The sequence below is a fragment of the Bidens hawaiensis genome, unplaced genomic scaffold (genome assembly GCF_021521415.1).
Source record: "Bidens hawaiensis isolate Kalapana, Puna unplaced genomic scaffold, B.hawaiensis_p1.1 tig00008566_1, whole genome shotgun sequence".
NCBI classification, from domain to species: domain Eukaryota; kingdom Viridiplantae; phylum Streptophyta; class Magnoliopsida; order Asterales; family Asteraceae; genus Bidens; species Bidens hawaiensis.
In genome coordinates, this window is record NW_027491617.1 from 289506 (window position 1) to 361594 (window position 72089).

The 72089-nt window shown below is 32.4% G+C and overlaps 5 protein-coding genes and 1 pseudogene across 9 annotated transcripts; 4 read left to right on the forward strand and 2 right to left on the reverse strand.

The window, feature by feature from the left end:
* Positions 1-1234: 1234 nt before the first annotated feature.
* On the forward strand, positions 1235-4844 carry LOC143529509 (endoglucanase 1-like; annotated as a pseudogene). Its single transcript, XR_013134673.1, has 5 exons — positions 1235-1559; positions 2063-2272; positions 2940-3140; positions 3237-3329; positions 4111-4844. The product of XR_013134673.1 is annotated as an endoglucanase 1-like (transcript).
* Positions 4845-12941: 8097 nt separating this feature from the next.
* On the forward strand, positions 12942-15358 carry LOC143529556 (growth-regulating factor 7-like). Its single transcript, XM_077025327.1, has 4 exons — positions 12942-13512; positions 13605-13748; positions 14577-14820; positions 14917-15358. Exons 1-4 carry the CDS (start codon positions 13359-13361, stop codon positions 15356-15358), a joined length of 984 nt encoding a protein of 327 aa, XP_076881442.1. The 5' UTR covers positions 12942-13358.
* A 71-nt stretch (positions 15359-15429) lies between these two features.
* Positions 15430-18903, reverse strand: LOC143529510 (protein IQ-DOMAIN 17-like). 4 transcript variants are annotated; one of them, XM_077025290.1, is made up of 4 exons: positions 18247-18903; positions 16911-17156; positions 16310-16396; positions 15430-16228 (listed from the first exon to the last, which is right to left on the reverse strand). In XM_077025290.1, the coding sequence occupies exons 1-4, from the start codon at positions 18619-18621 to the stop codon at positions 15581-15583; spliced, it is 1356 nt and encodes a 451-aa protein (XP_076881405.1). In that variant the 5' UTR covers positions 18622-18903; the 3' UTR covers positions 15430-15580. The 4 variants fall into 4 exon arrangements, with proteins under 4 accessions (XP_076881405.1, XP_076881404.1, XP_076881402.1 ...); XM_077025289.1 differs by having other exon boundaries at positions 16905-17156; XM_077025287.1 differs by having other exon boundaries at positions 15430-16396.
* Positions 18904-21516: 2613 nt separating this feature from the next.
* On the reverse strand, positions 21517-23678 carry LOC143529511 (NAC domain-containing protein 12-like). The gene is made up of 3 exons (XM_077025291.1): positions 23058-23678; positions 22691-22968; positions 21517-22336 (listed from the first exon to the last, which is right to left on the reverse strand). The coding sequence occupies exons 1-3, from the start codon at positions 23302-23304 to the stop codon at positions 21800-21802; spliced, it is 1062 nt and encodes a 353-aa protein (XP_076881406.1). The 5' UTR covers positions 23305-23678; the 3' UTR covers positions 21517-21799.
* A 14394-nt stretch (positions 23679-38072) lies between these two features.
* Positions 38073-39817, forward strand: LOC143529543 (metal tolerance protein 1-like). The gene is made up of 2 exons (XM_077025315.1): positions 38073-38190; positions 38375-39817. Exon 2 carries the CDS (start codon positions 38399-38401, stop codon positions 39644-39646), a length of 1248 nt encoding a protein of 415 aa, XP_076881430.1. The 5' UTR covers positions 38073-38190; positions 38375-38398; the 3' UTR covers positions 39647-39817.
* Positions 39818-56991: 17174 nt separating this feature from the next.
* LOC143529557 (uncharacterized) lies at positions 56992-60267 on the forward strand. Its single transcript, XM_077025328.1, has 3 exons — positions 56992-58631; positions 59508-59566; positions 60206-60267. Exons 1-3 carry the CDS (start codon positions 57454-57456, stop codon positions 60265-60267), a joined length of 1299 nt encoding a protein of 432 aa, XP_076881443.1. The 5' UTR covers positions 56992-57453.
* The last annotated feature ends 11822 nt before the right edge of the window (positions 60268-72089 follow it).

Genomic DNA, 72089 nt, shown 5'->3' on the forward strand with positions numbered 1-72089 from the left:
TGAGACACAATAACTAAAGTAATCACATTAACACTATAATTATTATTACTTCTTTACAGGTTTTTCAACTAGAATAGTTATAATTCTAGTTATTTATATATTTAGTGGGTACGTGTTTGAGTGATCTTTTAAAACTTGTTAATTTGTTTGTTTGCTTGTTGAAAAACAAAATAAGTTTAACAAAACTCTTTCAAAAGCTTTAAGTTGATGCTTTTCAAAAACTGTTTTTGTTTTCAAAAAAACAAATCAGCTAATAAGCAAACGTAATAGGTTAATTTCATTTGTACATGATGACACCTCACTATACCAAATAATAAACTAGAAATATATAACTCGTTAACTTCTCTAAATTTGAAGGATTTTTTGTAGGTTAAAACTGGGTTTTGACATTTCCTAGGAATTAGAAATAAATGAATTTATTTTAGGTGTATATTATTATCTTTTATTAGCATCAAAGAAGTTTATTTTAAGTGTATATTATCATCTTTTATTAGCAATAAGTAAGTAAATTTATTTTAGGTGTATATTCTTATCCTTTATTAGCAATAATAAATTTATTTATTGCTAAAAGTACTAGGGATGGACCCATGGGCAGCATGGAATCCGTGTTTACTTGTAGGTTCACAATTCTTCTAAAAATAGTAATTCCCTAAAGTTATGGGCAAAATTATGGCACCATATTTATAAAACTTATGCACAAACGGTCAAAATTCCATTCTTCTAATTGAAAGTAAAAACAAACCTTGGAAAAACAGTTCATGTTATTTGAATTTGAAAAAAAAAATAACATAAGAAACAAATTAGCTTAAGTTTTGAAGAAATTAACTAAAGGTGCGTATGAAACTAAAAAACCCGATAAAAAACGGAAATGAAACATTCTTATTTTCGAAAGGAAAAACATAAAAAGTTGAACTGGTTTATGTTTTTGTAAAAACCGAACTTACGGTATGGTTTAGATTTTGCATGTAATAAAAACCGTAAAAATCGAACCGAACCAAATTTTATATTTTTTTATAGTTTTATAAATGTTTAAACCAAAATATTTTATCCCGGTTGTATAATAATCAATTAATTGTTAACTTAACAAAACTTTTAAGCAAAAAATGGTAAAACCAAAACCGTAATCAAAAACCAAAGTTTCGATTTGATTTCAAAACCAAATAAGGATATATACTTGTGATTTGACTTAAATCCATAATTCAAAACTAGTCACGTTTGTTTCTTAAATTGAATTCTTTTTGTTTGTTAACTCCGTGATTTCATCTAACAACCACCCATCATGAGCTCTATAAATCAACACACAATCAAAAACATATTATTCACACAATCACAAGTCACAACTGACCAAAATGGTTCACTCATACATTTGTGTCACATTGTTTATCATTTCCACCTTAACATGTTCTTCTTTTACTTCCGCTTTCACTTCGCAACAATACTCGGATGCGCTAAGCAAGTCGATTATGTTCTTCGATGGCCAATGGTCGGGCAAGTTACCCGCTAGCCAACGGATTAAATGGCGGGGTGATTCGGCATTACACGATGGTTCTTCTGACAATGTAGCTTTATAATTACACTTAATTTGATGTTTTGTTATTATATACTACACTTCCTTATAGACCTATAAATTGTGAACGAACAGATTTTTTGAACCGTTTGGCAAGAAGTTTGTTTGTATTCGTTCATTTATTTAATGGACAAACATGTACATATAGTTTGTGTTCATATAATTAAATGGATGAATATGAACACCTGTTTCGTTCGTTCACTAATATTCGTGATCAATAGTTTAAGCATGTTCATATATATTGTTAATGTGTGTTTACTTTTGTTTACTTCTGTTCATATATGTTCGTTTATCTTTGTTTATTTATGCTCACTTTTTTTTTTTACAAATGAATATCAACACAAACATTTGCTTGGTTAGATGTTCATGTTCGTTCATTTCGTTCACAGGCCAATCCTAGTTGTTATAATATATGTATTTGTGGACCCTAATTTGATTATACATTTATACATTACAATAGTTTTTATGATTTTAACTTTTTTCTTTTGTTACTAGGTGGACCTAGTTGGAGGTTATTATGATGCAGGTGATAATGTGAAGTTTGGACTGCCAATGGCGTTCACTACAACAATGCTAGCATGGAGCATTATCGAGTTCGGTGAGAATATGAAATCGGAATTAGTGAATGCGAAAGAAGCGCTTCGTTGGGGTTCCGATTATCTCTTGAAAGCGGCGAAGGCCAAACCCGGTACCTTATATGTCCAGGTTTGATTATGACTATTTTTTTTATGTTACATGTATGTGAAAGTATTAATAATTGAAGCAAGTAACCAAACTATATTTGTTAAATAGTATGTAGTGACCCAAAGTTGAAACTAGATCTCTTTATATATGTTTTAATCGTAATTTTTTTATTTATAAACATAGATACAATAATCCTTAACCTTCCTTAACCTACAAAAATAAATATATTCACGAAATTGATCCTTGAAATCACATCATAAGATCTCGTATGATTGATTTTTTACTTTTCTTTACGAAACCCATTTAGAGCTTGTTATTATTTTCTTCAGCGTATTTGTATTTTAGGTTTGAGTGTTTGTTTATGCCTTGGCCGTTTTGTTTTTGGCTTTAGTGTAATTCGCGTATGTTTTTGTACGTTAAAAATTATTGTAGGTTAACGCTACTCTATATTTATATATACTTTAAATTATAAAGACTAATAATAATAATAATAATAATATACGTTATGTAAAGTAAACGTTGGGTTTGAGCTCGTTTACTAAACATGCTTATTTTTATGCTACGGCATAGGGTCATCTAAACTTGGCCCGAGCTCGTTACGAGCTAATATTGAGTAATTCACGTGCCGTTTTATTGTTTGGCTCGTTTATACCTCTATATGTACTCTTTTTTACCCAAATATGAACAGGTGGGTGAACCTTACTCGGATCATCGTTGCTGGGAGAGGCCGGAAGACATGGACACACCACGTAACGTATACAAGGTGTCGTCCCAAAACCCGGGATCTGATGTGGCAGCTGAGACCGCAGCTGCACTAGCTGCAGCTTCAATTGTGTTTCAAGACTCTGATCCTTCATACTCACATAAACTACTACAAACAGCAATGAATGTGTGGACTCTGCCATAATGATTAATAATCATCACTCATTCCTTTATAAATTTGCCATGTAATAATATGTGCTAATTATGTAATTAAATGTATCAGGTTTTTGAGTTGGCAAACCAGTATAGAGGCTCATATAGTGATTCCCTTAGCTCTGTTGTTTGCCCGTTTTACTGCTCGTACTCCGGATACAATGTAAGACGAGGGGTTTGATTTTTTGACATGACATGACTCTAACATGAATTTTGTGGGTTTTGGTTCGGTATAATTGGGGTTTGGTCAGTTTTGTGTTGAACCAGACCTTGTTGGTTTGCGGGTTGACTTGTTTAACCTGTGTGTTTTAAAAAAATATATTTTATAAAATAAAAACTAAAGAAGAAATTAACATAAGATTTTACAATTAAAATGTCATTGTTTTTATTAATTTGTACCTTTTATTGTTTGAAAAGGTAAATTAAATTGTGAAAAAACTTGTTAAGAATAAAAACTTTCTGGTCAGATGTGTGGTGCTTGGATCAACCCGTGAATATTTGTGTGGTGTTTGGTTTCATGTGTTTGACACGATTTTAGGTTAGGTTATTGTTAGGTTGTGTTAAATTTACAGGTCATGTCGGGATGGCACGTCAACCCATGAACCTGAAGCGTCCATAGATGAGTTGTTGTGGTTTTCGTTTGGTATAAACGTTTTTGGGTCAATTTCAAGTCGAAACATTGGGGTTCATGGGTTGACTTGTTTGACCTATGTATTTTTTTAACATTTAATTTATGTAATAAGGTAAAATTTTAAATTGAAGAATTACTTAATGAAAAAAAAATTAAAAACATACGGGTCAAACGGGTTGTGTTCTGGTCAACCTACAAATATGTGTGTCGTGTCTATATTCACTTGTGTAACATAATTTCGGGTTAGGGTTCGCTTCCATGTTTGTGTTAGATTTCCGGGTTCCTGTCTAATGTTGGTATAAAACAAATTTAGGATGAATTGTTGTGGGGAGCAGCATGGATCCATAAAGCTTCAAAGGGTGCATCATATTTATCATACATTCAATCAAACGGTCACTTAATGGGATCCGACGACGACGATTTCTCCTTCAGTTGGGACGATAAACGAGCAGCAACCAAAGTTCTTCTAGCAAAAGACCAGTTTCAAACATATAAACAACACTCAGATAACTACATTTGTTCATTAATCCCTGGATCATCAAACTCGCAACATTTCACACCGGGCGGGTTGTTTTATAAACAAGGCGAGAGCAATCTCCAATACGTGACAACCTCGTCGTTCTTGTTATTAACATACGCTAAGTATCTTAACTCAAACGGTGGGCATGCTTCGTGTGGGCATCAACCGTGGCATCAGAGGCACTTATAGTACAAGCTAAGAAGCAGATTGATTATATTTTGGGGGCTAACCCGATGAAAATGTCGTATATGGTTGGATTCGGTGACAAGTACCCGTTGCGTGTGCACCATAGGGGGTCATCTATACCTTCGGTTCGTGATCATCCTGATAGTATATCTTGTGATGCGGGACATCAGTATTTTAATTCTGGGTCGCCTAACCCGAATTTACTAGTGGGCGCGATTGTGGGGGGTCCGGATAGTAATGATAATTATGGAGACGATCGGAGTAATTATAGTGAGGCTGAACCGGCTACGTATATTAATGCTCCGTTTGTCGGGGCCGCGGCTTTCTTTTCGGGACATTGAGTTGTTTATCATTGGATGTTTGAGGATTGAGAGATGTTGGTTGTGACATGTATGATCCCAGATCCTTGGGTAGAGTTAAGGTTTTGTTATTTTGTATTTTCATCTTATTTGACTTGTTAGTTGGTAAATTAATCAAGTTACTTGTTATGATGAAAATGGCTAGTTTTTTTATTACTGCATTAGATTTGTGTGTTTTTAAACTTTTAAGCTAACTAATTAAGTCCTTTCAAAGGCCCATTAAGCCATCTACTATCTAAATTTATAAAAGCCCACTGTGAGGGTTAACATCTTAAAGTTGGTTTTGAATGTGAGATTAAAGTGTGCAGAAGGTATATATATATATATCAAATTTGGGTATGTTTTTGGACTTGACGTGGGGACCAAATATGAGTTTCTATGATGCAATTTTATATTCATTTTGCATGTCATTTGATTAAATTGGATTAGTTATTAGGGCCTCATTTTGTTAATAAGGATTTGTGTTATTGAATTATTAGGGCCTCATTTTGGTTATATTTGGTTGTTATATTTGATTATTAGGGCCTCATTTTGTTTTAAATTGGATTAGTTATTAGTTATATTCCTAAGTGTATAATGTAAATGTTACATTGGCTGTGAATGTTCATGGTTAAAGTCTAATGAGGGGAATTTATGATAATATTGAAGAACTAGATGACGGAATTTCGAAAAAAAGATCAATGATATATATATAGAATTTAGGTTGAAAGTGAAGAAGAAATATTTAAGATTGTGGAAAAAATGGAAGGGTGATGCTCTTAGGCCGCGTTCGTTTCACGGAATGAAATGAAATTAGAATTAGAATTTGCATTGGAATTGAATTTAAAGGATCTGGAATTGGAATTTGCTGGAATTGGAATCGCAATTCCATCTAACGTGTTTGGTTAGCCAATGAGTCGGAGGCAATCATTTTGACTCACTCTACCGACGACCCACAACGTTTTTGGACGATCCGGCCCGCTGATGATCCGAACCGCTTCCACCCGATCCGACCCGGCCCGGCCTGCTTTCGTTTTCTTTTTGTTTCGTTATTTTTTCCAGTTTCATTTCGGTTCGATTTTTTTTTGCTTCAGTTGGTTAGTTTATTTGGTTTTGTTCCGGCTCGGTTTCGAGTTTTTTGGTTCGTTTAGGTTCGTTTTTCATTTTTTGTTTTCTTCGAGTTCGTTTTTTTCTTTTGTTCATTTTTTTAGGTTTCGGCCCGTTTCGGTTTTTTTGGTTCGTTTAAGTCGTTTTTTTTTTCTTTTTCAATTTGGTTCAAGTTCTCTCTTTTTTTTGCTTATTTTGTTCAGTTTTTTTGTTTTGTGTTTGGTTCAAGTTCGTTTTTTTGCTTATCTTGTTCAGTTTCTTAGGTTTCGGCTCGTTTCAATTTTTTTGGTTCGTTTATGTTGTTTTTTTCGGTTTCTGTTTGGTTGAAGTTCGTTTTTTTGCTTATTTTATTCAGTTTTTTGGGTTTCGGCCCGTTTATTTTTTTGGTTCGTTTTTTCGGTTTCTGTTTGGTTCAAGTTCAATTTTTTGCTTATTTTGTTAATTTTACCGTTTCGGTTTTTTGATTCGTTTATGATGTTTTTTCGGTTTATGTTTGGTTCAAGTTCGTTTTTTGCTTATTTTGTTCATTTTTTTGGGTTTTGGCTCGTATCGGTTTTTTTTGTTCGTTTTTATCGGTTTCTGTTTGGTTCAAGTTCGCTTTTTTTGCTTATTTTGTTCATTTTCTTGGGTTTCGGCCCGTTTTGGTTTTTTTGGTACGTTTATGATGTTTTTTTTTCGGTTTATGTTTGGTTCAAGTTTGTTTTTTCTTATTTTATTCAGTTTTTTTGGTTTCGGTCTGTTTCGGTTTTTTTGATTCGTTTATGTCGTTTTTTTTTGTTTCGTTTTCATTCGGGTTTAATTTTTTGTTTCGTTTTGTTCGTTTCCCTTTTTTTTGTTTCATTTTAGTCGGTTTACTCGGTTCGGTTTAACTTTTATTTTGGTTAGTTTTTTTTGTTCAGTTTATGTTTTTTTTCTGTTTCGTTTTGGTTAGTTCGGTTTCGGTTCATTTTGGTTTATATTCTTTGTTTCGTTTTAGTCCATGAAATGGCCGGGGCGTCGGCGTACCAGGTCGGGTTGGGCCGAACAGACCCTGGCGTCAAACCGAACACAAACTGACGCGGGGCGCCGAACCGAATGCGAGCTGACCCGGGCCGTTGACCCAAACACGACCCGACCCGGAGCACTGAGCTGAAAGCGCTAAGACTCGGAGCGTCTACCTGAATGTGAACACACCCGAAATGTCGACCCGAACGCGACCATGTTAGTCGCCCAATTGAAGATTCCATCAAATTTACTTGAATTCCTTCACATGATGGAAGGATTTAGAATCCCTTTGTTTAAAGGAATTTGAAAGAATTGAATTCCAATTCCTTGTCAACCGAACACACCAAAATGAAATTAAGACTCCAATTCCAACGAAACGAACACGTCATATCATGTGATTTTAATTCCAATTCATTTGAATTCCCACGAATTTTGTGAAACGAACGCGCCCTAGTATTCTCATCCAATCCATCATCTTCTCCTCAATCTTTAAATTTTAAAAAAATATGTTAAAAACTAACTCCATCCTAACCACCATTTGTGGCCCAGCCCTAAATTATGAAAATTGATACAACAACTCGTTATATATAAAAAGTTACTATTCATTATTCTTTAAATTTTTGTGAGTGTAAAATTGAGATATATAATAAAATAATTGTTTGTGAGTAAGATAAGGATAAAAGTATGAATTTTAGTTAAATTATAGGGTAAAAAAATGATGGATGTGATGAGAATGCTCTTGTAATAATAGAAATTGAGTTTTAGAATACCTGGTACTTTTAAAATTCTAAAATTTTTTAAAATGTTTGTCTAATTGTGTTAAAAAAATGGCCAAGTAACAAGTGAAATTAATCCGAAACAACTGAAAATATAATCTAGTTTTGTCAGTTTATTTTAATTGGGCACTAAAAACTTATAAAATAGACTAATAAAAATTGAAATTTGGCCAATTTCAACTGACATCCTCATATTTTTAATTGGTCACTAAAAACTTACAAAGTGTCGAAGACTACTCTAACTGACTTCCCGACCCTCACCACCTCGCTTCAATACAGTCCCCTAAGCTATAAACTTACAACCTTAAAAAGTAATTAACCATAACTTATGAAAACCATATTGATTACACACACACAATTAATATTTTGAATATAGCCTAAAATCTAAAAAACGAAATAAAAACTAATACATGTGACTAAAGATAGATCTAAAAAGACTAACACTGTGTTCCCGAGTCTCATTTAACGAGGGGAAGGAAAAGAGAGAAAAATATAAAAAATTCATGTTTCAGTTATATTTTAAGAAAGGGAGGGGAGGGGAAAGAAGGGAAAATGCTAGAATATTTAAGCATATTATCATCCTCCCAAATTGGAGATATTATGAGAGAAAATATTTATGTCTAATTATAACTTTTATCAATTCCTAAATTACCCTTATATCTAACTTCATATAATGGTTTACTTAAAGGGTATAATAGGAAAATGTATATTTCTTTTCTTTTCCTCTTGACTCGGGAACACCTAAAATGTTTAATTTCTCTCTCTTCTCTTTCTTTTTCATTAAACTCGGGAACACGAAATAAAATCACATATTTTCCTTCCCCTACCTTCTTTCATGTCATACTTTTCCTTCCTTCCACTCCCCTCGTTAAATGAGACTCGGGATGCATATATGAGGATGTCAGTTGTGAAAAATGGTAGATGTGAAGGTCTAAATAGTAAATGGCTGACAAGTAAATAAATAAATAAATAATAAATATTGGGGTCCCTGAAAACAAACGCACTGGGGGTCTTCCCGACGCCCAAAATAGGAAACCGGTCAGCACCATTGATGGTGACTAATCTTCACAAAACAGCCACGCTCTTGTCAGAACACACCAACACCTTCTTCTCCTTTAAATACTAGTATACTAAACACACAGCTTTTGTCACCATATAATCTCACAGCCATTGAATAGTTTGTATAAAAAGTAAAAACTAAATAAGAAATTAAAGGGAGTTGATATTCAAAACAAACACCATCCCAAACTCGGGCATTAGAGTGTTGTTATCGATCTATGTGAGTCATATAGGTTAGTATGAGTTGTATAGACGTTACCAACCTAACAAGTCTATAAGTGTGTCAGGCTAATAATATATGCTTGATATATAGTATGAAAATGCTACAAAACTTATACAATTAATGAGTTGTATAGATCTATATCGCTCGTACGATGTCAAATGGTGCATGGATTATTAATTTATTGCTATGGTGTCTGAATATCATGGACGTGTAAAAAGTTCTATATTATATCATACTCCCGCATATATAATTAAAGTGTTTGTAGAAGAGGTGTCACAATCGACGTATATATTATTACGTTAAATGATATGACCAAGTTAAATTACGTTCTTAATTTGATCAAAATCTACCTACTCTAATAAAAGAAAATAATTAAAACACATGACACTTGAGGATTTATTCATAGCCAAAATTTTCCCTTTCAAAGTATTTTCTTATTTTTAATGAAAACATATTTATGTTAGTGTAATAAAAAAGTATCAATCCCTTATTTAATCAAATAATTAACTACATGAATTATATAATTTAAAAATATGCGGATATTTATGTCAATATAATCAAAATATTATATATTTTTAATGAAATTGGATCTACCTTTTTATCTAAACTTTTGAGTGTAAGAGATGAATGTAGTAAAATTCAATGAACGATATTTATAAATCTAAGATGATAAAGACAAAAATATTATGAAGAAATAACAATTTTATTCTTATATTAATCCAACCTTCATGGATCTACGAAGCTTTAATACATCTCTTTCAAAACTATAATATAAAACTATGTTTTATTCATGCTAATTTTATATATGATGTTCTTTTTTATGTCATTTCTAATGAAACATCTTATTATCTTTTTTTAGAATTCACTATTCTATTTTATAAGGGGCAATTTCATAGAATAGTAACCAAGTTTCAAAAGTGTTCCAATTAGGTCACTCTACTTTAAAAAGTGTTCCAATTAGGTCATTCAACTTTTATATTTTATTAAATTAAAGGTTTTAACATGTTTTTTTAACGTTTTTAGTTTTTGTTTCACATAGGAAATCTTTCTATCTTTTTTTTGATGTTGACGTTGAGTGGTGACGTGAATTTTATTTTTTATTTTTGAATTTTAATATAATTAACGTTTTTAAAATTTTTAAAAATATAACTACATATATTGCAAATTCCGACCCCCACATCTTATCCTCCATTTCTTTCTTACAAATAAAATAATCGATGAGACTCGATTTGAAGATTTAGTGACCCGATTTGAGAAAAATATGCATAAGTGACCTAATTGGAACACTATTAAAAATTGATTACTATTCTATGAGATATTCTTATAATTATAACTTATCAAATCATTAGGTGCATCTTTTTGTGATTATGAAGAAATTGCTTCAATACATCGTATTTGTATGAATAATCCATTAGAATATATATTTGAATTTATAAACCATTTAGTTTAATAAAATATAGGTTTTTTTTAAATGTAACCATTTTCTGTAGCTTAATTGTATTTATCTTTATCATACCATCCCGTACATTACACGGCTAAAACTAGTATGTCAACATAATAGCATTGAAATTTAAACCATAAGTTAACAACCAATCAAACAACAATGTCAAAAAAAGTTAACACATTTTTTGACCTGGGATACTGACTAAATTCCTATACCGGGATATACTCGTCTTTTAATCCGGGAAAACTCTCACCTAAGGCCATTGCCCGTGAATAATCACCCGAATACACGACAACGTGATAAGATAAACTCGTTCAGTTCAAGGATCCAACTAGTGAAAGTCACGTACTCGCCTAGTCTCCCGTCATCACCATGACGCCGCTGAAACTAAATGCTGACAGCTGAAATCGAACTTAGGTCATATAGAACACCCAGTCTATTTCGTACCACCTACAACCTCATTAGCAAAAAAAAAAAAGAAAAAGAAATAATAACATCTAGCCACCTGTATAGTTAAATGATAATATTGCAAAGGAATAATAACAATATTGAATAATAAAAATAATAATAAAATTATGAAAAGAGTGAAAAGAGATAAACCTTGCCGACTTGCGAGCTATAAGCTGAATGGAGGCGGCAGACGGACAATGGTGGTAGTTGTCAACTACATGACGATTTGCTGCAGCAGGCGGCACAACAGAATCTTAGCACGAGCAGCAGCAGCAGCCGATAAAGTCATGTTCTTTGGACTAATAATTATTTTTTTTGGGCTTAACATAAAAAAAAAGTCAACGTCTTATTTAAACTTTTAAACAAAAAATTAAAAAAATATATATTCTTGACTTAGATACTTCACAACGCGACCTCCGGTTAAGTACCTTCTGACGTGACATGATGAGTTAGATAAATTAGATAAAAGAGATGAGAACCATACCTAGCTAAGAGTGTGCACTTAACGAGAGAGGGATTGTGAATGATTGTGAGTAGGGTTATGTAACGGTTTAGAACCGAATTGAATCAAACCAAAATGGAAGTGAGCCGGAACCGAACTGGAACCATTAAATGGTATATATAAGAACCGAAACCGGACCGTATTTTACTACTTTCGGTTCGGTTCAAAACCGAGTTAAACGGTTCTTGTTTAAACGGTTTTTGCCGGAACCGGTTTTCAACTAAACATCTAAATATAAACTATCAGAATGTGCAAAAACAAGCTATAATCTGAAAAATAAAACATTATCATATCAACATATTATATTTTAATAGGGGAGATTGAGAATAGATTCGAATGACTCAAAATGTTACATAAAACAAGTATATCTCAAAACAGATTTAGGGCAGTGGAAGATTATCGGTATAGGATTGTAAATAACCAGGAAAGTGAGAACGTGGATGGTCGCTAGTACATGGAGGTTAGAAAACCTACTAAATTTATAGGATTTTAAATATAATCTTCAAGGTTTAAAACCTAACCCGGTTTTAACGGTTCTGTAACTGGAACCGCCCTTTCTAACAGGAAACCATTTTCACCCAAATTTAAGAACTGGAACCGGCCCCGAAGTACAATAATACAATCTAACGATTCGATTCCGGTCCCCAGTTCTGGCTATTCCCGTTCCGGTTCACCAAGTTTCTTTTTTCATTGTTTTATGCCTCCCCCAATTTATCATTTAACCCATTTAATAAATATACAAGTCATCAAGAAATACTATTACAATTTGAATTACCTTTTAAACACCATAAGTTCTACAAAAGAAATATACCATTACAACTTGACTAATATTGAAAATAAAAGAGACAAGATAATGTTTTATTGTAATTATAGAACTGAAGATTGAGTAGCTAATAAGAATGCTATAAGATGTATGTAGACAATATTTATATCCTAGAAGATAAGGATGTTCATTGTAGGGAGACCCTCTAGTTTCAAAAACGATATATGAACATGAAAAGTATATTAGAAACATCGGGTGTATGTCTAGACAACAATAACAATGTATGCATGGAGTATACTAAAATTATAGAATTAGTAAGCTACCAGTTACTGTAACATGAAAAAAGTATAGTAGTGTCAAATTAAACATCGTAGGAAGCCGATAAAAGGAAGATAGCTTGCAAAATTAGCAACCGACAATCTAAGAAAAAACCAAGTCCTCAAGACAAAGCTAAGAAAAGTAGTTACCCTTCTTTAAAACGTCCTTAACGGCTTAATACTCTCTACTCCTTCCTAAAACTCTTAACCTTAATCATACCTCTTCACGAATTCGTATGCTCTAACATATCTTTATAGAGATAAAAGTCTAACAAATCCTGACTAATCCCGACTTTCACGACTATATACAAATTTAAAACCACAAAGTGACAAGAGATTACTCAACCAAGAGCTAGCATCTATATAAAAAATTGTCACAAATCCATACAAACTTAAATCCAAAGACTGTTAAACCCATAGCTAGTACCCTAGGATCACAAGGCAAGGGGTCTAGCTAGATCTATACTATACTACTTGTTTCTTGCGTTGACTGTTTATATCACCAATTGGAGTTTGATTAACAATGGGGTCTGTCAATTATTTTTCCTTTACACATATTTCACTCCTCATAAAAGAAAACCAACAACCTTTTTCAAATGAAAACTTCCAAATCACCTCTATCTTTCATGATTTCCTCCCAAAAAAGTTTATAGAGAGAGAAACATTAGTGGGGACCAAGATTTCAACACTTTTGTTTCCATTGTTTGTCCCTTGTTCTTGTTCTTGTTCCTGTTCTTGTTCTTTAATGAGGGTGAATGTAGGCACCATGGGAACCATCAAACCTTTTTAATTCATACATAATAATAATCCTAGGGTAAGATATATACAAAGATATATATAATATCTACTACGGTTTTCATTTGTATTTCTTGGAAATAATAATAATAATAATATGGGTTATGGGGACACAACCGGTGGAGGGTTTTTTTACAACCATAATAATCATGATCATCCTCGTATTCAACAACCTTTGACAGAAGTTGGTGGTGGTGAAACCAGTTTCATCAACTATGTTTCATCTAGGGTTTCTTTGGAACACACTTCAGGTTTTTTTTTTTTTTTATATAAAATCTTGTTATCTATCTCTTTGTGTCAGAATTTTATTATTATGTTTTAAATATATGAAATGTTGTTATAGGGTTATTAGATACTGGTGGGAAAGTGCTTTTCACAGCAACTCAGTGGCAAGAACTTGAGATGCAGATGACGATCTACAAGTACATCATGGCTTCTATACCTGTTCCTCCTCATCTCCTCATACCTTTATCTACTCAATCCAACAGTACTTTCTATTCTTTATTATTATTATTATTATTATTATTTTATTGTTATTATTGTAAGGTTTTAATATTTTAATCACATTCTTTATTCCTTCTGTCCTTAAATAATTTGTTTATTTGTACTAACATTCTTCAAGAAAGTATTTAATATTGTAAAGTTTTCAGACCCATTTCGGGTACATACTGTTTGATATCTAATCTCACATCGTTTGAAACGACGGTGTCCGGATATAGGTATGAGGGTTGTTTTGATCACAAAATGTTTTTTTTTCCAAAGTTTGACTGTTTACGGTTTAGAGTAGAGCGGCCATTCGGATATTAGCTAAATGGCCATTCAGACTTATTGTGTAAACGGGCTGAGCCGCTTGTGAGCTACTTGAGATCAGCTTGCTAAAATCACAAATAAAGACAATTTGTTTACAAAATTACATTTTTTATTCCTTTTATCCTTAAACCATTTGTTTATTTTATATAATATTTGGAACTTATTACGGGGCATTGTCTGATATCTAATTTCACACCGTTTAAAACGGTTATACCGATCGATTGAGGTTGGACAACTGTTTTGACCAAAAAATTTTAAAGTTTAATTGTCTATGGTCACAAGCTGTCCGGATATTTGCCAAACAGCCATCCTGACAAAAAAATTTCAAATGTTGATAGTCTGTGGTCCTAACAACGGTCAAGATATTGTTCTAACAGGCGATATGATCAACAATTTTTCAAAGTTTGACTTTTTTGATCAAAACAGTTGTCTTAGTATTTTGTGGACGGCCACTTGATAGTGTGATCAATACTATGCCCTAATATTTTTTTGTTGGTAATTGTAGAAGTTGGAATGGACTTGAGATTCTCTAGTGGGTCGGATCCGGAGCCATGGCGATGTAGGAGAACGGATGGTAAGAAATGGAGGTGTTCACGCGATGTGGCACCCGATCAAAAATACTGCGAGCGTCACGCACACAAGAACAGACCTCGTTCAAGAAAGCCTGTGGAAATCCATTCACATAACAATAATATTATAGCCTCTAGTGGTCTTAATATTACTCCTGCTTCTTCATATCAACACCACAGGTACCATTATTGGATATGTCACAATGTCACATTGTCACATATTAATATATTATTCAATGCTAAGTTGTTAATGATTTAAATGTGTTATGAATTAAGGTGCACTGAATGGTTTAGTGGCACATCATCCAACCAACAATTTCAACAATCAATGAGTTCAGATTCACATATAAATTCACCTAGAGTAGGATCCAAAAGGACCCACATGTTCCCACAGAATCTTGAAGAGAATCTTCAGTTAGATTCTGCGGGTGCTCGACGACAGCATTTCATCGATGCATGGTCAAAAACCGTAGGTGGGGACAATTGCTCGTTAACTTTGTCGATGCAATGTAGCAGTGGGATTGATGTTAATGATAGTTTAGATTTAGGAAGTGGTGATGTTTTGAAAATGAATAGTAACCAATGGTTGAGCCAGGGTTCGTGGATGGGTTCACCGCCTGGTGGACCGTTGGGTGAAGCGTTGGGGTTAGGAATGGCTAGTAATGTGAACCGGCCTTCAAACGAGCCGTCTAATCTACAATTTGGGTCATATCATTAGGTCTTGTTTTATGTTGTATTTGATATTAATGGTAATGAATTATGTGGAATGAAGTGTTAATTTTCTTGATGCTGATGATACATTAATTGTCTGACAATGAACAGAATACATTCAATACTTGATTAATGACTTACTGCTATTTCTGATCACATAACAACTAACTAGATGTGATAGCTTTTAGTTATTCTGGTCGGGTTTCAGGTCGGGTCGAGTCAAGTCAACTTACCTAAGCCATCTTCTTAAATCAGTAGTGGAACATGGTGAGATTTCAACACCAGTAGTGCTATTTGCATAAGACCGTTGTTGACCCAACCCGACACGACCGACTTGAACACTCTTTATACTCGGGCTTCTAAGGTTATGACCATTGTCACAATAACAATATTGTGCATTGTCACACGGGTCATTGACAGGGTATGCGAGTCTTTTCTTGACCGACATGACTCGGTCCCTCTCGGGTGTGGAAGGTCTTTGTCTAGGTGTGCTTTGTGAGCGTATTCTTGCATTAGCCGACTCGGTTGCAGCCATGTAGTTAGGTACGGTCATGTCGTTTGCACAAGTACTGTACCGACACATGGACCCCATGACTCGTGGGCTTGTGGACCGTATTTGTAATGGTATTGACTTAACCGGAGATGGTGTGATCGGTTGACCAGTTGAAGGGCTGTAGTTTGACCTTCGGTTTGGGGATGGCGGTTTGTGAATTCCCGAACGAGAACTAGGCCTCGAGCTATCGATTTCGATGGTTTTTATAGAATCTCTTCTGGTTCTTTGGTTTTCCCATTGCTTTGCTCTTATCCATCTATCTAACCAAGTAGTGGTTTCCTCTAGCTCTTTTTCATCCATATGAGTCAGGTTTCTGTTAGACATCTGTAACCCGATTCGGATTTTGGTTAGTTTAATATAACGCGAGTGTAAAGATTGTAACTTGATGGTAAAGAATCCGAGTACCTTTCGGTTTTGCAATATGGCATCAAGCTCATCAAGGTTATGTGGTCTGTCACTCCAGTCATCCGGGATACAAGTTCCATCTCTCGACTGCGATACACGATTATATTAAATGTTAAAAACTATACGTACACCAGTAACATACTATCTACACATTACGGATACAAATTATTAAATACTAGATTATATTAAATGGTCAGACTATACGCACACCACTGACATACTATCCACATGCCAGTTACATGCACAAATTATTTAATATAAGTTTATATTTAAAGGTCAGACTATACGCATAGTCACATACCACTAATCTACTAGTTGCACGCTATTAACATACTGTCTACACACCACTGTGATAGAGGCTCACAGAAAAATAAAGGTTTTATACGATTATTATAAAAAATGTGGTTCATAAAAGTTATATGACCCGTATTCTATATAGCAAACTGATTAATGTGACAGTCATGTGTAATGCTAGAATCTATATATATATATATAGTGTAACTCTATGACTAGTATAACAATTGAGGTGGTGTATCTATAGGAGCATTCTATTTAAAATATACTATCGATGACTTGAGGAGGGACGAGTTGTTACCGTTACCATAGACTTCCTCCGTCTAATCTCTTGAGCGTACTTTGGTTCACAAAAAGACGCACTTTCAGACATCACTGATTTTCTACTTCCATCATGTGAGAGCCTCGATCGTTGATCATGCACTCGCGACTGAACCCGAAGAAGCGCTTGCATGCATCTCAACGTTATAATAGTTTGTTTTCTTACATTTTGTCCTCGAATCACCGCTTGAAGCATCACTATCCCCTTCAACGCTCGTGACGCTCTTCTCGCCTTCACGCATAATCATACCACATAATTAAAATTCAAGTTTCATGTTTGTCACATGACTAAATATATCTTTAAACCGTTAAATAACTATAAACACAAAATATGTTGGTAGAAAACAGTCCAATGATATGAAACATGTCTTGTTACATCGTTACAAAAGCTAACATATATTATTGTTGTGTCATGAACTGACCACCACATGGCTGCAACATGGATTAAATACCATGTTACTTTGATATTATTATTGTTGTTGATATGAACAGTATTATCTGCAAGCTATCAGTCTTGTTTGTTTATCTTTTCAAAATGGAATCTTTACTATTATAATTACTTGTGCAATGCCACGTGAGTTTCTGCTCACAACTACCAGTCCAAGAAAACCTTATTATCTAGGAAATGATTAATGTTAATTAATAATTAATTAAACATGATTAGTTACTTAATGTAGGTAGATTAAGGTTCTGTGTTCACAAGATAGATTTATGTTTAACAAATGAAAGTTTGTGTACGGAAGCATAGATTTAGTTACATATGAATTCACCTTAATTTTACAAAAACTGAAAACATGTACGGAAAATATTGTAAGATTTCAAGGTTGTCAAGCAATAAGGTAGAAAATAGTTTGTTTTTTAGAACATAAACTAGCAAGAAGCTAGAAAACAAATAGCAAAGCAAAGTTACAACAAAAACTTAATTTGTATATATGGTTTGGGAGAGACCAATGCTTTCACGAACGGTCTAGTTAAGCCTGTTTTACGGTTGAACCGGATGGAAGTTGGGACCGGATTTCAACTTTTCCCCCTCTAAAAAAATTTATTTTCCGATTCATTTGGTTTTCGAAGCTACATAATGTGTTTATTTAAATTTAATATTTTATAAATCATAAACGCTTTCCAAAACATAAAGTACTTTCATATTTTATATAGTGTTAGATGCATATACGTATATATAGTTTTAAATTTTAATTATGATACTATCATGACATAATTCTGTTTTTAAATCCAGTCCGACTAGCGGACCACTGAGACGACCAGTTTGTTGTCGTCTCATTCTAAAAACATTCGAAAAGACAAAAAAACAAAGAAGAAATTACCAAGTAACCGCGGAAAGACGTCTGAATAATGGTGGCCGCAAAATGATGCTTAACCGAACCGGAAGAAGTTTTCGTAGTGAGACGAACAATTTCCGCAGCTGCATGGGCGGTTGTGGCCGCGGCTTTCTTGGTGGCTTCTGTCATTAACATGGCATGGTTTTCCTTTTCCTCTTTTTCAACCGCCTTAACCGGTTCATGCTTAATGTTTACACTAGTAGTTGATGATGTTTTCCTAAACAACCATCTTGATCTCTTCTCCCTCTTGTTGTTCAAGATCTTGTCATCATTTTGGACTTGTGTTTTGTTAGATTTGTAAGGACTAAAGGCTCTCTTGAATGATGTAAACCATGAACCATGACTTGATTTCTTTCCCATTGTGACAAACAAAATAATATGATATGAAATGAAATGAAGATGGTGTGTAGCTAGAGGGTGATATTATAAGTTTATAAATGAAAAGTGATGGAGCTAGCTAGCATAGTGCACAAGCCATAATTTAATAATAACAATCCAATACGTGACAATAAAATTAAGCCTGACTCATTTCACGTGGTCATGTGTACAAATGTACAATACAGCCTTTGATGGCCAATGGCTATGTGGGTCTTGGTCTGGTCTGGGTTTGGGTCATATACTCTCTCTCTCTCTCTCTCTCTCTCTCTCTTTCTCTCTTTTACTAAAATGGTGGTTGATGGTAATTGGGAGGTTGACTCGGTCAAATGAATATTTTGTTTGCTTTGACCATTGTCTTTTCCTTTTCATGGGTTGGGCTTTTCAGTTTAGATGCCAACATGAATCTAATTTCTTATTTCCTATGTCACCACAATCTAATTGGAAGTACACTGGAGTACGGTTCGGTTTAGATCGGTTTGGTGTGTAAAACTGATCCAAACATCGAAACTTTGGTTTTTGAAGTTTTGAAAACCGTTTTGTTTCTGTTTTTTATGTTTTTCGGGTTGGTTTTCCCATTTGAGTTTGAAAATATTAGGTTGAACAATATTGGTCCAAAATAATAAACTTGGGCCTAAATCATTAAGTTAATTAATAACTAATTGGTTATTATATATTTGGGTAAAAATACTTAAGTTACATACTTAATAAATTCTTATAAACTAATTAAATATGAAAATCTATAAATTTAGTTCGCTTCGGTTTTTTGGTTTTTATTAATTACATGCAAAATCACAACGAAAACGTAAGTTCAGTTTTTAGAAAAACATAGTACCAAACTATCAATATTTGTTTCCATCGGATTTATTCGGGTTTTCCTTTTCGAATATTTTTTTCCGGTTTCTTGCACACCCCTGCTGCAAGTCACTCATTTAAGTACATTTTATGTTTAAAAGTGTCATGGAATTTATTGATAGTTGCTCATTTCCATTGTTTCTCTGTCAAGTTGCTCAGTGAGGGAAGATCTCTATGTTTGTATTGGTTGCCCTCTTGGTCACATTGGAAGGATAATAGTCTTCTTTGTTCTTCTTCTTATTTCTCCCAGTGCTCCTTTTTCAATATAGAATAATTCTTTCAATTGTGCTTGCCAAGGATATCAAAGACATTTTCAGACATTCCCTTGCTCAACATTAGTCCTTTCATAGTCTTGATTCTATTTTCATCTTCCCACGGCAATAAATTCACTTTTGCACTTGTTTCAGCCGATTCATGTTGTTGGGTTTTAGAAAGATTATCAAAGTCTAAATAAACCAATTTATTAGGAAAACACAGCGGGAATTAATATGATGCAAATAAGTGTATAATTTCTTTTGTATGTAATATATGACTTAGTACACTTTTATTTAAAGTTCATAATAGAAGCCTTGATGTATACACATGATGGTACGTTCTTGGCAGGAGTATTGATCTTGCTTGACGGCTAAATAAATATGAGTAAGGTAGTTGCACCAACCAACTTTGGTTTTCTAATGGGCCTGCCTATACACATGCATTGCTTCCTTGTATTTCGATGCTAGCCATGATTAATTTGTCAAATTAGGAAAATGATTGTAGTTGTTTGGAAATGTATTTGCATTATCGGTATTCTTAACGAGAGTTTCGTAGCGAGTCGTTATTGCTGAGTATATCTTATCTAGACATCACATAACGATGTTGAGATTCATCGTCTTCCATCACCATCTTAAATAAAAAAAAATACACAGTGGTTCCTTTCCCACGAGGAGTTTACACATTCATTTCTTCTTGCTCGAACACTTTCTGGAAGGTCACCCGTTACGGATGCTCTCACTTAAGCACATTTAATTGTAGAGTTCTCTTATCTATAGTCAATGCAGCCAAACACATCGATGATAATTAAGGTGGGACGGTCCTTGTAGGCTTGTAGCATTATTCATGATGTATGATATGTCAAAGATATCATAGTGCAACACCCTTACGTTTGTACCGAGTTCAAATCTCATTAAGAAAACAAAAATGGAATGTATGTATATCAAAGAATAATGGGATAATTAATTACCGAATCGAAGATCCTTAAACGAACTTGTAAATTGGCTAGTCGGATACTATTGACAAATATATAATATGTTATAACATTGTATCTACTATATAAGCACACTAATGTAATCCTAATCTTTACACGAAAGTCTAATTACACAACAAATATTACAAGGTTTAATTGATACATGTAAAAGGGATGGAGATGATTCAACTTAAAATGAGCACAAAGTTGACAATAGAGACTTCATTTATTGTAGTTGAAAACTTCTAAATAGGTTGGATGTTTTAACCAATAATATTCAAAGATTATTCAGTTGACTTCGGAACCCATTTTACTCTTTTATTTTATTTGATTTAATTATAAAATTTGCATGTGATCGATTGTTTATTTCAACAACTCATTTTTTTATGTAGCTTGTCCAATTTAATAGTAGTTGTTTCTATTTTAAATTGTATTTGACGTTTATTCGTCCAGTTTAGAACCACCCAATTCAACATGTTCATTTATGTTCTCCATAACATGTATACCTATGGATACTTGTTTTCAGAAGACTTACTTTTGTCATAAAGAAAGAGTTAATGACGCAACTTGTTATTCTTTTACGTTCTATATTGGTGTAAATTATTGCAATCTTAATTGATTATATGAACATTACGTTTCTCATCTCTATCTTTATTCAAACCTAAACCGCTACTTATACGTCTCAAGCCATCTCTTTCTTCAAATTACAATCACAAGAAATTAAAATAGAGTCCCTATAATGTGAAAATTTAAATCTCTATCTTGAAGATTGAGATTTAATGTAAAATTATATCAAAAGATTAAAACTCTAAAGTTTTTCTCCAATTAAAAGGATGTAATGATACAGGTAGTAAGATGTGATTACCCTAACTACAAGATACTTTTAGCTAATAAATGACACATCACAGTTACATAAATATCTAGCTGATGTGGTTATTACTCACTCTTCCCCTAGCTTTCTTAATCAAGTCCTTGAAATTTATGATTTCAATTCCAGCAACTTAATCATTATATAACTTATGCTTTTGTATGCAAGTATATATATATATATATATATGGTAGCATCCTTAAAATATATAAACATTATACCGACAATTGATATAGCGGATCAAGCGATGATCCACTAGCTAAGCTCCAAATATCTACCTCGTTAAGCCCCGAAAGATCTGCCACGTTATTGTCAACAGAGAAACACAAGTTCTCATCTTTGGCTTCCTCCATTTGTCCGTCGAGCTGGGACGCCACAAACTTGTCTACATCTACCCAATTACTACATTGATCATATGTGGTTGAGCTAACAGGAGGGGATGTAGTCATTGTGGGACTGTTAAGCCCAGGGAGGTTAACAAATAGATCGTTAACGGGGTTCATTAGTTGTTGCGTATCTTCTTGGATGCCGCTGAAACTCTCGGTTTCTTGCTTGCAAGACCGGCTATCCATGTATGTGAGTAATTGTTCAAGAGCACCATCTTTGGTTAAGGATTGATACTGTGATGTTGTGTCCATTGAGCCACATGGTGATCTATGCGGAATCTCGAAGGATTTGTGGTAGTTTTTCTTCTTGAACACGCGGCATACAACCCACCCTTCATCATGTGAACAATCACACAAGCTAGAATCCTGAATAATAAGCATATGTTGTAACACAAATTAGTACACTTCATTTCTTGATCACAAACACATCACTAACTAAAGTGAGTTTATGATGTTTAATAATGGGCCGTTTTAAATGGCTGTCCGGATAGAGTTTGAACGGCCGTTTTGAAAAAAAGGCTCCAAACTTTAAGTGTATATGATCAGAACAATTGTTTAAATATTGGCCAAATAGTCATTCTAACTAATAATATTCAAAGTTTGATCCCCAATGGACTGAAAACTAGTATGGTATTATTCAAACGGCCGTTTTAACTAATAATTTTCCGATTTTGACTATTTTTGGTTAAAATGATTGTCTTAGTGTTTTGGGAAACTTACGGTTGATTCTTGGGTGGAAATGATATTATCATCAAGCCTATATTCATGCATAATCCAATCAGATTTTTGGCCATGTGGTGCTCTCCCTTTGTAAAACACCAAGGTCTTCCTCATACCAATTCTTTGGAGACTACTATGTATAACCTTGTCTCGCCCGGTGGCTTTCCAGAAACCAGCGGTAGTGGCACGATTTGTGCTGGTCCCGGTCGGATATTTCTTGTCTTTGTGACTGAAAAAGTACCAATCATTTTGTGGAGTGGAGCCAATATTGCATTTATCTACACACAAAAAATTGAGCTCAATTTGTTTCCTTAAAAAATTATTAAAATCTTGATAATATGATTTAAATAATGAAGAAATCAAATACCTTGGATGTCCCAGGGTTCAAGCTTATTAAGATCAACCTCTTGAATAACACCAAGATCGATTTTTTCGTACGCAAGCTTCTTCCTTAAGTAATAATCAAGAAGCTCCTCTTCTGTCGGGTGGAACCAAAACCCTGGAGGCACTTTCGACTGACCATTTACGTTCATAGATAGATTGATTCCTTCTTTTGACATAGATATTAATATCTTATAGATATCACTCAAACTAATTATAAGATGTGTGTGCATGAAGATAGTTGTAATGACATGAATATATATATGTAGACAAAAGGGTTAAAAGAGGAAGTTATGGGATAGTGCCATGATAACCACCATTTGGAAATTGCAACTAGTAAATGACCATTGGTTTTGATTTATGGATGTTGTGAGTACACTATCACTAACCAGAAAGAGTTGATACATGATAATCATGTAGGGTCGATCTCTAGTTTTGAAAACAACAAATGAACTAAACACAACAGCATGCACCACACATAAATAAATATAAGTATGTGGGAATTGCTTCTACCTTGACAATGACTTTGGACCTCAAAATCCCTCAGAAAACTATAGCTCAAACTACCATTTTCACCTTTTGTCCAATGGCATAGGGATGCTAGTTAAGCCTTGGTATCCTTGAGGTCTCACACGACTAGAAAACAAGTCATTTTTTCACAAAAATTTCTTACAAATTTTCTACGACAAGAAGTTTCAACTGATTTCTAATAAAAAAAATAAACTCTAACTTTGTGTAACATCCCGAAATTTCCAAAATAATATTAATTGTATTACTTAATAATAGAGGGAAAGTTTACTCGGGTTATCGGGAAATAAATAAATAGAGTAGGAGTTTGTATGGGTCGGGCTAGTGTTGGGTAATGGATATGGGTTATGGACTTGGGTTATGAAAGAAGGAAGGAGAGTCCATGGGCTTAAGCCCATGATCCCTAAATATAAATACCATTAATCACCATTTAATCCTCATTCTCACATATTCCATACACCACCAAAACACACACAACACCATCTTATAACCCGAACCAAGATCCGAAGGCAAAAACCCGAGCTTGTTGGTGCTGGAACGTCGTGACGGACCAAAACAACATCAAGGCTTAACCGGGTTCGTAGTTCGACTCGTTCAAGGTACGTTTATAGTTAGAAATCGTTCGTATAGGTTCGGTTTGATTTGGGAAATCATAGATCTGTGTTAGTTTGTTATAAACGAACCTAAAACAACAAATATTACTGGAATTGATTAGCATTTGATAGGTTAATTGTTAACCTAAAAGAACCCGTAACCTATATGCCTAAATCGCACCCCTTAAACATCGATGTTAGGCCGATTTGATGGTTGGGGTTTGTAGGCGCTGGTCAGACGATTATGTGGATACCTAAATCGAGTTATTTGGTTAAGAAACGAAGATGATTAAGGACGAACAGTAGCTGCAGCCGACAACTTCGCCTGCAAGCTAAGTTCGCCTGATGACAACTTCGCCTAAAAGCTAAGTTCGCCTGATGACAACTTCGCCTAAAAGCTAAGTTCGCCTAAGGGTCAACTTCGCCTAAAGCTAAGTTCGCCTAAGGTTTAACTTCGCCTAAAGCTAAGTTCGCCTAAGGTTTAACTTCGCCTAAAGCTAAGTTCGCCTAAGGTTTAACTTCGCCTAAAGTCGAGTTCGATTAGAAAATAAATTATAAACGATAAGTAAAAGTAAGCTAATACTAGGCCGCCAGATTAGATCAGGCGAGTATTGATACGTGTAACTTATACAGTCAGCCGAGCTCAGTTAAAGAAGGGATTTACAACTATCGGAGGAAGAGGCAGAGTTCAGGTGAGTTTCTAGCCCCATTTCCTTGTTATGTTTTCGAGGCTGTGTGCATACTCGATGTGAAGTGTGAATACACTTACCTTAAGTGGTAAGTGTATGCTATAGATGTTATACGAGGTAGCTATTATATAATACTTGTTGGTGCGTGAACGATCTTCGGATATTGCACGCATCGCCAAGGACAGTGATTGCCAAGTGGTTATTAGTGTGTATGAATGCTATGATGTGACTTGCTTATTATGTAAATGATATGAAGCATGTTGTAGATAAGTAGAGGTAGAGCGTGTTAGAAGTGGCAAGGGGTGTAGTAAGAGTGATAGTGGCATGACGATAGTACGTGGTAGGGTAAGCCTATACGTGACTACGTCATTAAAGTGGCAAAGTGGCATAACGTTAAACGTTATTAAAGTGGCAAAGTGGCAAAGTGGCATAACGTTATACGTTATTAAAGTGGCAAAGTGGTAAGGTGGTAGGTGTAAATAAGAGGCTAAGTGGTAAGGTAAGCAGGTTAGATAGTGGACTACGTGTCTTCGGATACGTATATGATGCATGTAGTGGTTGTATGATAAGTTGCTTGATTAACTAGAACTCACTCAGCGTAGCTGACTTTTAGTATGCACGCAGGTGAGTAGGAGGAGGCATCTCGCTTGAGGAGACACGTGGCACTGAATAAGAGGCTGGCATCGGAAGACTCAAGATGTTTAAGTTTAATGTTACGTTTATTTTGAAAGGCAAAATGATATTTTAAGACAAGACGTGTTTTGATATGAAATGTTTTAAGAAAGTTTTTATATTCCGCGAAAGTTTTAATGAACTCTGATTTGTAAGAACTGTGTTTATGAGTAAATCCGAAGCGAAAGTAGGGCTACCGGGTTCGGGGCCTTACACTTTGCTATAATATTATTATCTAATAAACATTATGTTAAGTCAAAATAGTTTTTGTAGGAAAGTTGTAGAAAGTTTACAACTACATATTTTTGTAGCAATTTCGTAAGAATAGTTGTTGGAAAACGGTTGAAAACGATTTTCAAGCATGTGTTTTTCCAACGTAACTTTTTGTTGAAAAACTGTTAGAAATTGGTTTTTCTAACAAATTTTCTACGAATTCAGTTGTAGAAAAACAATTTTTTTTTAGTAGTGTCATGATCGAAACCTGGTAGGGTTTTCTTACATTAATGGGTTTCCTCATTGATAATGTTCCTAAATAGGTCAGGCTTAAAGCATCAAAATTAGTATAGATGGTTGATATCACGTTCCAGGAATACTTACTTAGATATAAGGAATAGTTTCAAATGTTGTTAAAAGAAACCAAGAGGAGAGAGAGAGAAACAACAAGATAGTAATTAAGGTCAAATTAAAGTGAAGAAATAATTACTTTGAAGATGTAAATGATGATGGAGGTTTGAAGAAATATCCTGCCTTTCATCATTCAGTAACAACTAGATGAACGACGGCAAATCATAACCAAACTTTACAACTAATTTTACCACTAAAGTCGTCACAAATTATCAACAGTTGACCTTTTATTGTCCATCTTGTTTTATTAATTCGAACATATACAGTACCGGCCATGTAACGAAGTCAAGAAAAAAAGTATTTAAAAATAGTAACTTAAAAATAGTTTAATAAAATCCATAGCAAAATCAAAACAAAATCCCTAGTAAGAATTTCGTAAAAAAATCGTAGCAAATTTAGAACAAAAATTGTAACGACATAGAACCTAAATCCATAGCAAAAGTGATATACGACGAAATTATTCGCTACAGACAAGTAGCGCAAAAATTGGATAGAGAAAAGGTATTTGTTATGTATTTGACCGTGTTAAATACATGTTTTTGAAGTCATGAAGGACAGATTTTAGGTAACGGGTTAAAACAATATTTTTTTAAATCGTATATCTCAAATCGAGTAATTTCAAGTTGACTGAAATCCATATGCAAAAAGTTTCGAATAAAGTCTTTAAAAGATTGTATAATATTGTTGTCAACTTTTATAATTGTCAATTAAAAATTCCTGAATACTAGTAATTAACTCGAAAATAAAACACATGACCTTTAATCCTTAATATGAAGGATCATAAAGTTACAATACTCACTCAAATATAACTATCAAAATATTGAAAACCAGTATGATTTAATCTAGTGTTATTTTAAAAGATCTAATATATGGTGAAACTAATAAATCGATTAGTTAGAGAACGTTGAATACTATAATTAACACACCAACCAAAAGAAATTGAAATTAACTAGTATACATGCAATGTAAGATATATATTCATAAGTGGTGGTTAGTTACAACTTACATCGATAAATAAAGACTAAAGAGGAGCAATTAGAGGGTGATTGCTTTGTCTAATCAATTTCATAATCATTACATCATAAGTAGGTAATTATAACGAAATATATACTATTTATGTAATTTGATGTGAGAAGTGAAATAAAGTCACTACATTTTTAGCCGACTCGTTTAAGGGTTGAGTTCAAATACATACATACTCTTTTAAAGATAGAAAGTCGTAGGAAAGGTATTAAACGGACTCCGTTCGAACTCAAACTAGCGACATTGAAACCGTGTTGAACTTTACTGTAGTAGATTTAGTTTTCGCTTTTCGGTTTCTATGTTGTAGATATTTTAAAATTTTTGTTCAGATTATTGAGTTTTTTTTTTGCGATTCATTATGTCTTTGTACAGTTTCTAAATTAAGTAGAATGTGTAGAATAACTTAACACACCGGTTTAGTGCATATATTTATTTATATGTTTATTCAGCTTCACTTTTTTAAGTAGTTTATTTAAGTACGAAAAGGTTTTACAAATACAGTTATCTATATGTTAATACTTTTATATTTTGTTTTTTGATACAACTTAGGAAATCTATATTTATTCTATTTTAATTATTGATTACAATAATAGACCTTATGTTGAAATGATTGTATGTTTTAACCTTTTTATGACAGCAATTGTGGATTATAATATTAAATGTTCTTTAAACAAACCGCAAATGCGTAGCATGCCACATTTAAATCACATTTAGTTCTTTTGATGTATTTAAAAATACAAAAGCCACCCACCTACCTCTCATTTTCAAGATTTACTCGCTAGAGACACGTAGCGTTGATAAAGATAGTAATGTACAGAATTTCAAAACATATTTTAATAATTTCAGTGTTCATTGCAAACTCATGTGTTATATCTAGTCTTAATACATTGGGCATAGTACTAGAAAGTAGAGGTGGCAAATGGGTTGTATTGGTTCGAACGAGTCATGGGTTGAAAACTTGAAATGAGTCATGGGTCAAAGTGAGTATGAGTCAAAATGAGTTTGGGTCAAAACGGGTCAATTAAATAAGGTTGTTTTGGTTTGGGTCGAAATAGATTAGGGTCGAACCGGGTTTTGAGTGTTTTTTTTTTGAACGAGAATAACAACGGAAACATTTTAGTTTTTTTAGATTTTTCGTTTTTTATTTATATTTTAAGTTAGGATTTTTTATATAATTTTTTTGAGGAGTTTTCTATTAAAATAAAAAACACTTAAAAAAATATTCAAAAATAATAATAAAAAAATTATAACTTAAAATATAAATCATAAACAAAAAAACTAAAAACACTAAAATGTTTCCTACGTTGTCCTCGTTCCATTAAAAAAAAAAAAACCACCTAGAATCGAATCGAAACCGAAAGAATCGACGAAAATGAAACAAATAAACCAAAACTGGACCACATCAATCGAAATCGAAAAAATCAATCAAAACGAAACTAAAAGAATTCAAAACGAACAAAAACAAAACTGAAAAAACAAACAAAAACGAGCCCGGAATCGACTAGAAAGAAACAAAATAAACCAAAACCCAACACGTCACCGGTGAAAACTCGTTTTTTAATTACATGGAACCCCCCCCCCCCCCCCCCCCCCCCCCCCCCCCCGCGTTATAGAAAGATGTCTATCGATAGAAAAGAGTATTTTGTAACATGAATTTGTAAGACATGCAAATAATATTAAAATGAAAAATCATAAACTAATCTAAAACTTCAATGTTTATAAAAATGTTATATTATTGATCGATTAGTACAAGCCTTTGTAATATGCTATATGAATAAGATATATCTAAGAAAATTAAATTAATTAAAATTAGTGAGTTTAAAGACATAATAAGTAATTAAATTATATTAGATTAAAGTAAATTATATTTAGAAGGTATTTAAAATTTGTATTTTAACAACAAAATACATAACATTTCAAAATTGATATTAGAAAAGCAATGTGAACCCTTGACCTCAAAGAAAAGAAGTTTAAAAAGTAGATTAACGACGAGATCGTATATCACTTTTACTTTTATATTTCGTTTATTCGTTATGGAGTTGTTATAATTTTTTTTGGGTTGCTCGAAATTATGAACCGTATATACTATAAAAGCAAATTATAAATTATGGGGTGCAGACGATTCCAATAGCCTGTCTAGCTCCGCCCGTGGTACTAGCTATTTATTATTTGAGTATATTCGTGAATATTGGGTATACATGTTTATATTATAAGGTGGTTGAAATTACATGTTATAATGTTCATTATCTAAAACTTATCCTTAAACTCACTAATTACATTCATAATAGTGACCATAATAGTGTGTTTCTTTTGGTACCATAAGCTATAGCGACTTTCAGTAACTATACTGCTACTATGGCGAACCGAACCCATACCATTCATTGGTATTGGTATCACCAAACTTGTAGCAATATTCATTTTTATGGTTTTCAATCAATGTAAAACATATGTCGATATCCTTTTAGGCATGTCACGACTTTATTTTTTGGATTTTTCTTTTGATTGTTATTATGAGTGTTGTTATACAGGTACAGTATGAAACCGAATCGTTATAAAAAGTTTAATATTAGGATTTTCTTGAGTTGCTATGTTGAGTGTCGATATCATATGTGCACCTGTAAGTAATTAAACCGATACCAATGGAATGCCCATAGCAGGGATCTTAGTCTGGCTGATTTCCCACTACCACCACCACAAGAGCCTTGATTATGCATGCTAGATTTTAGGGTATGTACAAACTCATGATAATTTATTCTGATGGTTGTATTTATGTTATCACATGGTACACTGTATGCAGTAATGTTATTTTGTCGTGGCATTGCAACATATGGACTTCAATCACATTACCACACACCGCTAATGATCAGGAGATCAGTTTTCCAGTTCTCTATTTCCCTTGCATTGCATCTTCATTTGTCAATAGCAACAATGTAAATTTAAATGTGGGGATGAGAATTCGAAAAGAATTGGAAACGTAACTAAAATTGAAAAAAAAAAATTGAACTTCAAAACAAAGCACCCGTAATTTTGTGATTGTAACGTAAACTGCTTCGGCAGACTCTCACATACATGAATACCTAGACTCGAGGGATATCCAGTTTTCAAGCCTAAGGATAAAGTTTTCACAAACGAGTTTGTTTTATAATAAAATTGGTGTGGAATCTTTAAAAGAATAAAATTGGTTTGTTTTATAATAAAATTGGTGTGGGATATCTAGTTTTCAAGCCTAACGTAAACTGCTTCAGCAGACTCTCACATACGTGATACCTAGACTCAACTTGTGTCTGTTATACAACTTGCGTTAATGTCACATCTTTAAACGAGTGCTCAATCAAAGATAACTTCTAAATCAATCCGATAATGTTAAAAGCAAAAGAAGAATTAAGATTATTTTCCATTAGATGATGGATTAAAACCTATCTTATTGAGTTAGGATAAATCACAATTGATAAGATAGTAGTTGAGTGGAAGAGACAATTCGAGGAGGGTAAAGACACAATGATGCTAACTTAACATGTCATTGAATAGTATGAGTTTACAACAACACAATGGGAAATTTTAAAAGTTAAAAAACCTTATCTTACTATTATGTATGAAAGTTACGGTTTAATAGACAAAATGGGGACCCGTTAACCGTAGAGTCCTGTTAAGATTGACTTAGTGATAGTATTGTTAGATTAATCATGTATGGAGGAAGAAAAATGAAATTAGGTAGTAAGGAAAAGTTACATACATTATCCTCAAATTTCATTTAATTTTAAAGTAGGAATATTAATTTTCTCAATATTTTAACCTTAAGTATCTTGAGAAAAGTTAACGTACAAATGAAATTAACGTGCTAAACGTGAGAAACAAGTAGATTAATTATATATATAAGTACAGTAATTATGTAATTATATCATAGGGTAATTACATAATTACACTACTTGTGTATATAATTACTCTACTTGTTTTCCATGTTTAACATGTTAATTTCATTTGTATATAATCCAAACAGAAGTATCTTAATATAGTTCATATTTATGATAAAATTTACATAAAAAAATTCAAGATTTTATACTTATTAAAAATTGATAAGAGGCTTACTAACTTGTTAATGAGCTTTGGGGCAAATTGATTACAATAGGACATTAAAAACCAATACATTGATGTATCAAACTGGAAACACTTTGTATTATAACATCATTTCGTTAAATACCTACAACGACGACGATGTGTCTATATTAACACAACAGTGCGTTAATGATATATAATGGTTAATGACACACGAATAAAATAAAATAAAATAAAATTAGTATTTATGTCGTTTTAATCAAAACTACATACTGTTGATGGTTTCATATCCAGCGTTAGATGTGAAAGAATGTCGTACTATTTATGTTGATTTTAAAACCAATAATAGGTTAAAAACCGTATAAAAGCTTGCATTGTTCATGGAAAAAATGATTTATTTAATTAAGGGTTCATAGTCATTTATATATTGATATACTTAGTACTAGACAAAAGTACAAAACCCATTTTTAGTGGTTTGTATATTTAGACAAAAATAAAAAGAACTTGAGTCATGTGGCGAACTCAGTCGCTAAACTTTCTTATGTGTGAGAAAGTTCGAGATGTATGGATGAGAGCTTCAGAAAACTCAACTCGAGTAACCAAAATTAAATGTGTAACGCGTGAACGGTGGACCCTGATGACATTCATAAAAAGGTATCGTTCTAGAATGTTCATAAAATGTTGTGTTTTAACAATATGTCAAATTGCTCAAGTTCATCCAACATTTTTAACACACTAAGAGGGGACACACAAGTTCATGAGACCCAAAGGACAGCACTGTGGAACCCTACAACATTAAATCAAATGGCCAAAGTGGTCCATTTGTGTCATCCTCTACTCAGGTAAATTAAAGATACTAATTAAATTTAACTGAACAATTTATCCTCTCTCTATGCATTAGACAATGTCAACAACTGCCATATTTTATTTATAAACAAAATAAATAAATAATATATAAAATATAAAAAAAATAAAAAACCTCGTTGATTCCATGAAATTTGGGTTAAGCCCTTCGATCACGCCTAAGATAAAAAGTTTTTTGCGTCCACCATTGTTTGCCCTTGAGTTTATTTTTTGGTGTTACTTATATGCAAAAAAAAAAAAAAAAATCGATTGCCCCATTAAAATTTTGATTAGCCTCCCGATCGCCCCTCATGAAAAAAGAACGTGTCCATGACTGCCCAACCAGCCTGTTTTACTCTTATTGTTATATCCATCAAGACATCGAGAAGAGGGCGTATTTGCTTAAAGCCATAAACTTAAGTCATATGCATATGCTCGAAGATCTCGTGTGACTTGTGGATGGATTAGTGTCTTAATTTCACTTGATTATCGAGTATGTAAGCCGAGGTGAGCTTGTGTACGTCAACATGGATTGAGACTGAGTAATGGTGGCCCAATAGTAAGCCCAAGCCCAATTCACACGTTAACGGCTTGTTTGCAATTCGAAGCAATTTTTTTAACTAATTAAATCGAATTCAAACTGCATCAACGAGGAAGGCGGTAAAGGTATGAAACTGACATCACATTTTAGTAAAAACCAAAATTTCGGTTCGGTTTTGCATCTGAAAAAGAAAAAAAAAACGAACCAAACCGAACTTATGAATTTTCATTTTAATTTTGAATTTTAAGCAACTCATAAGAATTTTTGTTACCCATGCATTTTAGCCCAATGATTGATTATTATTAATTAACAAAAAAAATTTACTTCGAAATTCATTATTTTGGACAACCTTTTTCGGTCAAAATACTTTTAAGTCCAAATGGTAAAACCTAAAAACTTAAATCAGTGAAAATAAAATGAAGAAACCAAAACAAACAGTTTTCAAAATTTCAAAATCTGACTTTTGGTTTTGGTATCGGTTTAAGCCCAAAACTAACACAAACGAACTCATGCACACCCTTAGTTTGGAATGCTCCTTAATTTATTTTTGAATCGTGCATGTTCACTTTTATATTGAAATATTGCAATAGTAATCGAAAAATCTAACCAGATATCCAACTCCTGGTTTGGAGTGGCGACAACATGTGATGGAGTGGTGGCAAAGGTGCCAACAACAACGAGTAGGTGGTTGAGACAAACAACAGTCACGGTGGTTTGTAGTGGTTGTTTATTTTGACTTGTTGCCTAATCTTAGTACATCCAAATTGACCCATCGACTTTTTTATATATAGTCATCCGTTTTGGACATGATTTGTTTTGTTGCAAAACTCTCACATACTACAATAGAAATATAAAATTGTTACGTTCCTTATATGACTTGTTAGCTTCTAAATCTTTCTGAAAATGAGGTTTACCAAATTCATGTTAGAAAGCGTAATATTTATTTGTCTATAAATGATGAATAAAATATACAATGAATGACTGAATCTTATAAGTTTTTGTTGGGTAAATGTCCATGGCATTGGGAGGTGATAAAGTCAAAGAGAGACATATGAGTTCTGAATATGCCCTGCACATATAGCCTCCTTGCTTGTGATGTTTTTCCTTGGAAATGACATTAAACATTTTTCCCACATCAAAATGAATAAGTATGACACAAAAATACAAGGAAATAAAATATGTAAATTACATGGAAAGAAAACAAAAGACAAAACAATTTTACCGTTTTGCCAACTTATTCAATATCATTTTGCTGTTGTTTCTCTCAGTCGGTTGAAACGTTGTTTTTATAGTTTGAACACAATCATTATTTAAAAACAAAAATGGTAAATAAAATAACATGAAACCAGTTTTTCAGATGAAGGGAGTATGTATATCTTTTACGGTATTGCCTAACTGGTTAGGAGATGAAAATGTATGATAAAATTTTAACACTATCTGATTTACTCTGGGACACGTGATTTACCTCATTCATGTTAGTCATAAACTGGTCAGCTGAGATACCCAGTGGTGACATACACCATTTATTTTTATCTTTTTATTATTGCTAATATGGTGTTCAGTATTCTAATCGAATTTCGAATTAGTTATTCTGAATTCGAATCGAATTTATTGAATTTGTTTCGAATTTAAATCTGATCGAATTCGAATTCAACTTCCAAATTTCAATATTCGAATATTTAAAATTCAATTCGTTAAACACTCTTAATTGCAAACTTAAGTGGATTGTATTGGAATATCGGATACCTTATTTCATTTTTCTTTTTAAAAAGCTAATTATTTTTTCTACATTATTTCATTTGAATATATAAATAACTAATTATTAAAAGTTCTGCAAGCATTTATATGCATTTAATCACATCACATCAAGCACAATTTTTTGTTTGGAACGAATGATGTTTGTTCTACACTTCTGCCTTGCTTTACATAAATAGATCTAATTTTTTTTATAAAACTAAGAAAAAATAATGTTTGGAACGATATGTTAAAATAAATTAACAAGAACAGGACCCTCTTGCGTTCGTGTTCGTGAACGTTTGGTAATATGTTCATGAACGTTCGTCCCTTTTACATGTTGTTCATGAAAGTTTCATGAACAACATGTAAAAGGGACGAACGTTCATGAACATATTACCAAACGTTCACGAACACGAACGCAAGAGGGTCTTGTTCATGTTCATTTATTTTAACTTATTGAATGAAATTTCTTATTCATGTATGCTCATTTATTAAACGAACGAACATAAACAAAATTCTCGTTGAACAGTTTACGAACTATTCAACGAACATTTGGTTCATTTACAACCCTATTTAAGGTTTTTATGAGTCTTAGGAAACCAATATGTATATTATATTTAACATTTTAATAACATCATCTAGAAGTTTCAAAGTGGCTATCAGACATCCCTTTAAATCGGTTGGACTCAACCTGTGTAGGTCCGAAACATGTTGTCTACAATTTAAGTCAACTTTCAAAATGATAAATCAACTATTAACTCTTTGCAAAATTAGTCATTTACACACACTTCCAACCTTGAAAAACCTGATTGATCAATTAACTATAAATTGTTTGCATAATTAGATTACCAGTAGTTTAAAAAAAAATGGGTTATCGTTAAACTTTTCTTCTGGATCTACCCTGAATGATGAATTACAATTTTTCAATTGATATAATCACTACTTATCTTCTGTTTGTATTGTGTTTCGATATAATCACTACTTATGTCAAAAACGATTGTTTGCTTTCAAAAAAATAAAAATATCGCGCCTACTTATCTTCTATCTCGATATAATCACTACTTACGTCAATACCGATTAGAAATTTGACATTATCATTATGCTATACCAATATAACTATCAAACACATGGTTTCTTAAACCAATATTCAAAAATTAAAACAAAAGGTCAAAAGTTATCATGCCTTTGATATGGTGGTCACACAATTTTCCTTTAGGATTTCCTGCTGTGAATATCTTTGGCGCAAATCACTAAGAAGCCAAATCAATAATAGACGGTTGAAATTTTATCTCAGTATTTAAATTCGGGTATTAGTGATTTCGGTCTAATGGTTTATCATAGAGTCAAAACACTTTTAATTTTTTTTTGATTTAATATTTATTTAACTAAAACAATGATCCAGTTATAATAGAGAGGCAGAAAAGCGGGCAACAAGCTGCGCCGCCACCTCCTTTTAAATAATAATAAAAAAAACAAAGATGAGGACATAAAAATAAATTTAGAAGGTGTGTAGATCTCAATCTTTGTAATCAGTTTTACTATGTTTGATCATTTCCATTTTATTTTTTATTTTATGAAATGTTGTAACAAATATTCTATTTTTTCTAAAAGCAGACAATGAGTTGATGCAACAACACCTTGAATTTAATATTGTTTTGAAAAATTAAGTTATCAAAAAGTTAAGTTTGTGTAATAAATAGTTTTCATCTATTTTCATTCTTGAAACAAGAAGCTTTTTGTTAAATTGGAACTTTACTAAAATAGAAAATTTCCTAACTAAGATGTGACAACATAGAATTAAAAAATTGAATTTATACATGATCGTAAACAACCGTTATTATGACAATAATAGTATTTGTTTGGCCGTGTCAAACAAACACAACTTATTTGTATCGTGTAATTAATAAATAGTTCCCCCATAACATTTTTTATCCACTATATATGATTATAAAAATCACATTGAAAATTCTTATATAATTCAGAAAAGTCCCACAATAATTATTTTTTTATTGACTAAGCTTTTGTTTATTTGTTTATATTGATTTTATAAATCGATGTCACGTTATACATAGTTTTCAAGGAATCTATTCTAGCATATACGTAATTACAAATAAAATCTTCTAAAGCATTCATGTCATAATATAGTCACATCAACTTAATTATGATGAATTAATGTTAGCTTTTTTTTTTCTTAATTGATATAGACTCGCAACCTTTTATTTTATTTTGTTTTAAATCCAAATACTTTTATTTTTACTAATCTATGTGTTTTAAGAAATTATTTATATCTTATGAATCTATAAGATATTTTATTATGTACATTATTAAATTTAATTTTTTGGTTTTATTTTTTAGCCACCCATGTATCACATGGGCTCCATCTTATAGTTATCTATATAAATTAACTAAAAATTATTATTTTATAAAGTTATCTCTTATTTTTTTATAAATTCTACATCTCCATCCCTATTCCTATCTCAATATTCATTTTTTATTATTTGTTATGTTTTTCCATTTACAATCTTAATTAATAACTATTTTAGTAAAAATATTATCCGTATGTGAAAATCTTGAACCTCACCCCCACCCCAAAAATTAGTGTTAACATGAATGCTTTAGAAGATTTGTGTGTGAAAATCTTGAACGAGTATTACACAAATTTATGAAGAATATGTCAACATTCAATGATCAAATAAAGGAACATTAACTATAAGAATATGGTGAACGAGTGATACAATAAAAAATGGAACAGTAACTATCAAGAATTCTTGAGACTTGTACAAACATATGAAATAGATTCAAATCAGCTACAAAATGCAGAAATTTCTAAAATTTTAACAATAATAATTCAAAATTAAAGACTAGGCAAGAGCGATCGATTGTTGGTTTGGAGAGAAAGATGGAACGATGACAAACCTAGATCGAGGTAAGGGGCGATATAAGTGATGAATAAGTTTTATTAGCTCATGTTATGAGGGAAGGAACAATGCTGATCGATGGACACATAAGAGTTGTGAGGGATGTAAGGATCAATTGGTTGGTTGGGGAAGAAAGATGTGATGAAATCGTGAATAGTGAAACCTCAAATATAAAGGTTTTACTATTTATTTCTCATAAAACTTGGAGAAACTTATATAAAATTAAAGTATAATACTTTTATGATTTTTATTATTTTGTTCAAAATATTTTGAAAAATGTTTTTTTAATATTTTTATAAAATATTTTTATTATTTTTATTATATAAAATGTTTTTTTGAATAACCAACGAATCACTCAAATGAGTTCCTGGCTAAATTCACCTCACGAGATACAACTGCCTTTCAATCCTGAGAGCCCTCACTTACTGTCAACGTCCGTTAACACTCGCCTGAAGGCACAACAGTACGATGAGATAAAATCTCGTTCGATTCAAGGATCTAACTAGTAAATGTTACATACCCGTCTTGTTTTCCATCATCATCTGGCGCCGCCTAACCTAAAAGAGAGACTCTAAGAATCAAACATAGGTCACATAATACACTAAATCTCTATTTTATCACTCTACTAGTAGCTTGCTCATTGACAAAAAGAATATTTAAAAACTATCTAAAAATAAGGATACAAAGAAATCTTTTAGAATATTCTTTTCCCATTAAAATATTCAAATTCTTTAGAATAATAATTATTATCATTTATTATTAACTGTACACAGCCAAATCCAAAACAAATCAAAACAATAAAAACCCCGAATCTCTATAAAGCCACCGTTGATAATAATCCCACTTTCAAACACACAACCTACCAGTTCTATCTCCTGATCACCAAACTCACTTTAAGGTAAACCCTTGTTCTGTTATTTAATCTTTATATTCTTCGAATCACTATATTTGTACTAGAATCTTGTTCTTGGGAACCACAAAGCTTTTATTATATTCTTGTTCTCTGTGTGTGTATATAAAAAGAAAAGAATAACCCATATATAGTAAAGATTATTATTGATATATCATTATATTGTTATCAGGGTTTGTTACAAGAAGTTGTATACATGGATGCACATACTGTTGATATATCTATATTTTCAGATGTGCCATCTAACGAGACCCGACACGGTGCAACCAAAGTTTGCGGTGGTGCACCGTGCGGGTTCTCAAATGCACAAACCAGCTCTCGGGAAGCGAACGAGCGGTCCGCTTCCATGTGGAAGCTTTGGGGTGGGGTTATATTGTGTTTTGTATTTATGGGTGTGGAAGTGTTTGGTGGGATTAAGGCTAATAGTCTTGCGATTTTGACTGACGCGGCTCATTTGTTGTCGGATGTGGCTGCGTTTGCGATTTCTTTGTTTGCAGTTTGGGCTTCCGGGTGGGAAGCTACACCGAGACAATCGTATGGGTTTTTTAGGGTTGAGATACTTGGGACGCTTGTGTCGATTCAAATAATATGGTTGATTACGGGTATTCTTGTTTATGAAGCGATTGATAGACTAGTTAATGGTACGGTTGAAATTGAAGGCGGTCTTATGTTTGGGATCGCGTCTTTTGGCCTAGTTGTTAACATCCTTATGATGTTTATACTAGGCCATGACCACGGTCATGCTCATGGTGACCATCAGCATGACCATGGTGTTAGTGTCACGACACACCAACATCACCATCATGGTCATGCTGATAATCATCATCAGCATGACCATGGGGGTCATGATCATAACCATGACCATGACCATGACGATGGTGTTAGTGTCACGACACACCAACACCACCATCATGGTTATGCTGATGATCATGAGCATGACCATGAAGAACATAGCCAGCCTTTGTTAAAAACTTACTCTAAAGATGAATCGAAAGAGAAAAAGAGGGGAAATATTAATGTTCAAGGCGCATATCTTCATGTATTGGGTGATTCGATTCAGAGTATCGGTGTAATGATTGGGGCCGCGGTCATATGGTATAACCCCAAGTTGAAAATTATTGATCCCATTTGCACATTGTTGTTTTCCATTATTGTATTGTATACAACCATCAACATGTTGCGTGACATTTTGGAGGTTTTGATGGAAAGCACACCGAGAGAAATAGACGCAACGAGTCTAGAACGGGGTCTTTGTGAGATAGATGAGGTGGTTGCTATTCATGAATTGCATATATGGGCTATTACTGTCGGGAAGGTATTGTTAGCGTGTCATGTGAGAATCAGGCCAGAAGCTGTTGCTGATTTAGTGCTCGATAAAGTGGTCGGCTACATTAACCGGGAGTATAACATCAGTCATGTTACAATTCAGATCGAGCGCGAATAAATTAGTCGTGTTTTTAAGCTTTAGCTGTTATTGTTTTAAGAAGAATTTCATATGGTTCTGGCTGGAAGTATTTTTGGGGACATGATATTCTTTTTAGTGTTTCTGGTCAGTACTCTGTGTAGGAATTGTGGTTTAAGAGTTCTATTGTGAAAATGTGGTTACGATGTTTAATACTTCTAGTTTTGTTTACCTAATAATTTTATTTTTTGATTAACATTTACATAACATGATTATAGGATTTTTCGGATTCATTTGACGTGCTTTGGCTTTCGTCTTTGTATACAAGGGTTTAAACAAGTGGAGCCGAGTCTGAGCTCGACTAGTCCCGAGTTCTTTTTTTAAAACTCGAGCTCGGCTTGTTTATTATTTATTTAATAGTTTGTATATGTTTTAAAACTGTTTTTATATATCTTGAGGAAACCATAAACGAGTCTAAGCTCGGCTGTGCAATGTGAAACTAATACATAAAAGTTCAAATGAGGTAGAACTTAAAAATACACAAGACTCGAGTTCGGGCTCAATAGCTAAATGAGCTTTACTTGAGCTCGAAATGCTCGACTCATTATTGAGCTTTTTATTAACCCGAGCTCGAGTAGCTCGGCTCGTTTGCGCTCCTGCTTGTATATCTGTATTCGAGTGTCTATGTATGTAATTATATTATAAAAAATAATATACTGTAATAATAATTACTATAGTTCAAAAGTTATAGTGTAATAATAATTCAACTGATGTCAACATAAATACTCTAGTTATTTGTAAATTTCTCATGATATAAGTTATTTGTATTTGATCAAAATCCCTCATCGAATACCCACAAAATCTTAAAATTACTCTTGTACCCGAATACCCGTGTCAAATGTTTCAGATTGACCTATCGAATTCGTATTCGTTTACCATCCATACCAGAGCGACCGAGAGTCACACAACACATGATGAATGATGAATCTACAATAAATGGATTTTGTATCTTGTCGGTTTTGTAAGCCTAAAGGCCCCATCTTTAATTAACCGACTTTATGTTTTTTTGGCTCTTCTTTCCTTGGGGTACAGTAAAGGTTTTACACTTTTTTTTACTAATTCTTTTTGGTATTTTACGTTAAAAAAATGTGATCACTTAAAGCATTTATTATATATTTATATATGCTTCTCATAATTTTATGAGGGATACATAATGTTCACTAAAAGAATGATTAAAAGGGGTGATGATGATACAATTGTTTTTTTTCTTGATTGTGATTATGACATGTCAAACACTAGAATATCATTAACCACATCATTCATGTGACTAAACTATAACGCCTTGGTTCTAGCCTCCTAACTCTAACCATAAGCTACTAGACCAACTCCAAGCCCGCTTGTCAAATATCTCAACCTTCATTAATAACACAAAGGCAAAGAATTAGAACTACAACATACAATACTTTGATTATACGTATCGAACATAGATATATTTTAAAAAATTCATTCGCATTTCGTTTAAAGTGTGACACGTTATATTCCAAAAATATGAAACTTGAATCTTTAAAATGAATGAGGTGACAGAATTTTACCATTTGATCAAAAGTTGAGATTTTTTTTCTTAATGCAAAAATCAAACTTAACGTAATCATAAATATAAAGTTAAGTATGTGATGAATTGTTACTTTCCATTAGGCACATAATTTGTTATTATACGCAGGGCCGTCTCCGAGAATCACATAAAATTTAGGACCTAAAACAAGTAAAAAAATGGGGCCCTAAATTCGTGTTCTAATTATGTGATAGATAATTTTACCAATAGGGTTGTCTTTTAAAAGACCAATATTGACCAAACCAAAAAATAAACAAGCTATTAAAATGACTCATATAAATCACAAATAGTTTTTTTCTAAGAAAAAAATGAATTGAACTGTGACATTTAATTCCATATCCTAGCACTCTCTACATTCAACCAATAAGTTATTTTGTAAGCTTTTGTTTTAAAACAAAATTATATATAAAATACAATATTCTTTTTTTTAGCAATTATGGACCTTTCAAAAGAGTGGCTGAGTCTCTCAACCTTCCTTTAGCCCGGGCATGATTGTACACTTTAAACTTGATCGTACTTGGTAATATATTCAGGGAAAATGAATAGAATGTCTTTTTGACCAAACTAACTCAACAGTACGTCTATTTTGACCAAGATTTTTCATAAGTGTCAATTCCAAAACCGCCGTTCCACCACCTTTTAATTAATAGCCCGACAGTTTTTTAAAGCCAACCAAAATCTACCACATTTCCTAATACTGGAAACCCGCTAGTTTGTTTGTTTTATATTGACGGAAACTAGTTTTGTATTGATGGAAGCTAGTGTAATATTGGCATAAGCTAGTTTTATATTGACTGAAGCTAGTGTTTTGTCGGTGAAAGCTAGTTTTATAACGTGGTATCAGTATTTAGAAATTAGCGGCTCATGAGGTTAAAAACAAAGCAATTCAGAACTGAAAACCCTTGTATTAGGAAACGTGCAAGAATATGGTTGGCTAAAAAATCTATCGGATTAATAATTAAAAAGTGGCGAGTCACGGGTTTTAGAATGAACATATTTGAAATTTCTAGGTCAAATAAACAAAAATTTGATTTTGATGGATCAAATGGTCGTTGTTACAAACTTTTTACTCCTGTATTTTGCTTATTTTTGCATAAAAGATTTACTCATTTACATCGGATTTATATTATTATATATGTTAAATAACTGGGCTTCTTAAGTAAAATGAAAACACAGAAAGAATAAAGAAAGTAGATACTTGGGCCACTTGGCCATTATTTCACTAGTTGGACATGTCATATGTTTTGGGCCACATATATATACGTGATACGTCTGAAGTCAAGCATATGACCAAACTATTAAAAGACATATTGTTATGTTGCACGAAATTTGTTGTGATTATGACCAAAATATCTTGTTGCAATCTGTTGTTGCTTTAACTGTAAAGTTTGCAACTAAACCAACTACAAGCAGTCCCAAATTATCAATTTGAAGTAGAGTTGTAAACAAACTGAACATTCAGCAAACAGTTCGTGAACCGTTCGTCACGATGTTCGTTTATGATCATTCGTTTAGTAAATGAACGAACACGAACAAGAAATTTTGTTTGTCTAGTTAAATGAACAAACATGAACAAGGATTGTTTTCGTGATCCTTCGGTAATGTATTCATTTATGTTCTTTTACGTTCGATTGTTTATGTTCATTAGTTAAAGGTTTTTAATATTTTTATAATATTTTATTTGCAATGCCCAATTTAACATTTAAATTATATAATTTTGTTGTTTACGCTCAGTTCATTTTTGTTAATTGTTAGTTTTATATAATCATACTTTACCTAACAACAAATATAACTTGTGCTCCATTGACATTGTCATAATAAATCGTCAATTTGGGGATTATTATTATTATCTCAAGTGCTTAACCTTATATATTTAATTAAGGTGATCATGTCTATTGTTTTGAATTAAGAATGCTAATTGTTTTTTCTTAAATTATACATGTTCGTTTAAGTTCGTGAAACATTCATGAACAAGTTCAATTCCTTAATCAACGAACACGAACAAGACTTTTCGTTCGGTTAGCGTTCATGAACAAGTTTAAAGCTAAACGAACAAACATGAACAAGACTTCGCTCGTTCTGTATATTTACAGCCCTAATTTGACCCGACTGCACCGAAACTAGTTACGATTGACCTTATTCATATCCGAAATAGGCGAAACAATTTTTCCAAAATTCGGTTAATTAATTTTTGCATAGGTTCCTTAGCCTTAGTGGAAAAGCTTCTAAACACAAAACTAGTGACAAATGACAATCCCATCATGGAACAATTCAAAAGTCACTTTGTAGTAGCGAGCTTTCAAACATTTTCCACGTCAAATTCCACCTATGGTATGTCACAAATCAATCTTTAAAAGATGGAATCTATCTGTTTGACGACACAACTTTCTAAATCTTGTGTATGTATCTACTAATCCTAGAATCGTCACATAACATATTTGTAAAAGCTTCAGTTAAACTTCTTATGTACACAACATATCTACTAAGGAAAAATAACTCGGGATAAATATGGAATTAGTACACCCAAATTATATAGTTTTTTTTAGAAAGTCGACTTTCTTGTATTTAGGCTACCGTACTCTCTAAATTTGAAAAGCCACGACGCCTCACTTTGGCCAGGCTATGTTGTCGTAGCCGGGCCCATGCTGGCTGCTGAGTTTGGCTTGGGCATTCTCTCGGAAAACCATACCGCCGACTGCCACTTGACAGTTATTGTGTCACTACAAGAGCAGAAGTCTCTGGCGTAACACGGTGGGTCAAAAACCCGGGTGGGCTCAGTTCGAACTGACAAACTTTGCACAAGGGTAATATGTAAAGATTTGAATATTTTTATTTTTGAAATTTGTCAAAAAGAATCCAACGAAAGTGTGTTTAATCATATAGAGCTTCACTGAAAATACTAACTGTAGGTCTCCTAAATCACGGATCTATCAAACAAATGTATTTGCTCTTAATAATCGATTGAGACGGGTGCGTGAAATCATACGATCAAATGAATAATATAGAGATAATATAGATAACGAATGATCCCGTAACTGGTAAAAAAGGATAAATATATCAAAGGAATACCAACCTCACCCAACTACCCAAGGTGAGCTCTCATTGAGAGGGTGATTTACACCATCAAAGCACACCAAATAAATACAATAATTGTAAGATATAATTTACTATAAAACGATTACAATAAAGTGGCAGGCAAACGGGCAACAAGCTGCGGCGCAACCCCCTTTTGAACAACAAAGCCAATCCTGCTAAAAACGAAGCTTTGGGACCTAGAAGCTGAAGAGGTTCCGTGTACGACGCGCTGAACCCTACTAAAAAATTTCACAGCCTCTGGAGCCAGAAAACCAAATGTATCAAAGGCAAATGGTAGAAAGACATGTTGATTATCTAAACAAGCTTTCTCGTGTTTAACAACTTTGCCCGATTCAGCCTTCAACGCAGCCTGATCCACAACAAACCCACGGTCCCTGAGCCCAACAAGAGGAGACACTCCTGTAAGATCCACACAGGCGTGTTTCCCCCCTGCCCACCCGAACACAAGAATATCAGCTGGTCGTAAAGTAGACCTCCCTTCAATAGGATCCGTGAGAAAGTTAACAGGGGCCTCCTTTTTAGCAGAAATCCCTGCCCGTTTAAGAACATCACACAGAACATCCCTAACCAGATCATGTCTGTATTTAAAGCCAGACAATTCTTTGCAATGCACCGCATGGTCACCAAAAGAATCCAAACAGACCTTGCGACAAATTGGGCAAGGCTCATCCGTCGGGAACATAGGGATCATTAACCGGTACTTAAGGATAGCCCGATACTCCAAACCCGACATACATTGGCCTAATCCTTCAATGGGGATAGCCGTTAGAAAATCCTGAGCCCGAGGAGCCCGAAGGCATTCAAACACCGCCTTTTGGCGAGGGGATAGATCAAACTTCACTTCTAAACTCTTGACGATTCCACTAAATAAGGCACTCGCCACAACATGTTGGGCTTTAGGGGGGGCGGTGTCCTTATTAGAGAACCCGCTAAGATCAAAATCTGGAAGTGCAGTACGTAAACGATCCATCGCACACCCATAATCAGAGTCCAACCCATAAATATCACAACCCCGAAGAATATGGTCTTGCAAACACCACGACTGTGCTCTCGAAGCCACAAAAGTATATGTAGATACATCCTCGGCCGAACAGAGACCCAACCCCCCATAACGGATCGGAAGCTTAACATGTAATTTATAATTGTCTTACCAATAGCTTAACATGTTCTTTCTAGAAGCTTATTCCCCATTGAAGGTGCACGTGTGCATCTAAGCTCTCGTCTCGGATTCAAATTGCAGATTGCTCGCCGACATTGACTGATTACGGTTTTCGCCTTTTTAATCTCGTAAGTCATATTTTAATCCTTACACTAACACTAGTTTATAGCTGGAAAAAGAGCAAAATGTACAAATATTTAACGCTCCAATGCCATCATTTAAGTTTCCACTATAAGAAAATTGCATTATTAAGGTTACAATACATGAAAGCAGAATATTTATATCATGCAATATGTAGTCAACAATAACTGCCAATAAGACAGCTGATTGAGATATTGAAAATGGAAAATTGGATATTGCAGACCTGAAGAAGGAAATTTTGAAGAAATACAACTTATGATAGTAAAAATTAAATCTCCACCGACAATTTTAAATTATATGGTGACAGAAATGACAATTTCTGGAGCATGAAAAGAATAATGATATATATATCAAGTCACTACAATTCACTTTTACCGAAGAACGAAAATCCTTAAGGTGAAACTGTGAAAGTGATTATGTCGATAATCTGTAGGTGATACTGTGTCGGAAATTAAGGTGCGGGTAATGTGCTTTGATGACTATTATCGAGGGATCACCGGTATGATATTTAGTGACATATCATGCCGATTATCATGACAGTTTAACCACTTTAATTACTGTCAGATTATTGACGAAATATTATGTAGGGAATTGGTAAATGTAAGTAAATTGTACAAGGGATAAAAAAAATATAGCGTAAACAAATACAAATTCTACTTAGAATAAAATTAAAAACAAATTACTTTTATACAAAATAAACATGTACTTATGAAGGGGAGGACATGGGGGGATGTCGGTGAGTGTTGTCGACTTAATAGTTCTTTCTTGGTTTGTTAGAGTACATTCAACGTCACCCGATCAATCACCATCTCCATCTGTTAGCCTCACCACCTCGCGTCCTGTCCTGACCTTTAGTTCCTCAGTTTTTATTTTTTTAAGATGACAATCTACAAAAAATAACTGTATAATTAGTAATTAATTGATGATAATCTACATCGATGTTATAATTACATTATGTAAATATAACTACATATCTCTAGATGGTGTTATACTTACATTATGTCAGATCCCTCAATGTTAGAAGTATCGGGATCATCGCTTTGTGACCCCCCCCCCCCCCAAAAAAAAAAACCCACACATACAGAGTGTGGGTCATCAACAGGAATGTGACGGGATCTGTGTATTTTCCCAACGTTGATAATATGTCTCTCATACGGTTTACCAAAAAAAATGAATAGTTAGTTTATAAAATATTTGACAGCGTACTGCTATAAGTATAACATATTGATATAATGCTAAATATATATGTTTCCCTTGTTCATTTTTAATTAATATTTTAATAGTTTTTGTTCGTTTTAAGTCGAGATTTGTATACTACTAACAATTCTATGTTTCGTAGGTTCTGGGATTTGATCGTGATTAAAAATGGCGAAAAACGAGCTAAAACGAGCCAAAACGGAGATCCGGAACGCGTAAGGAAGAACCAGAACAGAGAACCTGTCAGAACGAGCCATGGAGAAGCACGCCGCTCCGCGCGAAGGGGGAAGGCCAAATGCCCTTAGCGCGGCGCCTAGGCAATACTGGGCTTAATTAATTTCGTTTTCGCTTAATGTCGGGCCTTGTTTTCGCTATTTAAACACCTTTAACTTAAACCTGACATAACCTGGAAACCCTTGGCCAAATTAGAGAGTCTTTGGAGCTATTTTACGAGTCTTGTGGTGATTTTATAAGGCAAGAGAACATCCGATGAAGAGCTAGACGTTTAAGATCGAAGAATACAAGTTTTATCGCCTTTAATCTTTCTTCCTTTATTATTTCACCAAGTTTTCAGTATTATTTATTTTGTTTGATTTAGACTTTATGATGCTAGGCTAAATTCCATAGACTACCTAGGTCGTGATGAACCTTTGTTCGGTTTGATATTTGTTCGATTTCTTATGGATTTTATGTTCTAAGTAAACGGTTGAGTTTGGTTTAATTAATGCGTATGATTGCTTGGTTTTTTTACTTGAATTTATTGTTTCACATTGCCCTTGTTGATTGTTTCATAGGATAGGGTTTTGTTAGGTCAATTACTGTGTGTTCTTGGCTAGTTTGTTATTAATATGCATTAAAATCATAGAAACAATAAAATCAATTAAATAGATGAAAGTGAACTGTCAGCCTAGAAAGCTGTAAGGTGATAGGCTGTTAATAGATCTTTGCTTGTGAGGATTGCTAGATTTAGTTCTTCGTAAGGAGTCAATTACTGTGTGTTCTTGGCTAGTTTGTGATTAATATGCATTAAAATCATAGAAACAATAAAATCAATTAAATAGATAAAAGTGAACTGCCAGCCTAGAAAGCTGTAAGGTGATAGGCTGTTAATAGATCTTTGCTTGTGAGGATTGCTAGATTTAGTTCTTCGTAAGGAGTCCGTCTAGGTTTGATTGTCAGCTTAGTCTATTAAATTAATTGAGTCTGCTTTGCTATCTTTGAATTCCGCGCTGTAAGGTAGGTTTTCGTCATAAAGATACTTAGACATAAATTATTAAATAACCGTAAGGAAGTTTAATTCATAAAACTGGTGAGTCTTAAAACTTGTTAGAAATCCATAGGCGTCTTCTTGAAGTTCAAGGGTCTTGTTCGGGTTTTCTGTCAAGGGTCTATTTTATGATCTCAGTTCCATAACTTGAGTTTTCCATTTATTTAAAAACCGTAACTTTGGGGATTCTGGCCTGGGTAGTTTTTTTCATCATCTGAATCAATCCAAGTTGTCTTAATTGTTTTCTTTAGTTTAAAGTAATTGAGTTTAAGTTTAATTAATTAATTAATTAGTTTAAAGTAATGATTATGTTTTATTATTATTTTATTAATTAGGGTTTGTTTTAATTAGTTTAAATCCCCCTCAAATATTATTAATAAATAGCCGTGTCTTGTAGTTGAGTCTAATTTGCTAGTTTCGTAATTTAAAGAGTCTCGTGGGTTCGATATCCGGACTTACTTAGCTGTACTAGAGTCGACCGATTCACTTGCCGGTTAGTAATTTTAGTTACGTTTAAGAGTCTAGAATTATTACTTAGTGTCTAGATTAGCTTATTTTTAGTTAATAATTATTTGACTACTTTTAGCACATCACATATCCACTATAAATGTAGGGGAAAGTTAACGTACATTACTCTATGATGTTATTACATATGAACTCTACTTGATTTTCACATTTAGCACGTTAACTTCATTTGTATTTGATCCAAACCCATAAATATATTAGTTACAAAGTATATATCCTAATGTCTATCAAAAAGTGACAACATACTAACACTATTTTTTGCCCACAATTTTTTTTTGTCTTTTTCATTCTTTATAAGTTTTTACTGGATTTCGTCGGTAAGTACCTAGCGAGGTGTGTCAAGTGATTGGCTGTCGATGATACTAATTTGTTTGGTAGTATATCCATAAAATTTTCTAACACTATTTATATGTTGATCAATCTTTTTTTCCAGAGGTGTATCTACTAATGTTTAGTTTTGTAGCTAGTGACATTGCTTACAAGATTACACCGGATATTAAAGTAGGAAGGGTTAATATTGAAAGCATAATTTCAAAATGTGAACTTTAATTATGTAACTTTGATTAGGTTTGCTCAGTCACAGTCAAGAAAAGACATTCAAGATGCAAGAATAACCAAATTGCATAATTTGTTTCAGACGTGGGCAAAAAACCGGCTAACCAATCCAACCTGAAAATCAAATCGAAACCGAACTGGTTTAAAACGGATTATGTAGAAACTAGAAACCGGTTTTGAATTGACTGAAACCGTAGGTTAAAAAATCGGTTTGTAATTCTCTCTACTGCAACAGTTTCAAACTGGTTAACCAAACCAAAAACTGGGCAAAACCAGTCAAAAACCAACCGCGAGTAGTCAAGAAACCAGTTTTGACTTTTGTTGATCAAAACGAACCGGTTTTGGGTTTGAAACCGGTTTATGCACATGTATTTTGTTTCACCAATATTATGTGGTCATTTTAAAAATCTTAATAATCAGTATACAATTCATATAGTGGTTTAATATATTTTAGAAAAATGTACCTTTGCACAAGGCAAGGAGAGAATTTGTTGGGTAAAACTGCAACACATTGACAAAAGAACTATTCAACTTGGAGAAACAATGGAATTTAGTCTGGCAACCACATCTACTTCTTCAAGCTGTGAGTTGGTTATAAATAAAGAATAAATATAATATTATATGTTTTTTGTACTCATGTTCATGAAAAGTTATTAAGTGGTTTGTTTGGTCTTGACAATAAAGTAACGGGAAAATTCCAAAAATAGTCTAATGGATTAAAATAGTCCAAAAGTTATTAAAATTACAATTTTAGTATCTTCGTCGTGATATTTAGATTCCCGCCGATAGTTGTCATAAGCGGGAGCGATTGGTGGTGGTGGCCGGAACATGAAGATCATGATGATGGTGGTGGTGGTGCATGCTTATTTGAGAATCGTCTCCAAAGACGAAATTCACTTGAAATTAATCTGCTCAGACGAAATTCAAAAAAACTCGTGGCACAGTTTCATTGGTAGACGAAAACTATCGACGGGAATCCATATGTCACGACAGAGATAGATTTGGTTGAACTAAAATTGTAATTTCAACAACTTTTGGACTATTTTGATATTCTCTCTCATCCATTGTACTATTTTAGGAATTCTAGCTAAAGTTATTATATGTTAGTAACACGAGAACACTTTTGCTTGCTATGTTTTGATTTGAAAAGAGAAATTTATGTCATTTGACAATGCCAGAAATTGAATGAACCACCGGTTGGTTCGTACAAGACTATTTAAAAACAAGATGAAAAATATAGGGTCAAATAATCCTAGAACGATGAAGAAGATTATAAATTAATTACATTGTTAATTGATGTGTATTTAGAGCTAGCAATGAAGCACCCTTTTATAACCTTGCCATACATCTCTTAGAGTAAGAAGCCAAATCAATAAGCAGTAATCGGGGAAGACCCGATCAATTAGCAAAGAAGAAATCTTTGATTGAAGGAGGATGTACAAGTCGGAGAATAATTGTCAAGGAAGGAAAGACCCGTAATTAATAAACATTCTTCAAATCTTCGAGAAGAGCAACAACAAAATAGTAAAGAGAAGGAAGAGATGGATCCGCCTAATCTTGAGCAAGGTCAAGGCTTAATTAACTCATCGGAGAGGAGAGAAGCGCATAACCGAAAAGCCCAATACATGAGAAAAGAAAATAAACATAACATTAGATATAAGAGTTTGATACTAAATTGAGCAACTAATGTATACAATAAATGAAATAAGTATGTTCTCCGGGTTAATTTTTTGGGTTTCGGTTTTTTCTTTTTTGGTTTTTTGCTGGAAAAAATTGATTCGATAACCAACCCAAATAAATTCAGGTTGGTCATGCTTGGGTTAAATTGTTGGGTTTTCGAGTTTAAATGTATATGAAAAAATTATTTTTAGTCACAAAATATCATCATTCTACTATATCAATATCATAAAAATTCATTCATATGATATGATAATGTTCATTTTTCAAATCTCAACAATAACTATAAAACATAATTTTTCAAATACCAAAGACTTCAAACCAAAACACATTTATAAAGAAAAAGCAATAAATGTTTGGGTTGTTTTCGGATCTTGCGTTTCGGGTGTTCGAGTTCGGTTTTACGGGTATTCTCTAATTCGGGTTCGGGTGGGTTTCAGTCAGATTTGGTATTTGGGTGCGGTTAAAAAACACACCCCAACCCTGCACACACACATGCTACAATAATCCGTCTAATATGCTCCCTCAAGCGAAATGGGTGCAATTGAGAAGTAGTACGTAGGGACATGTCGATCCAACAACGAGAGTTCATTCTAAAAATCATATATCAAATGAAGTGCGAACCAATCACAAGGTTTTTCATGTGTTGTCGAAACACTGGATTAACTACTAAGTATGTGGCACGAGGATTGTCATATAAGAGTGTCGGATGAAGGGGGCATCAGATGTACATGGTCGGACTATAGTAACTGTGGTAATTCTGAAGAGGAGACTGATGAGGAGAATGTGACGGGTGTGCATGCAAGTGTACAAACACAAAGCCGTGCTGCACGGGCTGGCTAGTAGCAGGCTTGGGTTCTTTTTTTTCTTTTTCTTTTTTAGTTATTTATTTCGTTTAAAACTTATTTAAGTCTTTTAATGTTAAGGTTATTGGTGATTGCTTTTCTTTTATAAACATTATTCTCTAAGCAATTTTTCAAGAACCTTCGGTTGTTTGGGATCTTTTGATTATTAATCAAGTCGATCATTTGATTTTGATTTTGATTTTGTGCTCGCATCAGAGTCGATGGAAATGAGATAGGAATCCGAAGCTCATGTAAGATAGATGTAATCAAACAAACCTTTCAAGAAGTGTGTGCCAAGGCTCGATACTCAGTGTTTGCACTCATTCAAGCAACAATGCATTGTTTATTGGAACTCTAACTGATAAGGTTTGTGTCCAAAAAAGATGTAGTAGCCCATACCAGATTAAGGACCGTTTCGGGCAAGTAGCAACGTCAGCATCATAATAAGCGTATAATCAAACCAACATATCGCCTAATAGCCAATCTATAAGAAATGCCTTATAATACACTTAATTTCACCTCCTTAACAATCTGTAGGTTTAATAAGAAACTCAGAAACCTTACCAATCGCATATGCAATCTCATGATGAGTCAAGACAAGATATTGCATTGTACCAACAATGCTCCTATATATCAGCGAATCCTCATGATTCTTGCTTGAGGCCATAAAGAGCCTTATGCAACAAAGTATAAACAACAACGTATGTAGTATTGCTAAAAATAAATATATACCAAATATATATAATGAGTAACACATGTAGTGTAGTCATCAATTCATATAGTATCTTATTGACAAGTGATTAATATTAGTTAATAATTAAATTGAGGTATCACTAGTAACATGCAATGCATGTAGTAATCATCACACTAAATTATACTACTAACACATGTAACATAATCACCCTATGTATACACTATTACGATTGATGTTTTCACTTGTTTTAAAAAGCCACCATGTAATATTTGTATATAATGTATTTCAATCATCAATGACTAATACGCTAATGTTTTACATTTTGATCACGATATTATTATTGCGTCGTTTTTAATGTTTTCGGCAATTAGTTTGCTCATGTTGATTCGCATAATTATAAAACTGCCACAACATTGATTTTATTATATTTGTACAAATGAACGATACATATGTACGTGGTTCCCCACTATTCACAAATCTGGGGGTTGTTCTTATTTCGGCCCACCCTTGTATATATATACACACACATGACACATGAATCTTTTTGCACATGTGATGCCCCTTTTCGCTTGTAAGATAAATTGAATTCAAATTTAATTTTGAAAAAGATTTTGAAGATTACTAGGAATTGAGGGTATCTACAAATTTCATTCCTTCAAATAAATATAGAGCTTTATTTTCAACATAGGATTTTAAATTTTAATATTTAAGTGTTCTATTTAAGTGTCCTTAAAAAAATTTCTCTAAATTTACTAAGTTTTCATTCAGTATTCAAACTTACAAAAGTTTCTTATAACATAGGGTAATCTTTCCATTGTTTGGATATGACCTCCATTTGAGTGACTTCCAAGAAAGTATATTTTTGATGCAACATGAACTTTTTTTACAACTTGAATTTGAATTTTTCTAATTCTTTCTTTTTCAACTTCTTTTCTAGGGATGTGGGGTGGGTTATAGAAGGGGAGCTAGGTGGGAGGTGTGAATTACTTTAATAAAGCTCCTCTTTGCTTGGATTCTTTGTTTAAGACCAAGATACAAATATCCAAAATATGTAGACTTGTGTTAATAGATCATCAAGCTATACCAGAAAATAGTAAACTTGAATATTTCTATAGAATGTTCTAAATAAATTTCATCTACAAACTTATTTTTGCTCTAATTCCCATAAAACAACACACGCATATTCTTTTACATTGAAATACAAGACAAACGGACTTAAGTTCTTGTCAAATCTTCTTCCATCCTCTTAGAGCATCCACAAAAAGCTTCAATTCCTAGGATTGGATCTATGTATCAAAGAAATGGACTTAGGTGACAAACTTTCATTGTGGAGCAAGTTTGTGAAGGTTGGGTTTGTGAATGCAAACTTGCAACAAACTTGAAAAGTGGCATGTTTGTGGGTCCACCCCCTTCCTCTCTCACACATGCCTATATACATATTATATACACACACACACATACAATTATAATATATTTTAATGAGGTTTTTGAATGTTTGTTTTAGAAAAGTTTGGGTTTTTAAGAAAAGTTTGAAATATGATGAGATTATTATGTGTATGTTTGTTGTTGTGAATGCTTATAAACGAACTTTTCAATTACTCACTTTCGATGGTACAAAACCCTAAAGGCTCGGGACAAAATCTTCAAAATATGTATTCTTAAAGAAATGGGATTATATATAATTTAGACATCTAATTTCTGGATATAATTAAGACTCTGACTCGCGACCTTTAGAGGATGTATTAACATCTAGAGGATGATGATACCAAATTCTAGTTTACAATTCAATAATATTATTAATGTGGGTTATGCTTTTGGGGAACATGATAATATTATTACTATTTTATAATCTCCTCTAATAGCTAAATTAAATATGTCTACGCAAATATTAAAAAAGAGCATGATGAATATGGATGTAAAATAAATAAAGGAAAATAATTGTACTAGATCATGCTGAAAGCATAAATGAATTATATTGTAAAATAGATGGAATTAACAAATTAGAGGACAAGTTGCCTACCTCAACCCCCCTCCCAATTGTTGTCAATCAAAGCAATCAAGCATCAGCATGGCCTGAAAACTAGGTGGTCCTCTTCCTCTACCTAATAAGTTAAACTCTGTCCAGGATGATCCATCAACATTTCGGAGACATCTAAACGCAGGCCGCGCTATCAGGACGGCCCTATTTAATCCACGTTTTAAAGATACCTTACATTATAAATACATAAAAAAGCAAACATATATATCTGTTTTAGCATACTAATACTAGCCAACATCACACATAATCAAGAAAGGTAGTTACTTTAACTAGTATTTGATTGCATTCAACTTCAATATGGCCAATAAAACACATGAAAGGTTCTTACCCACACCGAACAAACACATGATAGGCACACATCGGTATCAAAAGAGGTGTAAGTTATTTGCCCTTCGAATTAATCCAAAATAACTATTTGATTTTAGTACTGTTTATTTAGTTATGAGCAAGTGAATCAAGAAACTGAACACGATATTTGTAGAACTTCTCTACGACCTTTTAATCTTGTTTAATAAAATCGAAACCTGCAAGTACAAACAAAGATACAAATGGGTTTATATACATTCCTACTCAACTAAGAAACAATTAATTTGAATAATAATCAAACTATTTCTTAAACATTAAGATATATATATAAATAAACTTAGACTCCGAGAAAACTATATTGCCCCTTTAACTTTAGATATCCTCCAAACCATCTTTTGAAATCTTCCGTATCACCCTTACACCTTATTATTAGTCATTTGATTCCTTAAAAAGTTAGTATTGCACCAGGTGTTACACTGTTATATATTGGTTATTTAAGATTTAGTGGTAGATTGTTTCCATTATCTACATAGATTTGATAATCAAAGAGGAAAGGGAAGGGAATGATATCTATGATAGGGTTCTTCGTATCATAATAATTTAAATAAATGTTTTTCAGCTTAAACAAAAAGATGATGGAGAATAATTATAAATGGTAGGATAGAAGGAGGTCCACAGTATTATAATTTGGGTGGTTGGGCTCTAAGTCTTGGGACTTTCTAACCATCAAGTTAGGATGGTGTGACTAAATCTTTCCAAATAAATTAAACAATGTATACATCTATATATATATATATATAATAAATATATATTAACCTGACCTGCATAATAGTCCAAAACAAAAGAAAAGAAAAAAGATATAGAAAGGATGTGAGATGTACGAGACAAAATAACAAGACAGGGTGAATAGAATAACACAGTTATTGATGTGTGGCTACATGTGGGCAAATTATTATATAAACTGTTGGATTAGATTAGATTATAAATGTTACGAACCCAAATAATTGCTAGCTATATTAAGATAAACAATAAGGGAGAGATTAATTAAAGTAATGTTGATAAATTAGAAGGTGTTGAAATAGGAAACAACTGGCAAAGTTTTGGAGGGGATGGGAAGGGTAAGTAGTTGAAAATAGGAAGGAATACACACAGCCCCAGGTCTAGGACCATATGACAGGCAAGCTCACATGAACCCAACCAGATAACTTATGGACCCCTCTCTTCCCATTCTCATCTTCATATTTCATATTTTCATAATTTATCAGAAAGTGCACCAACATAACATATGTTGGAGTTGCAAAGCTAGCTAAGGTTGTAATAACTTTGATTTGTCATAAACAAATTAACATTTTACTTAGTACCTAGGATCTTTAGCTTCTAAGAAATATTTATGGTATATGAATGAACAGGCGCACGTGATGATGTGGCCTTCGCACTCCCCACAAAAGCGTTGGTTGGGGTATAGATGCATTTGGGGTATGTCCTTGGCTACGGCATTTAAGGGTTTTTTTACGTCTCACGTAACATATGATTAAATAATGAAAACTAAGTTGCACGTGGACAGAATGAGTATGATAACGTTGAGGGTAAAATTGTGTTTGGGTATAAATTGATGTGACAAGCTAATCACTACTATTCACTAGGCATGCATGTAAAAAGAATTGATTGTAGCGTTACGGATACTCTTATATCTAATATCTACTATGAAAATGAAGGTTGGACCGTTCTAGATTAAAACAATTCAACATAAAATATATATTTATGATGTAACTATTAGTCATTAATAAGAAGAATACATTAAGAAGTAATTAAACCTTCAAGTAATCACAATTTTTTAGAAGTTTTTCACTTTTCCATCTTTGTAACATGTTCTTATCAAGAAATGCAATTATTTATCAAGGACAAATAACATCCATAAAAGTTGAAGTTAAATACTTTTTTACTTTCTTTAAAATTATAAGTCCATGTGAGGCATATAAAGAAGCACGTCTGCTCTAGTATATTAATGGAATACATAATTAGAATAATAACTAGACCATTAATAATCAATTATATTATATTAAATGTAGTTTTAGTTAATAGGTGTGGCAAAAAATCAGCCAACGTGATAGAAGCTTCCAGGTAAGCATAAAAAATATCTACTTCTTTATTTATCAGACTAGCACAGTGTTTTTCTGAGATGATGAGGAGTAGTCAAACATGATAATGTCAAAGTGAAAGAGATCAAGTAACTTGAAGACTTGAAGAGTCATGGATTTTGATTTTGGGAAAAGAATTGAAAAGGAATATAATGTTAGTTGAGAGGTAAAATATTGGAATTAATGGGGTAAGTTAGTTTTCAATCTTTTTCCAATAATTCTTATTATGTCAACCCTAGCTAGCTATAGATGTTTGATTACCATAAGTGAATACACACTTCAGAAAAAGCCAACACACAAACAGTACTTACATCCCCACACCCTAAGATCATAATATCATATCATCACCATCAATATTAATATATTAATTCACCTTCAATTCAATTTCTCTAGCCCTCCAGAAACCCTCAATTTCATTTCTTGATTTAGTTTCCATGGATGCAAGTACATAATCATCACATGATCAAGAAGCAAGAGGCAAGAACATCACAAGGACAACCAGCTATTAATTATCAGCTATATATATGACTAGCTAGATCTATATCTTTTTATACAATTTCTTCTTGGAAGCCACACTCTCAAACAAAAAAATATTCACCATGAATTTTACCAGTACCGGTGCTGATAATACCAGCAGCAGAAGACAACACCACCCGCAACACGGAGGAGAAGGAGGGAATTCTTTTGAGGAGGAAGATGAAGAAGATAGACGAAACACGGGACCGGCATGTCAGTTATTTCCTTCTTCTTCTTCATCTTCTCCGTCTTCTCATCAATATAAGAATCAACCGCGTCAACATCAACAACCTTCTTTATTCCATCCTCAACCTCCGTATCACCAGCCCCCGCGTGGGGGCTGGTTGCACGGAGGAGGTGAATCCTCGTCACGGGTAGCTGACCCCATGATGATGGATTACTCATCATCAGCCCCCGTGACACCTGCGGCCGATAATGATAATGATAATAATAATAATGACCAACAAGGGATGATGATGGTGGAGAGAGAGCATATGTTTGATAAAGTAGTGACTCCAAGTGATGTAGGGAAGCTCAATCGACTCGTGATACCGAAACAGCACGCCGAGAGGTATTTCCCCTTGGATTCGTCGACAAATGACAAGGGTTTGCTTCTGAATTTTGAAGATAGGAATGGGAAACCATGGAGGTTTAGGTATTCTTACTGGAACAGCAGCCAAAGCTATGTGATGACTAAAGGTTGGAGTCGTTTTGTGAAAGATAAGAAGCTAGATGCTGGAGATATTGTCTCTTTTCAAAGAGGTGTTGGTGGTTCGGCTAAAGATCGATTGTTTATCGACTGGAGGCACCGCCCGGATGCACCCGTGGCTCCACCGTATCAACTATCATCATCAAATCTGTCATTTCCACTTTCACATCATCAATTTTCACTCAACAGGAACAATATCAATCCTTGGAACCCACTTTTCTTGCAATCACAACCAGCACATTCAAGAAACCATTCAAATTTGATGTTACAGCCTTCTTCGTATCGCTACGGCAACACTGGTGGCCCTTACCACACTATAGGTACTGGAAGTGTTGTTAATGTGAACCAAGGTGGTTCAGGATCTGTAATTTATTTCAGATCAGGTGGAGGAAGTGATATGATACCATTGCACCAAAGAAATATGGGTGGAACTGGAATTGGAATTGGAATGAATATTCCAATTCCTGTTCCACCAGTAGCCGCACCACCGGCACCTCAGTCAGAACTAGTGTTTGACTCAGTGCCGGTGGTCCATGGGAAAGCAGTGAGATGGTTTCTTCAACTACTGCCGCGAATCCCATTCCAATGGGAAATTACCATCATGATCATCATCCACCAACATCTTCTTCTACTATACCTTACCTTCAATTGAGGCCTTACGAAGACGAAGAAACACAGTTCCATGAAACCGCAATGACATCTTCTTCGTCTAGTGAGGCTTTCAACAAAACCACAAAATCGCCATCCTCCCGTATGAGCTTGGATTTGGATATATGACCACACAATTATACAATCATATAGTTTGTTATAATGTGGGTTAATATTAGATGATGCATTAGTTAATATTTAAGGAGCTGTTTAACTAAACTGTTTGGATTTGATCTGGTCAGTTATATCGGTAATCAAGTGAAAGTTAGCCACTGTTGTCGATGATGGATAATCAAACAGAAGGGGATTGAAGAATGCAACTGTTCAATTTAAAGTTGTTTGCTGCAAACTACTGGAAGTGATAATAGGTTCAAACTGGTTTTAGTTTTCAGCTACTTCATTTAATTAGTCTAATGTACAATTTTCCGGTTTTGAATTCATTACACCTTTGATATCAGTATTAATATTACTAAGTTATTGACTAATGATTTCTTTTTATTAAGTTATATACCTTTTCATATATTTATGTTAATCCTTCAATCCATTTCTTGATCACATGTAAAACCATTTTTGTATGCAAACATGCTATTTTTCTTACATGAGACATTGAGCTTTATTTGTTCTTTTATCTTGTTATGTTTAAATATCTCTACAAGAAAACATGAATATATAATTTGAAGAAGAAGAAGAAGAAGAAGAAGAAGAAGAATAAAGAATCAATGAGGAAGGGTTTGGGTTTCTTTCTTTCGTCTTCTGTTTTGTTTTTATTACCTTTTGTAGGTTTGTTGCTCTTGTGGCTGCTGCTGCTACACCTTCCTTTGGGTACTCTCTCTCCACAGGTACTCTCTCTCTCTCTCTCTCCCAATATTACACACACTCACTCACAAAAAGGTTTGCTTTCTGTGTGCCTGTTGCTTGTTAGTTGTTACTAGACATCTCTCAAGAAATGTTATCATTAATTCTTGCTATTGATCTTCTTTACCTGTTTTCTCCATATCTTCACATACTACAATTTTCACAAATACATGCATGTCCTTTCCTTGCTGTTTTAGATCAGTTTTAATTTATAACTCTCTAGCTAGCCAGGTCCCCTTCTTTGTGTTATCTTTTTTTTCTTTTTTATAGTACTCTCCCATCTCTTTATCAGACTCCACATTTCATGTTACATGTCAACTACATTGCTTGCTTTTTATTAATTATTCTATTGTGAATAGTTTTCTATTTATTTTTTACTATAACTCAAGCAATAATAATAATATGCTAGCTTCTTTCTGTCTCTACATGATGTGTGGATATATAAATCATACATATAGTGTGTACAAATGAGATAAGAGTATGGTGTAGCTAGATAGACATGAAAACATAGTTGTATGCGTTATTATATCATAACACTACAATTTTGGGAGTCAAGCTCCCACTTAATTTAAATGTGCACAAAACTAATAGAGTGATTAATTATTATCATATTATATGAACAGTTAAACAGCCATACTTCTATGCATTTCTTTATATCAGAAAATTGACCGAAATAGTAGAGTGATTATTATCACATGCACACTAAATTAATGACATTAAATGTCATGTATACAAAACACATGCTCATTAAGGAATTAAAGTATTTACTTGAAAGCACAGTACACACACATATATATACATAAATTCTTTTTGTTTAACGTCTACACTCACTATCTACTCCTAAACTACTCCAAGAAATTCTACTCCAATGTCAGGTTTTAAATTCTGGTCTTCACTCGCATAGCTAAGATTGAAATGACATATATAAATTCTATTGAAACATGCAAATTGCTATATGTGATTATCAGTTTTCATTAGTAATGGTATGCAACTATTTGTTATGTTAACTATAACAAATTTGCATAGTGGCTAGTTTCTGACTAACAAGTCCTCCCTAAAATTAACAAGTCATTTCATGTGGGATTGTGAAAACCGGAGTGAAGCTTACATTGTCCTAGAAAAGTTACTGTATTATTATACGTGATTATAAGTACACAAAACACTATTAAATATAAACCAAGTTCTAGTTGCATAATATAAGAACTCACCCATTGACTCCAAGCAAGCTCTTTAAATTGGCATTGGTTAGCTAAGTAATTGCTAGGTTAGTTAGATGAAGTAGCAAAAGTTATATCACTTGCTTGCAATTAATTAATGTTAATAATAGTATTTATTGAGACAGCCTTTCCTCACCTTTAGTCTCTTCTTTTCCAACAATTAGAGTGGTCTAGGTTTAGGCTTATGTAGCAATTATAATACACTCAAATCTGCAGCTACTTCTTTCCTTTGAAACCTAATTATCTTTAGATATTAACTTGATATTTCCAACTAAGGAAGTAGGTCTCTTAATTAGATTTAAAGCCAAGTAGCGAGAAACTTGTAGTTGAGTTGCCATGGAAATGTCATTCCCACTTTAATAGGATGATAAGAAGGTTAATTAGGATATAGAATAAAAGGTAAATTATTCAAACCCTGTAAATTGTAACATTAGTCGTTCAAAAATAAAATAAAAAAGAGCTACTAGGGGAAATAAACCCAATGGTGATTTAAATGGCACAAACTAACACACACAGTATGTACGGGAACTTACTCCAAACCATGATTAATCTTTAAACTCAACTTACTAGTTGAGAGTCTATAGAACAAGCCAATTAGCAAATAGCAAGTACACAAAACATATATATTCACCATATCATGACTTCTTACCTGATTCTCGCATATCATTGCTGCATTTGTTGTCCTGGTTTTTAAAATTAAAGATCAATGTCTAGTTTCAAAACAATAAAAAGAATTTAAAATAGAAATTACATAATTAAGTCTTTAGAAGTAATAATGTTCTGATACAATGAAAGAATTACGAGCGAGAATGGCAACATATTGTAGGTGTATAGAATAACTATTAAGAATCTGTTTATGTATAGAGAGAGAGATTACAACCATATAATTGTGTAAGTACATATATAAATATATTAATGCAGTAATATCCAAATATATCTCTAATACCAATTCAAGTACGTAATATAAAAGAGTATTAAGTTAAATGTATATGTTTAGTACACACTTAGAAACTGGTTTCTGGAACATAATTAAATCATGCAGGTTATAGGGATTTTAAATCAAAAAACCTTACAAATTTCCCTAGAGAAAACATGGGGATGGAGAATGTTCACAAAAGTTTGTAGATTTTAGATTGATGATCTTACTACAAGGAATATATTAGCATGATTATTTAAGAAGATCGACAAGTATAATTAAACAGCTATCAATATGTAATGTATGTGTGTGTGCGCGCATTAGTATATACTAGTGATACATGCATGTAGTTGTAGAACAGTGAAGTACATATATTATATATATAAGTATATTACTATACTAGCTATAGTATACATGCCATGCATATGTTTATATGTCACGTTTGTATAAAAGAGTGACAATCACCCATATTAATTACTCTACTGTTAAAAAGAAATCTCACTGATTTGTGTGTTGTCTATTATAATTAACAATTTAACTTGCCATAAAAATAAAGTTTAATTGGTAGTATTATTTTATCTCATCATCATACTGTTCACATTTTGTTTCATGTGTCCGTTAAAACACATATAAAAACAGAAAATAAGATAAACTTAACATAAATTCTCGTAAATGAAGTCACACACACATATAGTATATATATTATATATATGGTGTCTGTATGTCATAGGTGTAATTAATTGTACTCTTTCTCTTTTGAGTAAACTCACAGGGCTTTGGATTACATCAGAAGCCTTATACAGTAATTTAGATCTGTCCTATCCTTTTGTGCTAGCTTTAATGCATTCTTTTTTCCCACTACAATTAATCTTACTAATCATCTCTTTCAGACTTTCACCATATATGCCTTTAATCCTCATTAATCACCTGCAGATGGTTAATTCTAGTGACATCTATTCTCTTTAGAGTGAACAATTTGGTGTAGCATTGATTTTGATAATTTTCCAGTGCCTTGATCTATTTTTTATTGGATGGCATGTTATCTGCTTAATTCTAGGTTATTGCAGACAGCTTTTTAAATGTGTTGAAGGTTGATACGTGATAGATCTTCTGACAGCTTTTATATGAAATTTACATGCATATATATGAATATGTATAAGATATATCTTTTTGTATAGTTATACATATATCTCGTCTCTTATATTTTTCTGAAAAATCCCCTTTAGGTTACATGTTATTCCATGTTTAATGCTTGATATTGTGTTAACAACTTAACATACACCCATTTAACACCAACCCCTTATAATACTCGATAAGTAATAACATGGCTAGTAATTATATATATAGATAAAAAGCAAGTGGTTGGTGTCACAAACTTTGTAGGAGCTTGCTGTAAATGTTTTTAGAATATTTTTCTTAAAGAACAAATACAATGTGATAGTTAGGTGGTTGTTTTCGTATTTGTTAATTTTGTATTGAGAAATGATGCTTAAGTTCAAGTCTTTCTTGTTGCTTCTTTCACCAATTTTTTTGGTTATTTAAATTATATGGTAATAAATGTTCTTATATGATCCTTCTTTATATTTTTCCTATACTTTCAAGTTTAATAAATCTTAGTTAATAGCTAATCATCAATTAATCACTGTTATATTTTTAAATATGCTTATTAAGTTATTTTTAATATATTTCTTAGGCTTACTAATTTATGTTTATGATTTGTATCGGTATCATCGATACAGACCGAATTTGCATAGTTTCAAAGTGTCAATCCACAGATTTCGTTAATGTAATTTTTTTGGTTTACTTTCAGTGTTGTAACCCAGTACCAACCAAATTTGTGTAGCTTCGTCACCACAATGCGCGTTTTTTAATATGATAACTTATTGTATTTAAGCTTTGACGAATTTGCTTTTTTTATCGGCCACACCATCAGCTTGGCGCAAAGCACTGGGAGTATTACCTAGTCATTATAATTAACCTGCATGCATTTCCGTTAGGCTGCTTATGTTATTTGGTAATTCTAGAAGTAAGTTGATTTCAAATGCATGCATTTTCTTTAACAGCAGGTGAAACATCATCTTGATAATGTCACATTCCAACCTACGACGAAATATGTCAGGGCGCAACTCATTGCACAGTAGCTCGCAAGACATTGTTAATATTACGTGACAATAACTAATCATTTAAATTCATGTAATCAAAGTACATCACATATAAACAAAAACAATCCATTATACAAACTTGTTTTGTATTTTATAACCTAGAGTAAACTAAATATCTTCTCAAACATTCAAATCTTCAACTAACAAACTTGTAACATGTGTAAAATTAGAGTTTGATCAACATAAAGTTTAGTGAACAATACACAAGTTCTAATGTATTGTTATATTGTAAAACAACCGATTCGTACGTAAATATAAACAATTACAGCATTGATGATATATAACAATTACCAAATAAAATAGATGTGGACCCTTTCGGTTTAGCACAACGTCAGCTTACCGGGGTAAGGTATGCATACTCGATGAGAATGAGGTGGCCCAACCGCCAAACAATAAAAATAAACACTTAACTATGTAGCATGTCATCGATAAGCAATAAATCCATAAACACCTAATATCAAATTGTGGTTGATGAGGTATAGATGTAAATAAATAAACTTTGATATACATGATACGTATATTACCCCCAAAAGTAAAAGATGAAAAGGGGGTATGAATTACTCATATTTATTATTTAGGTGAGATAATAATAAAACAATAATAAATGCACGTGCTGACTGGTCTAACACAAAAAGACCTGCAAATTTGAGATAATAAACTAGAGTCAAAACCGAGAATAACGCCACTGGAATCATAACAAACGAATAAATAGAACTCAAGTTATGAAATAAACAAGTTTTAAGCGAGATGATGTGGTTCAGAATCCAAACAACAAATCTGAGTTCGGGTCTGGTCCGTCATATATAAAACATGAAAATAAACATAAAAGTCCTATAGATCAAAGGCTAATTTTGATTAGAAGATACGTTAATCACAAAATCCCCAATTTTATCCTAACATAAACCCTAAAAGGAATTTGATTAAATTGGACATGATAATCTCTCAATCCTTTAAATTTTAATGAGATCTTTTGATTCTATGATGAACTAGAATAATGTTGATGTACAAACTTACCCGATATTCGTATTAGAACTAGCAGAAATCAAGAAGATAAATAACTTTGACTTTTGAAAGTCAACGATGAAGAACACTTGAGCTATGACTTGAATTCGTGAATGAGAGAGATGTTTTGAGAGTTTGTAGAGGGTTATGAACGATCTATCGCCCTTGTATATATATGAGTCTGATTTTAGCTTGTTTTTATCATGAATTTAAAGATAATTCTTTTAAAACTCAAATTGAATGAACTAAACTCTAATCCTTGATCTATAACTTAAATTAGATGACAGATCGGAGGATTAAGATAGAATATGCTTAGGATCATTCTAGGCAAGGCCGGCTAGTGGGTTGGGCAACCCGGGCGACCGGCTTGGACACTTAATTTTTCGGGGCACAAATATATATATATATATATATATATATATATATATTAAATAGGGTACAAATCTAAATTCTTTTATTAGATATTAGGCTCAATCTTTTTTTACCCTTAACCCATTTGAGGTATTGGATATAAGGAACTTTTATTTCGTTACTCGTTAAAGCTTACATGCATTTTCATTTTTGCTCGGCCGAGACATTTAAATTCTCAGAGAGAACCTTCTTCTAGAACACTTAAATTTGAATTATAACACGATTTGGATAGATTTGAGGATAAACGAGTCAAAAACGAGCTGAAACACGAACCAACACAAATATGATCTACTACAACCCTCTGGCCGCGTCACACGGCCACCAAAACCACCTTGGTCACGTGATGTGGCGAGGTGGGATTGGCAACTTTTCTGATTTCGCTGTTTTGGTCCCTAAAGCTTCCAGATATGTGTTATAGGCCAAAATACATTTTTTTGGAAATTTTAACATGTTTAAACATTAAGACAATATAAAATAAATTAAATAACATAAATTACTAATAAACACTTAGTTTTATAAAAAAAAAATAAGAATTCGAATACGAGCACAGGTCAGGTAAACAAATAAAATGAAACTGACGAATATCACAGATAATAATATTAATTTTTTTATGTTTATATTATAGCAAATGATTAAGATTGCAAGTAAGTTTGTGCCATACATTTTGTAATTGGCGGAATTATCCTTTTTGTGTAGCTGAATTACATGCATGTGTCTTTGCTTTTATTAATTCTAATGTTTTTAAACTAATATTGTTTAATTTATTTGTTCTAGGTACTTTTACCTTTACTCTTTAACAACAATAGATGCCAAACCGTTTTACTCTCATTCAAGAAAGGAAAGTGGCTAGCTAGCTGATAATATAATAGGTAAACATTTTGGATGATAATCGTTGTAAAAAAAAAAGCTAATAATAGCATTTTCCATTTAAAAAAAGACGCACACTAATAATAGCATTTATTGATTTTATATCTTAATTTTTTAACTGCAGCTAGCATGCCACACTTTAAGTCTGCTATTAATTTTCCTTGTACATATTTTTTGGACCAATAATTCAATTATTATTTTTAGAAATGCGACTTAAAGCAAAATAATTTCAAAGGAAAAACATATAGCTAGCTGGTCCTATCTCAGACAAATCATGATCAATGCGCACTAACAAATGATGCCAAACACGCATGTATGGTATTGTGATCTATACATGCTAGGATATATATATATGTCTATCTGCCAATTAACACAAGGTATTATAAAAGATTCATGTATCATGCGTACTAAACCATGTCCCAAGACTATGATGATATAATTCACTCTCTGCGAAGATCAAGTATGTGTGTGTGTATATACATACACGCGTATTGCACGGGTTTAAATCTATAAAAGAAACGACAAAAATTTTTGGGATTTAGCGATGCCATGTCGTCGTTGTATGGGTTTATTACACTACTATAAAACAATTCATTTTCCCACTAAAATTTCCTACAAATTTCCTACGACAAGTAGTTTCAAAGATTAATTTCCAACAAAAAAACATTTCAAACTTTCCTACAATATTATCTAATCATTATGTTAAGTCAAAAATAGTTTTTGTATGAAAGTTGTAGAAAATTTACAACCACATGTTTTTGTAGCAATTTGGTAAGAAAAGTTGATAAAAACGGTTGAAAACGATTTTCAAGCATGTGTTTTTTCAACGTAACCTTTTGTTAAAAAATTGTTAGAAACTGAATTTTCCAACAAATTTCTTACGAATTCAGTTGTAAAAACACATCTCTTTTTCTAGTAGTGTTTCCTATGGTTGCTGTCGCTATAGTGTTTGTGGAAAGTACTAAGCACAAATAGCTAGGCTAATTATTTACATTGTCGCTAAAGTTTTCGTCGACAAAGGTGGTTCACGGAGGTGGGTTATGGACTTATGGCGGACGGCGGGGTTGTTTTTGGGATTGAGATGGATACCAAGATATCAAGAGGCAATTGAAATTGATATATGGGTAATATGAGAAAGAGGTTACGATCCATGTATTAGGGCTGATTCCGGGTCACTCTATAGTAATGACCTGTTCTCGATAGGGCTCGATATAAGTTGGGGGTCAACGACGTTGTTTTACTTGGTAAACGACTTGTTGACTGAATTGAACTCCAAAAAAAAAATGAAAGAAAATCAAAACATATAGAGATAACTTATCATTACTATGTCTATAGGTAAGATATACAAAATAAAAAAAAATAAAAAAAAAAAAAAAGTTAACAATATATCTCTATATTGATTTATCAGGGCTACAAGTTTTCAATTTGGCGCCTGGATTTATCACCAACCCGCCAAATTCTATAGTGATGAGTTTTCGTGACTGTATAGATTATTTGGTCAAAATTTTGAGATGCTTTATAGTACCGACTTATCATTGTTAAATGCATGTTTATATCTACAACAGTTTCTGTCATTGTATGCGTCGTTGCTACAAGATCAATAGCTTGTAGAGTTGTGGTGATGTAAGTGTGTGTAGGTCTCCAAAATGGAGCATGGTTCATCATTGACGGATCTACGGGACACGAAAAGAAATTTTTTGATTTGTTACATACATACAGGGGATAGTTTATGCGAAAAATCAAGTTAAAGCGAGAAATAAATCTAGACCACTCATTCAGTTTTTAGTCTTAAACAATTAAAAATAAATTAAAAAGGTACTGAAGTAACAAAAAGAAATATCTATTTGCAAAAGAAATGTTTGATGATGAAAATGTTAAAAAAAACTATGTATAAAAGTTTCAGCAGAAAAAGGATAGCTGTATACTACCGAGCGAAAAAAACCGCGGGGGGGGGGGGGGGCTATGGCTCCAACTAAGCTACGCCCTTGATGATAATAGTTATATTTCTTTAGTTTTTAAGTAAATTTAACTCAACTATACGATTTTTATAATAGTAAAATCACCAACCCACGCTCAAGAGTCAAGACACTCGCATAGCAATGTACCACAAGGAATGATATGATTTAAAGTAACTAATAAAGTACAAATCAATGTAGATATGTCATTGTCTTACTGCTTGACAATTTTTTCATTTCTTAGCATCTTTGCATCATTTTTGTGGAAAGCAAAAGTATGAGAGATGAAATAGTTAGCCTAGAGAATTTTTATTTTGATTCCCCGTCTTTCTGTTCTTCATATGCTTTTCAATAACCAAACGTGTTAATCTAACTATATTATTAAAGCAATAGGCTTTATGTCAAAATCCTCTCTTCCTATTGGTTGTTCACTAGAGTTTTCATGTATATCAATATAGCTTCTTCATTTTTCATCTTAATTAAATAAATCAATAATTAATTAAAATAAGATTAATCGATTCTCTTAAAGTATTCTTTTTCATCTTTCATTTAATGTTTAATTTTGAATCTTTTTTAATTATGTTTCTACTTAATAATTATAATTAATAATTAATTACGATTTATTTATTATGTATACTTAATATATTTGTTATTATTTTTTATTAATGATTGATTTTATTCACACTCTTTGTTTCTTCTCAGCAGGTTTAATGATTTTTAGATAATATATAATGTATAATTTAGATAATTAATATATATTTCATCAATAGGATTCAATATAGAGAAAATATGAATTTAACTTTTGTATAATTGGTTCTACCATTATATTTAAAAAAAAATTCAAATTGACCGGTTTCTACCATTATCGTAAAATTTAGGAAAGGATCACCACTTTGGTTAAGGAAACTGGTTAAGGAAATTGTATAATTACGGAATTTCTAAATTTAAATTAATTATTGTACCTTATTTGATTATTTGATTAAGTATATGATTTAGCATCATTAATTTTTACTATAATTACGGATGATCAGACAATCGGTTAACTAATCATTAGTTTTACATAAATATAAAATTAGAACTAATAAATTTTACGTAAATATAAAATTGCAACCAAATATATTAATATCAATTACAATATTTAAGTTATTAATGGCTCAATTGATTAAGGAATTTATTAACCATCTTTAAGATTTACTATAAATACAAATGTTGACTTGTTTACTGATTCTAAATTTCTCAATTATTGATTTAAATATATGGTGCTGATTTTAAATATTCTAATTGATTATATTGGATTTGATAATTAGTGTTCAGTTATATTAAAATTGTGTTGCTGTTAATAAATAAAAACAAAATTAGTAATTTCTTTTTTCACACCTTATATGAATTACATATATAATTAAATGTTGATTATTTTTATAACTTTCAATCATATGATTCAGTACTTCATTATATAAAAATTTATTGTAATTTTATATATTATAGACATTGTTATTTTATAAATTACATTTACGGTGTTATAATTGATGATTAATTATATTTTGTAAATAAATAAATTAATAATTTATATTTTTACATTAATAAGTTTATTTCCGTCTGTTTAAATATAGTCAACATTTAAATTTAAATTAAGTAATATTATATTTATAATAATCTAAATTTGAAACATTACATTTTAGTAAATTCAAAATTTAAAAATCCATTAATCCTAATGTCAACAATAATTCAATCCGTATAAATAGTTAAGTTTCATAAGGTAATTCTTACACCTTTAAACTCTCTTTAGCAAACACCATTAGCTTTGTGTCTAACGTTTTTATTTTGTGTTTTTTTATATCGTCCATTTTTGTATTTTTTTTTGTTTAAAAGTGTTATTGTTCCTAAATGATTTTTTTTTTTGAATTTTTCACCTCTAGAAAGAAGATCTCAATTTTTGAATTAGTAATTTATATCTCTACATTAATAAGTTTAATTTCGTATTTAAATATAGTCTAGATTTAAATATAGTATAGATTTAATTTATGAACAATACATTTTAGTAATTGAAATTTTAAAAAATAATTAATCCTAATTCCCTAATTTTCGTCCTTATTTTAAGTTAATTGAGTTTTCCTAATTTTTTGTTTTTAATTACAATAGGAAATTCTTGTATAAATACCTAACATTCATACGGGAATTCTTACACTAACAAATCTCTAACCATTTTAATCTCTCTCTCTCTCTCTCTCTCTCTCTCTCTCTGCTTATTCCTCAACTGTCTCCTATATTCCGGTAATGGACAATTTTGTTATACGTTTTCTGGGAAGGTTATATTATTTTCGGTAAGATTTCCGGTAATGTTTTATATTTATTTAAATGCTTTATTATTTTTTTATAATCTCTTTAGGTTGTAAATCAAAATCCAAGATTGAATTAATATGTTGAAGTTATTACGGTTTTCCGGTAACGTTTTCCGGTAAGGTTTTATATTTATTTTAATGTTTATATTACTTTGTTATAATATCTTTAGATTCTATATCAAAATCCAAGATTAAACTGATAATTTTTCGTTTTTGTTTGTATTTATATTAATATTTATATGATTTTTTCTTATAATCTTTTTAGGTTATATATCAAAATCGAAGATTCAATGGAGATCTTCACTATTTCGTTTTTCCGGTAACGCGATTCAAATTTTCCAGTTGTAAGTTATAACATCAATTTTACATTTTTTCACATGGTTCAAATCTTCCATAATTTGTAATATATTTATTATGTGATATTAATATTAATATTTAATTTTATCATTTCAGGTTATTGTCCACAACTTGGTATAGCTAATTTCATGGATTGAGAATTGTTTGATAATATGTCTTTTATTTTTGTTTAATATTGATTTACATTTATGTTAGTATTCATGTATTTATTTAATTTTCACAATTTATGTAATTTAATTGGTTATTATATAATCTCAATATGAAATTTAGTTGATTATTCTATAATACATTAAATTATCTATAGTAAGATAATCAATCTTATGTTGTTGTTGGTCAAAGTCCAATTATATTGAATAGGTTTAAATACATTAACATATTTGATTATATTGAATAGGTTTATATAACAACAATTTGAATAAATTAACGATTTGACTCAATTTGACCATTTATATTGAAGAATTTTAAATAAAATTTACGTATTTAAACATAATTCTCATTCCTAATTTGACTAATTTTTTTCAACCATTTTTATTTTTTTGAATACCATCCATAAATATAAACTCATTTCATAATTATTCAATATTCATGCATTAAATAAAAAAAATATTAGTTTATTCTAAATATTTCAAGTTATTGTGAATTTAATGTCAATTTAACTAAATTCCTTAAGTGAATAATAAAAATTATTTATTTGAACCATTTTGAAATTCGAATTCTTGAACACTTACAAAAATAGGTTATATAGTTAATAATCCGGTGTTCACGTACATTATAGAATCTTTAATACATTTGACCAATTTAATATGTCTTTATTGTAATTTTTTAATTACCGTGTTTTAATTAAGGTAACCAATATATTATTATTGCAATTAATTAATGTATTTACGTTTTTATAAAGATTATTATAATACGTGTTTTAGTTAGGTTAGGTGATATAATGTTTTAAAACGATTGATTACAATATAATTAAAATTTATATGTTTAAATCTACACCATATTTCAAGCTAGAGCATAAAGTTAGTAATGTACAAGAATAAGTTAGTAATTGATATTTATTACCATTAATATAATTAATCATATCAATTAAACGAATTTTGGTAACTGGTATAAATTGTCAATTCCCATACATCTAAAATTAGACCCAGTTAACAATAACATAAATAATTAAGCCTAGAATATAACTTTGTTTAGCTTTATAAAAAAATAATGTATACTAATTAAGCCTATATATTAAAATAATTTTTACTAAAAACGAGATATGAAATTGAAAATTTTAATTGA

Excerpts from the sequence above, each read along its gene's own strand:
- LOC143529556 (XM_077025327.1), top strand. The coding sequence starts at position 13,359 with ATGGGTTATGGGGACACAACCGGTGGAGGGTTTTTTTACAACCATAAT. Across the intron at positions 13,513-13,604 it reads TTCTTTGGAACACACTTCAG|GGTTATTAGATACTGGTGGG; the intron begins GTTTTTTTTTTT and ends ATGTTGTTATAG. Across the intron at positions 13,749-14,576 it reads TTTATCTACTCAATCCAACA|AAGTTGGAATGGACTTGAGA; the intron begins GTACTTTCTATT and ends TGGTAATTGTAG.
- LOC143529510 (XM_077025286.1), bottom strand. The coding sequence starts at position 18,621 with ATGGGAAAGAAATCAAGTCATGGTTCATGGTTTACATCATTCAAGAGA. Across the intron at positions 17,157-18,246 it reads CGTCTTTCCGCGGTTACTTG|GCGAGAAGAGCGTCACGAGC; the intron begins GTAATTTCTTCT and ends TTATGCGTGAAG. Across the intron at positions 16,397-16,904 it reads GGAGGAAGTCTATGGTAACG|TCGAGAGATGGAACTTGTAT; the intron begins GTAACAACTCGT and ends CGTGTATCGCAG.
- LOC143529511 (XM_077025291.1), bottom strand. The coding sequence starts at position 23,304 with ATGCACACACATCTTATAATTAGTTTGAGTGATATCTATAAGATATTA. Across the intron at positions 22,969-23,057 it reads TGAACCCTGGGACATCCAAG|ATAAATGCAATATTGGCTCC; the intron begins GTATTTGATTTC and ends TTTTGTGTGTAG. Across the intron at positions 22,337-22,690 it reads TTTCCACCCAAGAATCAACC|GATTCTAGCTTGTGTGATTG; the intron begins GTAAGTTTCCCA and ends CTTATTATTCAG.
- LOC143529543 (XM_077025315.1), top strand. The coding sequence starts at position 38,399 with ATGGATGCACATACTGTTGATATATCTATATTTTCAGATGTGCCATCT.
- LOC143529557 (XM_077025328.1), top strand. The coding sequence starts at position 57,454 with ATGAATTTTACCAGTACCGGTGCTGATAATACCAGCAGCAGAAGACAA. Across the intron at positions 58,632-59,507 it reads CATGGGAAAGCAGTGAGATG|GTTTGTTGCTCTTGTGGCTG; the intron begins GTTTCTTCAACT and ends TACCTTTTGTAG. Across the intron at positions 59,567-60,205 it reads TGGGTACTCTCTCTCCACAG|TTAAACAGCCATACTTCTAT; the intron begins GTACTCTCTCTC and ends TTATATGAACAG.